Here is a 70815-nt window from a genome sequence, read left to right as displayed (position 1 = left end):
CTGCACCGCCATTCAATATGATCATGGCTGATCATCCAACTCAGTATCCCGTACCTGCCTTCTCTCCATACCCTCTGATCCCCTTAGCCACAAGGGCCACATCTAACTCCCTCTTAAATATAGCCAATGAACTGGCCTCGACTACCCTCTGTGGCAGGGAGTTCCAGAGATTCACCACTCTCTGTGTGAAAATTTTTCTTCTCATCTCGGTTTTAAAGGATTTCCCCCTTATCCTTAAGCTGTGACCCCTTGTCCTGGACTTCCCCAACATCGGGAGCAATCTTCCTGCATCTAGCCTGTCCAACCCCTTAAGAATTTTGTAAGTTTCTATAAGATCCCCTCTCAATCTCCTAAATTCTAGAGAGTATAAACCAAGTCTATCCAGTCTTTCTTCATAAGACAGTCCTGACATCCCAGGAATCAGTCTGGTGAACCTTCTCTGCACTCCCTCTATGGCAATGTAATTCCTTGAGTAAAGCTCTGGGGTGGGAGATTGCAACCTTCACGTGGTCCGCCCATGCAATCGACCCGGCGTGTACATTCAAATAAGATCAAATAGAACAAGTTGTCCTACAACTTTAGGCTGTGCACGCCATAGGCAAAAACAGGAAAGCAGACTATTATCTAAATGGTGGCCGACTAGGAAAAGGGGAGATGCAGCGAGACCTGGGTGTCATGGTACACCAGTCATTGAAAGTAGGCATGCAGGTACAGCAGGCAGTGAAGAAAGCGAATGGTATGTTAGCTTTCATAGCAAAAGGATTTGAGTATAGGAGCAGGGAGGTTCTACTGCAGTTGTACAGGGTCTTGGTGAGACCACACCTGGAGTATTGCGTACAGTTTTGGTCTCCAAATCTGAGGAAGGACATTATTGCCATAGAGGGAGTGCAGAGAAGGTTCACCAGACTGATTCCTGGGATGTCAGGACTGTCTTATGAAGAAAGACTGGATAGACTTGGTTTATACTCTCTAGACTTTTTTTTTCCAGTGGTGTTAAAAGCAGAAATGTTAACTTCCTCATTTTCTCCACAAATACTGCCTGACCTGCTAGGAATTTCCAACATGGGCCAGAGACATGTACATTCGAAGGAGAAATCAGAACAAGACATCACCAAAATAAATCAGTCCTTGATAAATCCGATAAAGAATTCGGGTGAGATCATTTTCCCGAGATCGGGGAGAGGCTTAACTCCAGTATGCAAAGATCAAGATGAACAGCAACGAGTAACCAGATAATCTAACAAGGCAGAAAGAAACAGAAAATAGATTTGGAGAGAGAATGAGAGAAAGCTGGTGTAGGCAGAAATTGAGGAGCAGAGCAGTGGAAACAGCATGGCCAGTTTCTCTGCTGTTTGAACAAAAAAAACGCATTAAATTCCTGATAACATCTTTATAAATCTCCCCTGCAAGGCCAGATTTGGACATGTACCCTGGTGAGAAATTGTTGGCTTATTGTTTTTCAATATCCTGCCTCACATCCAGTGGAGTGCAATAGGTGGTTCAGGCACCACAGCTCCAACAAGCAGATCAAAAACAAGAGCTTCCTACCTTGAGGTGCAACTTCTTCTGACAATGATGGGCTAGATGGCTCTCCATCGACACTTCATAAGACTGTTGAATATCTGTCAAAAAAAGAGGACAAATGATGAATTTTCTAAAATATGCTCATATTGAATTGAATATGAGGGCACATTTGTTGATTGGGTCCAAATTCTGCCAGGATAGCAACTAGGGCAGGCGCATTAAATGATGCCTAAACATAGCGCCTCTCATGCAGGATCAGATTATCTCCGTACAATTTGCTAATCGGGGATGTGCTTAGGTATTAGGCAATACTCTACTGTTTACTATTGATGAGTACAGATGTCAGGGGTTAAGGGGAGAAGGCAGGAGAATGGGGTTTAGAGGGAAAGATAGATCAGCTATGATTGAACGGCAGGGTAGACTTGATGGGCCGAATGGTCTAATTCTGCTCCTAGAATTTATGAACTTACTGGTCGGTTTGTACAAAAAGAATTTCACTGCGAGTTTGCACTTCGTCTTGTGGCAATAAAGGCACTGTTCAACCATTTTGCGAGCAGCACAAACAGATTTCATAAGAGTGCGATTGTAATGAATAATCACAGATGCGTTCTGGGACTAGCATGCAGAGAGTCACCCGGGTATGCACCTGGGAATGGATTATGTGCAGATACAGGCTGGTCTTGGCATCATGTTTGGCACAAATGTTGTGGATCAAAATGCCTGTTCCCGTCCTGTACTCCTCTATGTTCTATGTTCATACCAAACATGAATGCAATGAAGCCATTCACAAATACAACATTAAGTGCAAAAAGAAAAATACCACAGTGCAGAATGTAGTTTTACTGCATTGTATTGTAAAACAGTCACAGAGAAATATGAAGGCAGTTGAAAAATCAGGACTGCACTGTAACTTAAGGGAGGACCATTCAGTAGAAGCGTTCCCCTGACTGGTGGTACATGGTTTCAAGCTTTCCTATCTTCTGCCCGACGGGAGAGAGAGGAAGAGGGAATAGGTGAAAGGGTCTTTGATTAAATAGACTGCTTTCCCAAGGCAGTGTGAAGTGTAGATGGAGTTGATGGTGAGGAGCTTGGTCTGTGTGATGGACTGGGCTATATCGACAACTCTGTGCAGTTTCACGCGGTCTTGGGGCAGAACTGTTCCCAAATCAAACTGTGAAGCAACCTGACGGGATGCTTTCCTGAGCATATGCTGGCATGGCCATGTGAGCTTTGACATCCCAACCACAGGAGATAACAAACCAAGAACTAAGCCCACTCTCTATGAAATAATAATAACAGAAAGGTAAGTAATAATAATAATAATACATTTTATTTATGGGCGCCTTTCAAGAGTCTCAAGGACACCTTACAAAAATTGAGCATGTAGAGGAAAAACATGTAAGGGGAATTAAATAAATAGTAGAGACATGACTAGTACACAAAGTAAAGACAGAATTCAATACAAAACACAGTATGAGGCAATTAATGCACAGATGAAAAGGGACGGGGACGTGGGGCTAAGGATAGGCAGAGGTGAAGAGATGGGTCTTGAGGCGGGACTGGAAGATGGTGAGGGACACGGAATTGCGGATCAGTTGGGGGAGGGAGTTCCAGAGCCTGGGAGCTGCCCTGGAGAAGGCTCTGTCCCCAAAACTGCGGAAGTTGGACTTGTGGATGGAGAGGAGACCGGCTGATGTGGATCTGAGGGACCGTGAGGGTTGGTAGGGGGAGAGGAGGTCAGTGAGATATGGGGGGGGGGGGCAGATGGTGGAGGGCTTTGTAGGTGAGGAAAGTAGTGGTGGGAAAGCGAGTGGAAGGCCGAGAATGATTGGTCTGGCTTTGACTAAATTCCTGTGGTGCCTCTTTAGGCACCTTCACCAATGCCAATTGTAAACTGCCTAGTTCTTTGCAAAGTTCAAGTTATGTGCACCAGCTGGCCTGAGATCAGCAGTGGGTATAGGGTTTGCTTGTGTCCAGCTGGTTAAAAACAAATGTGTAAACCGCCCCACAGAACAACAAGAGACTGTAGATGCTGGAAACTTGAGTTATAATAAAATTAAAATAATCTACTGAAGGAACTCAGCAGGTGTGACAACATCTGGGGAGGGAATAGACAGACGGGTCTAATACCCTTCATCAGACTCAGTCTGGCAAACTCACTCTCGCAGTGTTACAGCATCGTCCTTCCCTCTCTGTGTCTAACTAGCAACATTATAAAAAACAGACACAAGGAACTGCAGATGCGGGACATTTGAGTGGGACACAAAGTGCTGGAGGAACTCAGCAGGTGAGGCGACATCTGTGAAGGGAAATGGACAGACGTCATTCTTGGATCCTTCTCCAGTTCCTCCAGCACTGTGTATTTTGTTATAAAATACATAGTAAAGTGAGGTTCACCTCTAAATATCAAAATAAACCTTTTCTCCCCACCTGTAGAAGATGAAACCAAGTAAATTTCTTCCCAGCTCCAGTCTCCTGCAGTTTGTACTGCAGATACTCCAACTGGCTGGACTCGGGTGTGTTCAATCACCAGTCATCCAATCCTAATTGCTTTATCCTAAGTACTGCAGACGCAGGAGGAGCAGCTCCTCATATCCCGCTTGTCCAGCTTACAACCCAACAGTACGAACATTGAGTGTAGGAAGGAACTGCAGTTGCTGATTTAAACCAAAGATAGGCACAAAAAGATGGAGCAACTCAGCAGGTCAGGCAGCGTCTCTGGAGAAAATAGGTGACGTTTTGGATGGAGACCCTTCTTCAGACCTGCTGCCTGACCCGCTGAGTTGCTCCAGCTTTTTGTGTCTATCTTTGGTATGAGCATTGAATTCTCCACTTTTTAAATCTTTAACAAACCCCCCCCCCCCTCCTTTCCTTCTTCCTCCACAAATCCATCTTTTCTCCCACCTGCCCCTCTCCTCTCTCCTCTATGGCCCACCTGGACCCGTACCTACTCCCCCCCCTCCCCCCATCGCCAACATTCCTTCCTCTAGCTTCACAATCCTTTTGTCTCACACCTATCTTTTTATCTCTAGGCTTGTCCAACCATTTGCCTATCAAACCTCCCCTTACCTATATCAACCTATTACCTGTACACTTTGTCCTGCCTCTCCTCTCTTCCAGCTTCCCCCCCTTCCACGATCAGCCTGAAGAAATGTCCCTACCCAAAACGTCACCTATCCATGTTCTCCAGGGATGCTACCTGACCTGGAAATGTATTCCAAATTTTGTGTCATTTCTTGCTTTTTCCCCCAATTTGTGAATGGACAGAGGATGCGTTACTCTTCGTTTAACCATTACCCAGTTGGGACAGCATTAAATATGTGCGACATGAATAAAAGAGTGGTAGTGAGGGAGTACTATGCTGTGGGAGATGTTCTAGTTTGATAATGATCAGTCTTTCTGTAGCCTTGGCAGGTAGCGAGGAGAGGGTGATTTGGGGCATATTCTCAACCAGCTGGTAGGACCGATGACTCACAGCACCAGAGACCGGGGTTCCATCCTGACCTCGGGTGCTGTCCGTATTGAGTTTGCACGTTCTCACTGTGACCTCGTGGGTTTTCGTTCTCTCGCATCACAAAAAACGTTTCCCCTCATCTGTGGAGAGTGGTTGAGAGAGTGGGATAACATAAAAATAATGGAAAGGTAGACACAAAATGCTGGAGTAACTCAGCGTGACAGGCAGCATCTCAGATTCAGATTCAGATTCAGATTCAATTTTAATTGTCATTGTCAGTGTACAGTACAGAGACAACGAAATGCATTTAGCATCTCCCTGGAAGAGCGACATAGCAAATGATTTGAATAAATAATAATAAATAATAATAAGTGTCCGGGGGGGGGGGGGGGGGGGGGGGGGGGGGGGGGGTGATTGGCAGTCACCGAGGTACGTTGTTGAGTAGAGTGACAGCCGCAGGGAAGAAGCTGTTCCTGGACCTGCTGGTTCGGCAACGGAGAGACCTGTAGCGCCTCCCGGATGGTAGGAGGGTAAACAGTCCGTGGTTGGGGTGAGAGCAGTCCTTGGCGATGCTGAGCACCCTCCGCAGACAACGCTTGCTTTGGACAGACTCAATGGAGGGGAGCGAGGAACCGGTGATGCGTTGAGCAATTTTCACCACCCTCTGCAATGCCTTCCGGTCGGAGACAGAGCAGTTGCCATACCATACTGTGATGCAGTTGGTAAGGATGCTCTCGATGGTGCAGCGGTAGAAGTTCACCAGGATCTGAGGAGACAGATGGACCTTCTTCAGTCTCCTCAGGAAGAAGAGACGCTGGTGAGCCTTCTTGATCAGAGTTGAGGTATTGTGGGTCCAAGAGAGGTCATCGGAGATGTTGACTCCCAGGAACCTGAAGCTAGAATCTCCTTCCCTCAGCAGGATTCATTCTCTCCAGAGATGCTGCCTGTCCCGTCGAGTGATTCCAGCATTTTGTGTCTACCTTCGATTTAAACCAGCATCTGCAGTTCTTTCCTAAACATAAAACTAATGGGTGGTTGATGGTTGATATGAACTCGTTGGGCCGAAGGGCCTGTTTTCATGCTGTATCTTTCAATCATTAAAACCATTGCTAAAAAGGGGACGATCTGATCATTATTGCATTTAAAGAATCCTGCTATATTCGAGTTGGCTTCCTTTTTTTCCCCTACACACCAACTACACTTACAGCGAGAGTCCTTCAAATTTCTGAAAAATGCTTTTGTGCATCTTCAAATCAATACTTTAAAAATGCAAGCTTTCCATCTGTTTTGGGAAGTGTTCTGACGGAGAGACATTTTAACCACTTGGGAAAAACAGGATTAAAATATATTAGACAGACAAGTTTTCTATTAACTCTCTAATGTTCCTAACTGAGAGATTGTGGACGGGGAGAGATGTTGAGTTATAATCAGCACAGCCAACACCAAGGAACAAGCTCTTTAACGCTTCGTAAGCTTCTTAGTGACGTCAAATCTGCCCCTTTCCTTTAATCCAGCCCGGTTATTTCTAAATTGGGGTGGGAGATTGCAACCTTCACGTGGTCCGCCCTGTTTCGACAAATGCAATCAACCCGGTGTGCACAGTCAAATAAGATCAAATAGAACAAGTTGTCCTACAACTTTAGGCTGTGCACGCCATACGCAAGAAGAAGAATTTCTAAATTTGTTTTAAAAGCACGACTATTGGATCGACCTGCTAAAGGTAAATATGTAAGAATGCTAGCTTGCTGAATGGGAAGCAGAGGTTAGTTGCCTGAAGTCAAGGTGCTATATTCAAATATATTGATTCTGGTAATAAAAGTGATCTAGGCTCTGGACATTGCAGGCACAAAATGCTGGAGTAACTCAGCGGGACAGGCAGCAACTCTGGAGAGAAGGAGTGGGTGATGTTTCGGGTCGAGACCCTTCTTCAGACTTGTCAGAGGAAAGGGCAACAAGAGGTATAGGGGAAGGATGGACTCAAGAGTGGTTCCAATCCCCATTACCTCACCCCATGGACACACTGTTAAACACTGCTCACTGAACAGTCGAGTATCTGCCTCTACCACTTCCTCTGGCAGCTCATTCCATTTATTCACAATCCTTTGTGTGGAAAAACTTGCTTTGCAGACCCCCCTAACTCTAACCTCTCACCTTAAACACGCGCCTCCTAGTTTTGGACTCCCCAATCCTCGGGAAAAGACTCTTGCACCAACTGCTTTATCTTTGTCCTTTAGGATTTTAGGTATTTACAAGCCTTACCAATATGGGCCTATGAGGTGGGACTTTTTTTCCACAGATGCTATCTGATTGTAATTGTAATTTATTTATTTAGGGGACAGTGCATATTAATAAACATTTACATGTAATACGCAAGATTGTAGCCAGTAGCTAATTTCCACCTTTACACAAGGTAAACACATCACAACACAATCAATCAATAAGAAAAAAGACAAAACAAAAGACAAAACCAAAACAAAACAAACAATAAAGTAAAAAAGTGACAATAAAAGAGTACCATAGGATAATTTTAAGGTAGATTATGATTGCAATTTTGATTTTGCAGTAAGCATGTTTTTAGATGTTTGGTAAATGAGGTAAGGGTTGGCAGATCCCGTATGACGCATGGTATCGCGTTCCAGGTCTGCGACGCTCGATATGAAAATACTGACTGCCCAAAGACACTTTTCCTAAACGAGACTATACAATCACCCCTGCTCTTGTCGACCTATTTGTGTTTTTCTTTATGAAGTCCTTTAACGGAGGTGGGGCTAGTCCACGGAAGATTTTGTAAACCAGAATCGAGTCCGAATATTTTATTACGTTTTCCCAGCTCAGCAGATCAAATGTCTTCAGGATGCTACAGTGATGGTACATTCTGGGCTTTTTGTCAAGAGTTTTTAGGGCTTGTTTATAAGCAATTTCAACAGGCTTTAGTGTGGACTTACATGCCAGTGACCAAGTTGTTATACAGTAGGTCATGTATGGCACAATCATTGCATTAAAATATAGTTTGGCTGAATCAATAGTTAAATTATTTCTAATATATCTAATGTTGGACAAATTAAATTTTATTAAATTTACTAAATCTGTGGAGCTTTTACAGCATTTTCTGTTTTTGTTTCAGAATTCCAGCATTTACTTTTTTGTTTCATTTTTCAGAAAGGGATATATTTGTCTTGAGATATCAACACAAAATTAGGTGCGCCAGATTCCATTATGTAACCTGCCCTGTCTCTTTAGTTTCGGAAGGAACTACAGATGATGGTTTACACCAAATATAGACACAAAATGCTGAAGTAACACAGCGGAACAGACAGTATCTCTGATTAGAAGGAATGGTAACATTTCCAGTCGAGCCCTTCTTCAGTCTGAAACATAGAAACATAGAAAATAGGTGCAGGAGTAGGCCATTCGGCCCTTCGAGCCTGCACCGCCATTCAATATGATCATGGCTGATCATCCAACTCAGTATCCTGTACCTGCCTTCTCTCCATACCCCCTGATCCCTCTAGCCACAAGGGCCACATCTAACTCCCTTGAAGAAGGGTCTCGACCCGAAAAGTTACCCATTCCTTCCATCCAGAGATGCTGCCTGTCCCGCTGAGTTACTCCAGCTTTTTGTGTCTATCTCTTTAGTTTTGAGATTCTGCATGGAAACAGGCCTTTCATCCCAGCGTCGACGTCAACCATCGATCACCTGTTCACACTAGTTTAATGTTACTGCATGTTTGCATCTACTCCCTAGACACTAGGGGCAAGTTACAGGGGCCAATTAACCTACAAAGCCACTTGTCTATGGACGTGGGAGGAAACCGGAACACCTGGAGGAAACCCAGATGATCACAGGGAGAACATGCAAACTCCACATTGACAGCATCTGAAGTTAGAATTGAACCTGGGACTGTGACGCTGTGAGGCAGCAGCTCTACCAGCTGAGCCACTGGGCAGTTCCTACCCTGGGAATGTTTGATGAGACAATGTAGTCACGCAGTTGATGTCCCTCCACATACTAGGTCCCTCCACATACTAGGTCCCTCCATCAAACACTAGGTTACCCCTTACAGTTCCATACCCAGCAGAGCCTGGAAGAGGTCACTGTGAAAGATGGCGAGGAGCCTCTCTGATCTTGCCTTGAAGCGATCGTCCTGGGCTAGATCCATCTTTGGTTGGTGTCCCTGCATCTGCCGTAGGGCTCTATGGGCATCTAGCGAGCACAAACAATGTAGTGAGCTTGGCATGACAAGCACCCAAAGATTCCATTATCACAAATCATCAAGCAACCAAGATATCACAAACATAGATATAGTCGCAAGATTTAAAGAGCAAAATAGACACAAAAAGCTGGAGTAACACAGCGGGACAGGCAGCATCTCTGGAGAGAAGGAATGGGTGACGTTTCGGGTCGAGACTGGTTAGGGATAAGGGAAACGAGAGATGCAGACGATAATATGGAGAGATAAAGTACAATGAATGTAAGCTATGTAAAAAAGTAATGATGATAAAGGAAACAGGCCATTGTTAGCTGTTTGTAGGGTGAAAATGAGAAGCTGGTGCAACTTGGGTGGGGGAGGGATAGAGAGGGGAATGCCGGGGCTACCTGAAGTGAGAGAAATCAATATTCATACCATTGGGCTGTAAGCTGCCCAAGCGAAATATGAGATGCTGTTCCTCCACTTTGCGCTGGTAAAGTTGGTAAACCATAAGGAGTTAGAAAACACAGTAACTAAATAAACACAAGTTTGTTCAAAGGTTTGCATGTACTATTTTGCAGGCCCTCTTACCTTGTTTGGACACAGCCATGTTTCAGAATGCTTTCTCTGCTCCACACTCATCCCAACACAACCTGGGATTAGAATTAGTTGTCATTAGCCACAGCTTAATGTGTATGCGACGAACCGCGCTGCCCGCTGGAACCTGTAGGTTATACCGATTATACAAACGCTCAGATTTTATTTTAACAGCATCTTTTATACTCTGCTGGCCCAGTCTGCAGATTTTCAATGCAATCTCCCGATCTGTGCAAGCAAACCCCATTTTAAGCTTTCCTCAAAATAAATATTTGAAATGTTTGTGTGGAGTAGTGTTATCGTGGACTACAGCTCCCAGAATGCAAGCGAATGTTAGCATTTTGCATTGAGTACCACTGTTTCATTTCAACGAGCAGATATCACTCTCAGGTCAATAAGGTGCAAAAAGAGCAAAGAATCAAGCAGTAGGTGGCAGTGGAAAACTATGCAGGGTCAATAGTGGCTCTGTAGTACTTTTCTTTTCAGTCACATCACATAGCATCAAATAGTATAACGTTAGTACCTCCACCAATGTAAAGCACTTTGGTCAACGAGAGTTGTTTTTTAAATGTGTTATAGAAATAAAAGTGACTTGACTTGACTCTCTCCCTTCCTCCCTTTCACACCCTCAAACCCTCCCTCCTTCCCTCACACTCCTCCCTCCCTCCCTCCCTCCCTCCCACTCCTCCCTCCCTCACACTCCCTCCCTCCTTCCCTCACACTCCTCCCTCCCTCACACTCCCTCCCTCCCTCACACTCCTCCCTCCCTCCCTCCCTCACACTCCTCCCTCCCTCCCTCACACTCCACCCTCCCTCCCTCCCTCCCTCACACACCTCTCCCTCTCACACCCAAATCCCCTTTCCCCCTTTCACACCTCTCCCTGTCACCCTCAAACCTCTCCCAACCTCACTCCCAGCCACCCACCCACAACCATCTTTGGACCCATACACAAATACAAAACATTTCTTCCATCGAACGTGTCCAAAGACAGACAGACAGGCAGCTCGATTTGTTACTAACACCTATGAGAGAGAAGCGAGTGTCACCAAACTTCTGAATTCTCTGGTCTGGGGTGGAAGGAACCCTCTCCAAGACACACACACGTGAAGCTCACCGTTTGACCGTAACGTTTTTACAAAATGTTAAACGGTCAGCTCGACATAGACTACAAGACCTACACCAAACCCAAACCAATTAGGAGCAGACGAGGGCATTCGATCCAATTTGTGATCCCAGCTACAAAGACAGATGTGTTACAGCAATTCGTTCTTCCCCCGCACACACAATTAAAGCATGGAATAATCTCCACCCAACTATAGTTACCCAACCAGATGCAACTACATTTAAAGTAGCTCTTTCTTCCCAATAACCCTTTCTGGCTTCAGCCCTCCCTTCACCACCTCCACAGTTTAAATCCCATTTGGAATAGTTTGGCCTCTCTCCCCCTCCCCCCCCCCCCTCCCCCTCCCGCTGACGGACGCCCTCTCCGCCTCGTGCCCTTTCCCGCCTCGTGCCCTTCCCGCCTTTCCGAGGACGATAGGCGAACTACACTTCCCAGCAGCCCTCAGCACGCACACGCGCACATCCCCGGGTGGGGGGCGTTTTTACGTCAAGACGCGGTGACGTCGGTGGGTTTGGGCAGACGACGGTCAACGGGCGAACTCCACTTCCCAGCAGCCCTCAGCACGCACACGCGCACATCCCCGGGTGGGGGGCGTTTTTACGTCAAGACGCGGTGACGTCGGTGGGTCTGGGCAGCCGACGGACGACGGGCGAACTCCACTTCCCAGCAGCCCTCGGCACGCACACGTCCGCGGAGGGGGAGGGGGGGGGCGTTTTTACGTCAAGACGCGGTGACGTCGGTGGGTCTGGGCGGACGACGGTCGACGGGCGAACTCCACTTCCCAGCAGCCCTCAGCACGCACACGTCCGCGGAGGGGGAGGGGGGGGCGTTTTTACGTCAAGACGCGGTGACGTCGGTGGGTCTGGGCAGCGGGCTCTGGGGCAGAGGGAGCCGCCGGCGGGAGGAGGAGGAGGAGGAGGATGAGGAGTGTGAGGACGGCGGTGTGGAGCGGCCGGAGCGCGGCCTGGGCCCTGCGGCCACGGTAATGGTAGCGGTAATGGGCGGCCTCGCCACCCACCGGGGGGGAGAGAGAGGCGAGGGGGGGGGGGGGGTAAATGCTGGGGGCTGTCAACCAGTTTAAATCGGTGGCAGTTGACCTGGGAGTGACCTCGGCCTAGCCCGGGGGGGGGAGGGGCTAGTCCTGAAGAGAGGGGCCGAGTTTCCAATCACTTGTTTCATAGCAAAAGGATTTGAGTATAGGAGCAGGGAGGTTCTACTGCAGTTGTACAGGGTCTTGGTGAGACCACACCTGGAGTATTGCGTACAGTTTTGGTCTCCAAATCTGAGGAAGGACATTATTGCCATAGAGGGAGTGCAGAGAAGGTTCACCAGGCTGATTCCTGGGATGTCAGGACTGTCTTATGAAGAAAGACTGGATAGACTTGGTTTGTACTCTCTAGAATTTAGGAGATTGAGGGGGGATCTTATAGAAACTTACAAAATTCTTAAGGGGTTGGACAGGCTAGATGCAGGAAGATTGTTCCCGATGTTGGGGAAGTCCAGGACAAGGGGTCACAGCTTAAGGATAAGGGGGAAGTCCTTTAAAACCGAGATGAGAAGAACTTTTTTCACACAGAGAGTGGTGAATCTCTGGAACTCTCTGCCACAGAGGTTAGTTGAGGCCAGTTCATTGGCTGTATTTAAGAGGGAGTTAGATGTGGCCCTTGTGGCTAAGGGGATCAGGGGGTATGGAGAGAAGGCAGGTACGGGATACTGAGTTGGATGATCAGCCATGATCATATTGAATGGCGGTGCAGGCTCGAAGGGCCGAATGGCCTACTCCTGCACCTAATTTCTATGTTTCTATGAAACGGAGGATTTTGGGGGTGAAGGAGTTCGGTGAGAAGGGAAATGACCCCCTAAGGGGGCTAACAAGTGGCAAGAGTGTTTTAGAGTCATCTCTAGAATCATTCCTACAGCGTGGAAACTCGCCCTTCGGCCCTACTTGTCCATGCTGTACGTTTGGCAACACTGGGCCTCCTCTGCTCTCTGGAGTTCAGAAGGTTAGGGGGAGGGGGGGGAGTGGGGTGGACCTTATTGAAACTTACAGAATAATGAAAGGCATAGATAGAAACATAGAAAATAGGTGCAGGAGTAGAGGCCATTCGGCCCTTCGAGCCTGCACCGCCATTCAATATGATCATGGCTGATCATCCAACTCAGTATCCTGTACAGACTGGATGATAGGTAGACTGGATGTGGAGAGGATGTTTCCACTGGTGGTGGGAGAGTCTAGTACCAGAGGTCATTTTCTTACAATTAAAGGGTGCTCTTTTAGAAAGGAGTTACTTCTTTAGTCAGAGGGTAGTTAATCCGAGGAACTCATTGTCACAGTCAGTTATGGGCTGGCGTGAAGTTACAGAGAAGGACTTTAACTGGACTTGTAATCAAACACTCTCCTTGCAAACACAAATCAGCTCAGCAAACCTATCTGATCCTCAGTTTTTTGTTTACTAATCAGAAATTCTTTTTGGCTAAAATTTAAGATATTGATCCACACCAGAGAACAGTCAGTCCTTTGGCCCTTTGGCCCACAATGGTTGTGCTGAACATGATGCCAAGTTAAACTCATCTCCCGGTACCTGATCCATATCCCTCCATACCCTGCAGTTCTATGTGCCAATCTAAAAGCCTCTTAATGCCACTAGGATGTTTGCATCCACCATCAACCTTGGCAATATGTTCAAGGCCCCCACCACTCTTAGTGCTAAAAAAAAGTGCTATGCGTATCTCCATTAAACTTTCCCCTTCTCACCGTATTCATAGTCATAGAGTGAGTGATACAGTGCGGAAAAGGTCCCTTCGGCCCAACTTGCCCACACCGGCCAACATGTCCCAGCTACACTAGTCCCACCTGCCCGCGCTTGGTCCATATCCCTCCAAACCTGTCCTATCCATGTATCTGTCTAACTGTTTTTTAAACGATGGGATAGTCCCAGCCTCAACTACCTCCCCTGGCAGCTTGTTCCATACACCCATCATCACCCATTGTGTGAAAAAGTTACCCCTCGGATACATCTTAAATCTTTTCCCCTTCACCTTGAACCTATGTCCTCTGGTCCTCGATTCCCCTACTCTGGGCAAGAGACTCTGTACATCTACCTGATATATTCCTTTCGTGATTTTGTACACCTCTATAAGATCACTCCTCAACTTCCTGCACTCCAAGGAATGGAGACCCAGCCCTGCTCAACCTCTCCCTGTAGCTCAGGCCCCCTAGTCCCAGCAACATCCTCGTAAATCTTTTCTGAATCCTTCCAAGCTTGACAATATCTTTCCTATCACATGGTGCCCAGAACTGCACACAATATTCTAGATGCGGTCTCATCAACGTCTTATTCACTAGCACTATAGCCCAGTCTTGGACAGTGAAGACCATGTATCCACCAATATTGTACCCACTATAATCTATGTCCACCAGCAAGGGCATGTATGCACAAGATTAACTGGAGAGCTGTTTCAAAGAGCTGGCACCAGGTCGATGGGCAGAGTAGCCCCATTGTCTTGAGTCATCATCCCTTAGGTGTAACTATGTGACCTTAGCCCTTGTAATCTATAATCAGTTCAATCAAGTGACTCAGTTTTCTAACAGGTAGAAGTCCAATCCCGCCTGAAGTCTTGCAAACGATACAGTGGACAAACAGCCCAGAAATGAATTGGTTCAATAGACAATAGGTGCAGGAGTAGGCCATTCGGCCCTTCGAGCCAGCACCGCCATTCAATGTGATCATCCCCAATCAGTACCCCGTTCCTGCCTTCTCCCCATATCCCCTGACTCCGCTATCTTTAAGAGCCCTATCTAGCTCTCCCTTGAAAGTATCCAGAGAACCTTCCTCCACCGCCCTCTGAGGCAGAGAATTCCACAGACTCACCACTCTCTGTGAGAAAAAGTGTTTCCTCGTCTCCGTTCTAAATGGCTTACCCCTTATTCTTAAACTGTGTGTGTGGCCCCTGGTTCAACGATACTTTATTGTCACATGTACCGAGATACAGTGAAATTCATTTTTGTATGTAGTGATACTTGTACTGAACTGTAAACAAAATGAATTTTGCTGCACCTCAGTACACATGACACTCCCGCACGCTAAAGACGTACGGGTTTGTGGTTGTGTAGAAAGGAACTGCAGATGCTGGCTTATACCAAAGATGGACTCAAAGTGCTGGAGAAACTCAGTGGGTCAGGCAGCATCTGACTGGGGTCTGAAAAAGAGTCCCGACTCGAAACATCGCCCATCCTCTTTCTCCAGAGATGCTGCTTGACCCGCTGAGTTACTCCAGCACTTTGTGTTTGTAGGTTAATTGGCTTCGGTAAAATTTGCCCTAGTGTGAAGGACAGTGTTGGTGTATGGGGGTGATTGATCGGTGGTTAGCGCAGACTCAGTGGACCGAACGGCCTTTAAACTGCATCTCTAAAGTCCAATAAAGTTCCATTGAACCATTGAACAAATTAATTTCTGGGCTGTTTGTCCACTGCTTTATTTGCCTGATCGTGAAATATAAAAAATACCCTAAACACTCAGTAGGTATGGCAGTGTCTGTGGAAGGAAGATTCTGCAATGAGTTTCCTTTGTGGATTATTTATTAAATGCAAGGTATCTTTGGCACAGAATGCTGGAGTAACTCAGCGGGACAGGCAGCATCTCTGGAGGGAAAGAATGTCACCCATTCCTTCTCTCCAGAGATGCTGCCTGTCCCGCTGAGTTACTCCTACATTTTGTGTCTATCTTCGGTTTAAACCAGTTCCTTCCTACACAAGGTATTTCAGGAGCTGCTTGTGGACAAAGGAATGGTGCTGCTTCTTGAAATTAGTTCATGTCTCAGGTCAAAGACTTGGTCTCTCCTTCTACATTCATTGTCTGACCAGCTGAGTTTGTGGTCACCCCCCCCACCCCCCCATTTTGATTCTATTTCAGGTTCCAGCAACTACAGTTTTGTTACTTTCATGCTCACTCTGTCCAGGGCCAGGGTTCAGTGAGCTCTGAACATTGCCCTGGTGTGAGGTTTCAGTATTCTCTCCTCCAAAGGGGGGTTGTGGGGACACTCATGGAATCGATGGATCCCCTGAGCAAAATGGGGATATGGGGCAGGGAGATGAGGATTTGGTTTTAAGGAACAGCAAATGCTGGAAAATCGAAGGTAGACAAAAGTGCTGGAGAAACTCAGCGGGTGCAGCAGCATCTATGGAGCGAAGGAAATAGGCAACATTTCGGGCCGAAACCCTTCGCGACAAGAATCGTCCCTGGTCTGATGGATAGTGGAGCAGGCTTGAATGATCTAACGGCGTTGTCCTTTTTTGTTCCATCCATAGGGGAAGGCCATGCAGCCCTCATGGACACATGGTACAAATTACCAAACAACTCAAATTTCAGGGTCGCGTTCTGTGTGTCAACCCAGCTGCTGCCTGTCGTGGCTGTAATAGGATCTGCCTCAGTTCCCCCAGCCCCTCCTGCCTAATTTCTCCCAGCCCATCCTCCCCAAGTTCCCTCTCTTGCCCTGTTTTTTTCACCCTGCCCCTCCTATTCCGGTTTCTCCCCATGGGCCCAGTTTCCTTCCCCCCCCCTCTCCCGTTGTGGTTCAAGACTCCATAAGTACAGAACACAGGGATATCACACTTATACAGCAATCACTCTGATGGTAATATCACCAATTAGTTATTTGTGGGCTGTGTGGGAAGTTTGTTCGTGCTCTGCTGTGTTTTTTTTTTCCCTCAGTGAAGCATGATAACAGCTTTATGCTAAAACAGGAGAGAGAGAGAGAGAGAGGAAGATAGACTATAATGGATGGGATTTATATAGCGCCTTTCTAATACTCAAGGCGCTTGTAATTACACCTCTGTTTCTAAATGCGTTGCTGCGATGACTTGGAAGCATGGGTGACCCCTGGATCTCCGGATTGTGTGCATTTTAAACATTCAGCCTCTATCCACGGTGGTGCAGTGTTAGTGCGGCTGCTTCACGGTGCCAGAGACCCGGGTTCGAATCCCTCCACATTGTACCTTGTGGAGTGCGGCTTTGAGGGGTTGCAGTGGGTGGTAAGAAAGCCGGTGAAGAGGGAAACGGGTAAGAGGCGTGTGTGAGAGGGTAGGTTTCGGCTAAATAAGTAAGTGGGATTATTGTCTTGCTCTGACACGGCACAAGGAACACGGGATAAGTCCACACTGAAGTTACAGGTGCAACGAGTTTGATCCTGACTACAGGTACTATTCTCCCTGTGGCCATGTGGGTTTTCTCCGGGTGCTCCGGTTTCCCCCATGTCCCAAAGACGTACAGGTTTGTAGGTTATTTAATTGCCTTTTTAAATTGTCCTTAAGTGTTTGGGATAGAATCAGGGAAGGGTGATCGCTGGTCAGCGCAGACTCGATGGGCCAAAGGGCCTGTTTCCGCACCTTATCTCTAAACTAAACTAAACTTTCCCTTTCAGATCCTGGTACTCTCCAGCTGGCTGCCTCGTGGTTGATGATGGACGTCACTATTCCTCTCCGGCCACCCAGGTACATGAATCGCTCTCGGCACCGTGGGGAGACCCTCTCCTTTATGTCCCAGACTGTGGGCAGAAACAAAATCACAATAATATACAGCAATAAAAAAGAGTTGTAATCTCATGTGGAATTCTTTGCCACAGAAGGCTGAGGAGGCCGTGTCAATGGATATTTTTAAGGCAGAGATGGATAGAATCTTGATTAGGTCGGGTGTGGGGAGAAGGCAGGAGAATGGGGTTGAGAGGGAAAGATGGATCAGCCGTGATTGAATGGCCTTATTCTGCTCCAAGAACGTATGAGCTTATCTCAACTCTGCCTTCTTACCCCTGAGAGCCGTTCACCCCCTCTCCTGTCGACGATCTGTCCTACTCTCCTTTAAAAATAGACGTACCTCTGCTTTGACAATCCTTCGAGGAAGAGAGGACTCGCCACCCTCTGAGGGTTGAATGGGCCGACTGGCCTAATTCTGTTCCTATGTCTTTTGGTCCAGCTCAGGCCCCGTATAACGTAATAGACAATAGGTGCAGGAGTAGAGGCCATTCGGCTCTTCGAGTCAGCACCGCCATTCACTGTGATCACGGCTGATCATCCACACTCAGTACCCTGTTCCTGCCTTCTCCCCATATCCCTTGACTCCGCTATCTTTAAGAGCTCTATCCAACTCTCTCTTGAAAGCATCCAGAGAATTGGCCTCCACTGCCTTCTGAGGCAGAGAATTCCACAGATTCACAACCCACTGGGTGAAAAATATTTCCTCATCTCAGTTCTGGATGGCCAACCCCTTATTCTTAAACTGTGGCTCCCTGGTTCTGGACTCCCCCAACATCGGGAACATGTTTCCTGCCTCTAGCGTGTCCAAACCCTTAATAATCATACATGTTTCAATAAGATACCCTCTCACCCTTCTAAATTCCAGAGTATACAATCCCAGCCGCTCCATTCTATCAACATATGACAGTCCCGCCATCCTGGGAATTAACCTGGTGAACCTACGCTGGGCTCCCTCAATAGCAAGAATGTCCTTCCTCAAATATGGAGACCAAAACTGTACACAATACTCCAGGTGTGGTCTCACCAAGGTCCCGTACAAATGAAAATGGAATAAGACCAAGCCCACCCATTGAACAAAGTCTTCCATTTATATAACACCCATTCATACAGTGACAGCACTAGTATCGTAAGACAGTTGACACTGAGACATATTATTAGGGGAGGTGATCAATGATTCAGTCAAGGATTAGGCATTTTAAAGGATTATGAGAGGTTTAGAGAGGGGTTTGTGAGTCCAGAATAGTTAGCTTTGTAAATTCAAGATTCAATGTAATTGTCACATGTACCAATTAAGGTACAGTGAAATTTGAGTTACCATACAGCCATACTAAGTAAAAAAGCAAAAATACACACAGCACATAAAATAAAGTTGAACGTAAACATCCACCACAGTGGAGTCAACATTCCTCACTGTGATGGAAGGCAATAATGTTCAATCATCTGAATTATCCTTCGTGTGCAGGAAGTGCTAGTGTACGGGCTGATCACTTGTCGGGCGTGGACTCGGGCCAAAGGGCCTGTTTCCACGTTGTATGTCAACAATCTAAAGTCTAAAGCTGCATGGGTTATGGTGATGCGGAGAAGGTTACACAGATAGGGAGGCAGGAAGCGTTAAAGCAACAGAGGGTATTAAAGGTCAGGGTGAGCTAGCAGCGATAGGGAAGATGAAGGGCTGGAGAGAGAATGCAGAGAGAGCGAGAGAAGTCTGGAGCAGGTTAGAGAGGATAGAACAGTGGGAAACGAATGCAGAGGGAGAGAAGATGACATGTGGGAAACAACACCCACGGTCTGAGGTTCTGCAATGATTTTCCTTTGTGGATTATTTATTAAATGCAAGGTATTTTAGGCACAAAATGGTGGAGTAACTCAGCGGGACAGGCAGCATCTCTGGAGAGAAGGAATGGGTGACGTTTCGGATCCCTACTTTTTTGCATATCTTTTATTCATTGTTCTTTATCTCTCTACATCATCGCCTATATCTTTCTCGTTTCCCTTGTCCTTAACCAGTCTGAAGAAGGGTCTCGACCTGAAACGTCACCCATTCCTTCTCTCCAGAGATGCTGCCTGTCCCGCTGAGTTACTCCTACATTTTGTGTCTATCTTCGGTTTAAACCAGTTCCTTCCTACACAAGGTATTTTAGGAGCTGCTTGTGGACAAAGGAATAATACTGCTTCTTAAAATGAGCTTCATGCACAGTTGCTCTGTGCCAAGAGTGGAGAAGCTTTGATTGTCACACGCACTGGGAACAGTGAACTTCTCACTTGCAGCAGCTTAGCAGGCCCCGGAACGTAACAAGGCAATAAAAGCCTGTGTTTGTGTTGCTCAGGGTGTGGGTTGTGGTGGGGTTAATGGTTCAGCTTGTAGCCGTGACTGTGTCAGTGACTGCAAGTTTCTGGGTGAGGGGTCGTCGACTGACCGGCTGAGCTGCACTCTGCAGCCATGGCGGTGCTGGAATGCAGGCAGAGGTGACAGCAGCTGCTCCCTCTTTCATAGCAAAAGGATTTGAGTATAGGAGCAGGGAGGTTCTACTGCAGTTGTACAGGGTCTTGGTGAGACCACACCTGGAGTATTGCGTACAGTTTTGGTCTCCAAATCTGAGGAAGGACATTATTGCCCTAGAGGGAGTGCAGAGAAGGTTCACCAGACTGATTCCTGGGATGTCAGGACTGTCTTATGAAGAAAGACTGGATAGACTTGGTTTATACTCTCTAGAATTTAGGAGATTGAGAGGGGATCTTATAGAAACTTATAAAATTCTTAAGGGGTTGGACAGGCTAGATGCAGGAAGATTGCTCCCGATGTTGGGGAAGTCCAGGACAAGGGGTCACAGCTTAAGGATAAGGGGGAAATCCTTTAAAACCGAGATGAGAAGAACTTTTTTCACACAGAGAGTGGTGAATCTCTGGAACTCTCTGCCGCAGAGTGTAGTCGAGGCCAGTTCATTGGCTATATTTAAGAGGGAGTTAGATGTGGCCCTTGTGGCTAAGGGGATCAGAGGGTATGGAGAGAAGGCAGGTACGGGATACTGAGTTGGATGATCAGCCATGATCATATTGAATGGCGGTGCAGGCTCGAAGGGCCGAATGGCCTACTCCTGCACCTAATTTCTATGTTTCTATGAGAGGTGGGACAGGGATAGAGAGGTGGGGAGAGCAGAGAGGGGAGGGAGGGCAGCGTAGAGACAAGAAGGGGGAGGACAGAGAGAGAGAGAGAGTGTGTGTGTGTGCTTTCACTGTCAAGACTCCACTGATCACTTTGTTTATTCAGCAAATACTTAGTCGAAATAATGTACTGCAGATGGTGGTTTACACGAAAGGACCCAATGAGCTGGAGTAACATAACAGATTAGGCAGCTTCTGTAGGATCCGAGCCGAAACGTTTACCTATCCATGTTCACCAAAGATGCTGTCCGACCAACTGAGTTTTTCCAGCACTTTACGTCCTTTTCAGCAAAGACTTGGTGTGTGTATGGAACAAGCCGTCACAGGAGGTAGTTGAGGCTGGGACTATCCCAATATTCAAGAAACAGTTCGACAGGTACATGGATAGGACCGGTTTGGAGGGATATGGACCAAGCGCAGGCAAGTGGGACGTGTTGATGGGACATGTTGGCCGATGTGGGCAGGTTGGGCCGCAGGGCCTGTTTCTATCACTCTACAGACGTTACAGGGCTGTTCCATGTTTCCCCAGCCCTTAAACCCACCGCTTTCCTCCACCTTCAGCCATTTAGGACTGAGGTGAGGAAAAAAACCTTTTCTCGTTGTGAATCTGTGGAATTCTCTGCCACAGAAGGCAGTGGAGGCCAATTCACTGGATGTTTTCAAGAGAGAGTTAGATTTAGCTCTATGTGCTAAAGGAATCAAGGGATATGGGGGAAATAGCAGGAACGGGATACTGATTCTGAATAATCAGCCATGATCATGTTGGATGGCGGTGCTGGCTCGAAGGGCCGAATGGCCTACTCCTGCACCTATTTTCCATGCTTCTACCTCTGACCCCGCTCGGAGATGTTTCTGCTCACCAGCTCTCGTGTTTCTGCTTTTACTTCAGGCTGTGCTGGAGAAAGCAGCCGCAGAATCGGCAGCAGCAAAAGCCACGAAGGAGAAGAAGCCCGTTGCCTTGGTACGTCCTGGCGCCGTTCCGTGTGCGCCGCCGGAGTTGCCGCGAGATCCAGCGCGGTATCCCCGTGGCGCAGGCTGGGAGAGGGGTAGATGGGGGATGCTGCTGCTGCTGGAGTCCTGGTGGCGTTCGTTCCTCTCTGCATGTTATCGAGCCGACAGGCGTTGGGGTTAGCTGGCCAGTGTTGCCTCACACAGCCACAGCACAATCACGGCACAGAGAGGGAGAGAGCAGGGGAACATGCCCTTTGGTCCGACGCTGCACTGATCCCATTTTATTCTCCGCACTTCCCCAAATGACCACGGTGGCGAAGCCGTTTGAACGTTCTCCCTGGGACCGCGTGGGTTTTCTCCGGGTGCCTCTGCTTTCCACCCACAAGCCAAACACGCGCGGGTTTGCAGCTTAATTGCCTTTCGGTAAATTAAAAATTGTCCGTAGCGTGTAGTGCTAGTGTGCGGGGTGATCGCTGGTCGGTATGGACCCGGTGGGCTGAAGGGCCTGTTTCCACACAGTATCTCTAAAGTCTGAACCACCTCCCATCCACAGATTTTACCATTCCCCTATGCACAGGAGTAAAGTGCAGTGGCCTATTAGCCTACCAACCCTTTACTTACCATGAAGGGTCTCGACCCGAAACGTCACCCGTTCCTTCTCTCCAGAGATGCTGAGGAGTAAGGTGCAGTGTCCTATTAGCCTCTCACCCCTTAACTTACCTTTATGAGGCAGATGGGGCCACGGCTTATTGAACCTGTGCAGTACATAGATCTACAGCAGTACTATCCCATCAATCGCATCCCCGGAGCAGTCGGAGAGGAGGGGGGAGGTGGGGTGGGGAGCACTGACTGGCGGAACAGCGGGTCAGGGCTAGGGTACGTCGGCTGACAAACTTCTTGTCCATTTCCTTTACAGGAATCCAAGTCGTTCGCCATGAACATGTTCCGTGGCCTGATCGTAACCGAGCAAGTTTTCCCCTTCCCCTCAGGTACGAGTCGGGTTTTCACAGATTAAGCAGCGTTGCTTGTGTACCAGGACCTGTCGACGATGGCAATATTTAACAGATAGAAACATAGAAAATAGGTGCAGGAGTAGAGGCCATTCGGCCCTTCGAGCCTGCACAGCCATTCAATATGATCATGGCTGATCATCCAACTCAGTATCCTGTACCTGCCTTCTCTCCATACCCCTTGATCCCTTTAGCCACAAGGGCCACATCTAACTCCCTCTTAAATATAGCTAATGAACTGGCCTCAACTACCTTCTGTGGCAGAGAATTCCACAGATTCACCACTCTCTGTGTGAAAAATGTTTTTCTCATCTCGGTCCTAAAAGATTTCCCCCTTATCCTTAAACTGTGACCCCTTGTTCTGGACTTCCCCAACATCGGGAACAATCTTCCTGCATCTAGCCTGTCCAACCCCTTAAGAATGTTGTACGTTTCTATAAGATTCCCCCCTCAATCTTCTAAATTCTAGCGAGTACAAGCCGAGTCTATCCAGTCTTTCTTCATATGAAAGTCCTGCCATCCCAGGAATCAGTCTGGTGAACCTTCTCTGTACTCCCTCTATGGCAAGAATGTCTTTCCTCAGATTAGGAGACCAAAACTGTATGCAATACTCCAGGTGTGGCCTCTCCAAGACCCTGTACAACTATTGATGTACAGAGGGATCAAGCCCACTGCTCTGTGACAGCACCAACACAAGTAGACAGAGTCCAGCTTCAGGGACAGTTTCTTCCCAGCTGTTATCAGGCAACTGAACAATGTAATCAACAACTAGAGAGCGGTCGTGAGCTGCTATCTCCCTCATTATAGACCCTTGGACTATATTTGATTTGTCTTTATCTTGCACTAAACGTTATTCCCTTTATCGTGTATCTGTACACACTGTGGACCGCTCAAGTGTAATCATGCTTTGTCTTTCTGCTGTCTCGTTAGCACGCAACAAAAGCTTTAGCAGAATTAGGCCATTCGGCTCATCAAGTCTACTCCGCCATTCAATCATGGCTGATCTATCATTCCCTCCTAACCCCATTCTCAAAAGCTGGGTGCATGTGACAATAAACTAAACTCAAACTCAGTGGTAAAGGCCTATGGTATTCTTGCCTTCATTGTTCAGGGCATTGAGTATGAGTGTCGGGAAGGATCGGGTTTTAAGTCGGCTGTATATAATCCATTAGGGTGGCAAAGAAGGCTTTTGATACATTGGTCTTCATCATTCAGGGGGCTGAGCATCGAGGTTGGGACGTTACATCCCAGTTGTTCAAGACGTTGGTGAGGCCACATTCAGAGTATTGAGTTCAGTACTGGTCACCCTGCTGTAAGAAATGTGTCATTAAGTCAGATAGAGTGCCGAGAAGATTTACAAGAATGTTGCCATGACTTGAAGGCCTGAGCTATAGGGAGAGGTTGGGCAGATGAGCCTTTATTCCTTGGCATGCAGGAGGCTAAGATGTGATCTTAGTGTATAGAGTCATGAGGGGAGTAGATAGAGTACAAGCACATTATTTACCCAGTGTAGGGGAATCAAGAACCAGGTTTAAGATGAGATGGGAAAGATCTAATAGATGCTTGAGGGGGCGTTGATAATGCTGCTGGCCTTGCTGATGCAGTGTAGATGAAGTCAATGGAAGGGAGGTTGGTTTGCGTGATGGTCTGGGCTGGTCCACAACACTCTGCAATATCTTGTGGTCTTGGATGGAACTGTTCCCAAACCATGCTGTGATGCCTTCCGATAAAATACTTCCTGCGACGCAGCTTCATGGCCAAGACAGAGCATTGCTCTTTAAAGGCCTCCGGTCCTGCTGAAAATGTAAACATCAGCAGGTCACAATGTTAATAGACGATTAGACATTCGGCCCTTTGAGCCAGCACCGCCATTGATTGTGGTCACGGCTGATCATACCGTGGGCCCCCAATGGGGACAGAAGGAGAAGACTAAACTATCAAAGCAAAGAGTTTTCTTCCTCCCTTCCACAAGTGAACTAACGCCTCTCCTTCAATGTGTGTTTATCCAGTTCTCACCGACGAACAAGCTCAGTTTCTCCGTGAACTGACGGGCCCCGTCAGCAAGTTCTTTGAGGTATGTTATTTAACCTCAATCCCCTCGCCCTCTCTCAATCTTCTCCCCGCACCTAAGACGTACAGGTTTGTAGGTTAATTGGCTTAGTATAATTGTAAATTGTCCCTCGTGTGTATAGCATAGTGTTAGTGTGTGTGGGGATCGCTGGTCAGCGTGGACTCAGTGGGCCGAAGGGCCTGTTTCCACGCTGTATGTCTAAAGTCTGAACCACCTCCCATCCACAGATTCTACCATTCCCCTGTGCACAGGAGTAATGAACCTACCAACCCTTTACTTACCATGAAGGGTCTCCACCCGAAACGTCACCCATTCCTTCTCTCCAGAGATGCTGCCTGTCCCACTGAGTTACTCCAGCATTTTGTGTCTGAAGCTTCGGTTTAAACCAGCATCTGCAGTTCCTTCCTGCATCTTACTTGCCTTTATGAAGCTGATGGGGGCCAGTTGGCTTATTGAATGTATGCAGAACATAGATCTCCAGCAGTACAATCCCATCAATCGCATCCTCCCTCCTAATTGTCTGAAGAAGGGTTTCGGCCCGAAACGTTGCCTATTTCCTTCGCTCCATAGATGCTGCTGCACCCGCTGAGTTTCTCCAGCACTTTTGTCTACCTTCGATTTTCCAGCATCTGCAGTTCCTTCTTAAAAACGAATTGTCCTTGCACCTGTGCAGCCTGACAAAGCAGTCGGAGAGGAGGGGGGAGGGAGCACTGACTGGGGGAACAGCGGTGACCCACTTCTTATCCCTTTCCCTAGTGTGCGGGGATCACAGGTCGGCGTGGACTCGGTGGGCAAAAGGGCCTGTTTCCGCACAACTAAACCTTTATTTTTTGTAACTACTCCCTGAGATATTGGTGGTGGCACCGTGAATCTTCCCCTCTGCCGATCAGAGAGGCGGGTAACATTTTGGGCTGCTGCTGCTCGTGACTGGGGCCAGGGCTCCGTGACTGAATCGGGAGAAATGCTTCCCCCTCTCCCTCCCCCCCTCCCTCCCTCCCTCCCTCCGCACCTACACCTGCCACGTTGTGACGCGGATAGTCTTCGCGGCCCAGAGGATGATTGGTGTGAAACGGCTCTCTCTCGCCCCCTTCCCCTCCGCAGGAGGTCAACGATCCAATGGCCAACGACTCTCTGGAGATGGTGGAGGATGGGACCATGCAGGGCCTGAAGGAGATGGGGGCCTTTGGTCTCCAGGTGCCCTCTGAGTTTGGGGGACTGGGTCTTACCAACACACAGGTAAGCCCGGGCAAGGGGTGGCGGCATTCTCAGACCCAGCAGCTGGGGTCATAATGTCATGTGATAGGAGCAGAATTAGGCCATTCGGCCCATCAAGTCTATTCAGCCATTAAATCATGGTTGTTCTAACTTTCCCTCCTAACCCCATTCTCCTGCCTTCTCCCCATAACCCCTGACACCTGTACCAATCAAGAATCTATCTGAAGAAGGGTCTCGACCCGAAATGTCACCCATTCCTTCTCTCCAGAGACGCTGCCTGTCCCGCTGAGTTACTCCAGAATTTTGTGTCTATCTTCGATTTAAACCAGCATCTGCAGTTCCTTCCTACACCAGATTCTATCTATCTCTGCCTTAAAAATATCCATAGGCAGCCTCCACAGCCTTCTGTGACAAATAATTCTACAGATTCACCGCCCTCTGACTAAAGAGATTCATCATTTCCTGGCTAAAGGAACATCATTTCTGTGCTCTCTGGTCCTAGACTCTCCCAGTAGTGGAAACAATAGACAATAGGTGCAGGAGCACTCTCACCATCGACGGCACCACTGTCTCCCCATCTCCCCAGGCCCGCAACCTTGGCGTGATCTTTGATTCCACCCTCTCCCTTGAGCCTCACATCCGCCATGTGATTAAAACCTCCTTCTTTCATCTCCGCAACATCGCCAAACTCAGACCCTCTCTCACATCGCCCGCTGCTGAAAGACTCATCCATGCCTTCATCTCCTCCCGACTGGACTATTGCAACTCACTTCTCCTTGGCATCAGCTCCACCTACATCAACCGACTCCAACTGGTCCAGAACGCAGCCGCCCGACTCATTACCCACACCAAATCCTGGCATCACATCACTCCAGTCCTCAAACAACTTCACTGGCTTCCCATCTCCCACCGGATCAACTACAAAATCCTGATCCTCACCTACAAAGCCCTCCACCATCTGGCCCCCCCATATCTCACTGACCTCCTCTCCCCCTACCAACCCTCACGGTCCCTCAGATCCACATCAGCCGGTCTCCTCTCCATCCACAAGTCCAACCTCCGCAGTTTTGGGGACAGAGCCTTCTCCAGGGCAGCTCCCAGGCTCTGGAACTCCCTCCCCCAACTGATCCGCAATTCCGTGTCCCTCACCATCTTCCAGTCCCGCCTCAAGACCCATCTCTTCACCTCTGCCTATCCTTAGCTCCACGTCCCCCTCCCTTTTCATCTGTGCATTAATTGCCTCATATTGTGTTTTGTATTGAATTCTGTCTTTACTTTGTGTACTAGTCATGTCTCTACTATTTATTTCATTCCCCTTACATGTTTTTCCTCTACCTGCAAAATATTTGTAAGGTGTCCTTGAGACTCTTGAAAGGCGCCCATAAATAAAATGTATTATTATTATTATTAGGAGTAGGCCATTTGGACCTTCAAGCCAGCACCGCCATTCAATGTGATCATGGCTGATCATCCCCAATCAGTACCCCGTTCCTGCCTTCTCCCCATATCCCCTGACTCTGCTATTTTTAAGAGCTCTATCTAGCTCTCTCTTGAAAGCATCCAGAGAACCGGCCTCCACCACCCTCTGAGGCAGAGACATCATATCCACATCCATTCTATCCAGGTCTTTCATTATTCGGGAGGTTTCAATGAGGTCCCCCCCCTCCAGCGAGTGCAGGCCCAGTGCAGGCGGGTCAGGCAGTTTCCGGCACCTCAGCTGTCGTGCCTTTGCTTTGCAGTACGCTCGGCTGGTTGAGATTGTCGGCATGCATGACCTGAGTGTGGGGATCACTCTGGGGGCTCACCAGTCCATCGGCTTCAAGGGGATCCTCTTGTTTGGGAACGAGGCGCAGAAGAAGAAGTACCTTCCAAAGCTGGCTACAGGTGTGTAACATGGAGCAGTGGCGGGTTGGGTGGTGTGCGCTTAGACCTTAGAGATACAGCGCGGAAACAGGCCCACCGAGTCCGCGCCGACCAGCAATCACCCCGTACACTATCTCGACCCTACACATTATAGACAATAGGTGCAGGAGTAGAGGCCATTCGGCCCTTCGAGCCAGCACCGCCATTCAATGTGATCATGGCTGATCATCCCCAATCAGTACCCCGTTCCTGCCTTCTCCCCATACCCCCTGACTCTGCTATCTTTATGAGCCCTATCTAGCTCTCTCTTGAAAGCATCCAGAGAACCCGCCTCCACCACAGACTCACAACTCTCTGTGAGGAAAAAGTGTTTCCTCGTCTCCGTTCTAAATGGCTTACCCCTTATTCTTAAACTGTGTGGCCCCTGATTCTGGACTCCCCCAATATCGGGAACATGTTTCCTGCCTCTAGCGTGTCCAAACCCTTAACAATCTTATATGTTTCAATGAGATCCCCTGGGATCATTCTTGTAAACCTCCTCTGGACCCTCTCCAGAGCCAGCACATCCCTCCTCACATATGGGGCCCAGGTCTGCTCAGAGTGATACACGGCATTAGATAAATGCAGGCACCTTTTGTCCAGGTGAAACCATGGCTGCCTTCTGCCTGACGGAGTCGGCGAGCGGCTCTGACGCAGCCTCCATCAAAACCACCGCCGTCAGGAGTGACTGTGGAAAGCACTACATCTTGAACGGGAGCAAGATCTGGATCAGGTACCCGCTGGGTGAGGGTGGAGCGTGGGAGGGTGGGCTGGTGTGTGGAGGGGGTGGGGACGGATAGGGGTATGGAGGGGGTGGGGGGGGCTGGGGTGTGGAGGGGGTGGGGCAGGCTGGGGTGGGCTGGGGGTGGGGTAGGCTGGGGTGTGGAGGGGGTGGTGTGGGACAGGCTGGGGTGTGGAGGGGGTGGGGACGGATAGGGGTATGGCGGGGGTGGGGCAAGGACTGGGTGTGGAGTGGGTGGAGGGGGGAGGTGGGTGGGCTGGGGGTGCGGGTAGGCTTGGGGGGGAGGGGGTGGTGTGGGACGGCTTGGTTGTGGAGGGGGTGGGGAGGATAGTAGGGGTTTGGCGGGGGTGGGGAGGGTGAGGTGTGGAGGGGGTGAGGTGGGCGGCTGGGGTGGCTGGGGGGGGGAGGCTGGGGTGTGGAGGGGGGTGGTGTGGGACAGGCTGGGGTGTGGAGGGGGTGGGGACGGATAGGGGTATGGCGGGGGTGGGGCGGGGCAGGCTGGGGTGTGGAGGGGGTGGGGTGGGATGGGATTGGGCAGCAGGGGATGGGGTGTGGGGTGGGTTGAGGTGGGGTGGGGGCTTTTTCCCCATATCCCTTGAATTCTTTAGCCTAAGAGCTAAATCGAACTCTCTTGATATTCAGGGATGTGGTTCAACATGCGAGCAGATAAGAGTTTTGTCGGCCATGTTCGGCATTGTGGGCCTGTTCCTGTGCTATGATCTAGGACACTTGCCCCTGAGCCAATGACAAGAGTAGCCCCCGCTTGTACGCGAATGCGCGGGATTCTGTAACCACGGCCATGTGTGTTTTACAGTAACGGCGGGCTGGCGGATATCTTCACCGTCTTTGCCAAGGTGCCGGTGAAAGACGAACAGAGCGGTGAAATGAAGGACAAGATCACCACGTTCATCGTGGAGAGAGGTTTTGGTGGGGTGACCAGGTAGGGCCACGTTAAATGTGCAAGAAAGAACTGCAGATGCTGGTTTAAATCGAAGGTAGACACAAAATGCTGGAGTAACTCAGCGGGTGAGGCAGCATCTCTGGAGAGAAGGGATGGGTGACGTTTCGGGTTGAGACCCTTCTTCAGACCAATATATAACAATACAGTGTTTAAGAAGGAACTGCAGATGCTGGAAAATCGAAGGGAGACAAAAGTGCTGGAGAAACTCAGCGGGTGCAGCAGCATCTATGGAGCGAAGGAAATGGGCAACGTTTCGGGACCCGAAAACCAAAGGAAATAGGCAACGTTTCGGGACCCGAAAACCAAAGGAAATAGGCACCGTTTCGGGTCGAAACGTTGCCTATTTCCTTCGCTCCATAGATGCTGCTGCACCCGCTGAGTTTCTCCTGCACTTTTGTCTACCTATAACAATACAGTATTAGGTTGAGCAGAATGCTGCCTGGATACGAGAGTATTAGCTACAAGAAGGGATTGGACAAACTTGAAATGTCTTTGCAGTATCGGAGGCTGAGGGTTGACTAAAAGCCGAGACCTATATCCCACGCGATGCATCTCCCCCTTTGCTCCAGCTATCGAGTTAGACTTGATCGTATTTATGTTTAGAATTAGTGGATAGCATGCAAAACAGCGGCACGGTGGCTCAGCGGTAGAGTTGCTTGCGGCACCCGTGACCCGGGTTCGATCCCGACTACGGGCGCTTGTCTGTACGGAGTCGGCACGTTCTCTCCCCGTGACCTGCGTGGGTTTTCTCCGAGATCTTCGGTTTCCTCCCACACTCCAAAGGCGTGCAGGTTTGTAGGTTAATTGGCCTGGTGTATGTGTAAATTGTCCCCCAGTGTGTTGGGTAGTGTTAATGTGCGGGGGATCGCTGGTCGGCTTGGACTCGGTTGGCCGATCCGCGCTGTATCTCTAAACTAAACTAAACTAAAATGTAAAATTCTGACAGGCATAGATAGGGTAGACAGTCAGAATCTTTTTCCCCAGGGTGGAGATATCAAAGACTAGAGGATGTAGCATTAGGTTGAGAGGGGCAAAGATTAACGGAGACATGCGGAGGGTGGTGGGTGCCTGCCAGGGGTGGTGGTGGTGGAGGCAGATACAATAGTGGCATTGAAGAGGCTTTGAGATATGCAGGGGACGGAGAAGGGATATGGATTGCGTGCAGGCACAGGAGACTAGTCTAACTTGGCATCATGTTCGACACAAACATTGTGGGCCGGGCTCCTTCTTCCCATGTTGTATTTGTCCATATTCTGTATTAAATTGAGGATGATTTTTATCTGTATGTGCCAGTAGATGGCGATGTCTGTTCACACTCAGAGACTGAGATAGAAATCAATGATCATAGAAACATAGAAAATAGGTGCAGGAGTAGAGGCCATTCAGCCCTTCGAGCCTGCACCATTCGCCATTCAATATGATCATGGCTGATCATCCAACTCAGTATCCCGTACCTGCCTTCTCTCCATACCCCCTGATCCCTTTAGCCACAAGGGCCACATCTAACTCCCTCTTAAATATAGCCAATGAACTGTGGCCTCAACTACCTTCTGTGGCAGAGAGTTTCAGTGATTCACAGCTCCTGAGAGTGCAGTTAAATGCATGAGGAATTTATCCCTGTTAACTTGGTTTTTATTTAATATGACATAAATGCCAAGTACGTTCAGTGATTTAGTTTTATAGATTATAGATTTATTCACATATACCTTGTATTTTGTTTGAAACCAAGAACTGCAGGTGCTGGTCAGTACACAAAGTGCTGGAGCAACTGTGTAGGTCGGGCAGAATCTCTGGAGAACGTCACCCATCCATGCCCGACCCACTGACTTTGTGTCTGTCTCGAGAAGCTGTTCCTGCCTGACTCTACCATGGCCCAGCCTGGCATTTATTGCTGATCTGACTGCCTTGCCAGTTCAGAGGAGTCAGACACTTGTGAGAATAGAGACAGGCGCAACAGGAATTCTTTGCCACAGACGGCTGTGGAGGCCACAAGTCAGTGAATATTTTTAAGGCAGAGATAGATAGATTATAACCATATAATAACCATATAACAATTACAGCACGGAAACAGGCCATCTTGGCCCTACAAGTCCATGCCGAACAATTATTTTCCCCTAGTCCCATCTACCTGAACCCAGATCATAACCCTCCATTCCTTTCCCATCCATATAACTATCCAATTTATTTTTAAATGATAAAACGAACCTGCCTCCACCACCTCCACTGGAAGCTCATTCCACACAGCCACCACTCTCTGAGTAAATAAGTTCCCCCTCATGTTACCCCTAAACTTCTGTCCCTTAATTCTGAAGTCATGTCCTCTTGTTTGAATCTTCCCTACTCTCAGTGGGAAAAGCTTGTCCACGTCAACTCTGTCTATCCCTCTCATCAGTTTAAAAACCTCTATCAAGTCCCCCCTTAACCTTCTGCGCTCCAGAGAATAAAGACCTAACTTGTTCAACCTTTCTCTGTAACTTAGTGGCTGAAACCCAGGCAACATTCTAGTAAATCTCCTCTGTACTCTCTCTATTTTGTTGACATCCTTCCTATAATTGGGCGACCAAAATTGTACACCATACTCCAGAATTGGTCTCACCAATGCCTTGTACAATTTTAACATTACATCCCAACTTCTATACTCATTGTGTTTAAGAAGGAACTGCAGATGCTGGAAAATCGAAGGTACACAAAAATGCTGGAGAAACTCAGCGGGTGCAGCAGCATCTATGGAGCGGAGGAAATAGGCAACGTTTCGGGTCGAAACCCTTTGGGTTTCGGCCCGAAACGTTGCCTATTTCCTTTGGATTGCCTATTTCCTTCGCTCCATAGATGCTGCTGCACCCGCTGAGTTTCTCCAGCATTTTTGTGTACCTTAGATAGATTCTTGATTAGTACGGGTGTCAGGGGTTACGGGGAGAAGGCAGGAGAATGGGGTTAGGAGGGAGAGATAGATCAGCCATGATTGAATGGTGGAGTAGACTCGATGGGCCGAATGGCCTAATTCTCCTATCCCTTGTGAACATGGATGGATAGCGGAGTCAAGGGATATGGGGAGAAGGCAGGAGAAACTCATAGATGCTGCTGCACCCGCTGAGTTTCTACAGCATTTTTGTGTACCTTAGATAGATTCTCGATTAGTACGGGTGTCAGGGGATATGTGGAGAAGGCAGGAGAATGGGGTTAGGAGGGAGAGATAGATCAGCCATGATTGAATGGTGGAGTAGACTCGATGGGCCGAATGGCCTAATTCTCCTATCCCTTATGAACAAGGATGGATAGCAGAGTCAGGGGATATGTGGAGAAGGCAGGAGAATGGGGTTAGGAGGGAGAGATAGATCAGCCATGATTGAATGGTGGAGTAGACTAGATGGGCCGAATGGCCATATTCTACTCCTATCCAGTGTGACCTTATGAGAAGAGGGTGTGTCCAGGGTGCGACTGGTCCTTGAGTATGCTGCTGGCCTTGCCGAGGCAGCGTGAGGGCCGAGGATGGGATTTGATGATGAAGCGGAACTTTGTGCCTGTGTTTCAGTGGGCCACCGGAGAAGAAGATGGGCATTAAGGCGTCCAACACGGCCGAGGTTCACTTCGACAACGTGAAGGTGCCGGTGGACAACGTGGTGGGCGAGGTTGGCGGCGGCTTCAAGGTGGCCATGAACATCCTCAACAATGGCCGCTTCGGCATGGCTGCCGCCCTCTCCGGGACCATGAAGGGAGTCATCAGCCGCGCTGTGAGTGTCCCCCCCTCCCCCAATCCCTCGCCTAGAGTTGCTGCCTTACAGCGACACGGAGTTTGCACGTTCTCCCCGTGACCTGCGTATGTTTTCTCTGAGATCTTCGGTTTCCTCCCACACTCCAAAGATAATAATAATAATAACTTTATTTATAAAGCACTTTAAACAACTGCAGTTGCCACAAAGTGCTGTACATGAGAACTCACGGACAAAAAGCTATTACAAACAATTAAAAACCATTAAAAAACCGTAAAACGAAGGACTATAAAAAACACACAAAGGTGTGCAGGTTTGTAGGTTAATTGGTAAATGTAAAATAAAATTGTCCCTAGTGGGTGAGGGATAGTGTTAATGTGCGGGGTCGATGGTCGGCGCGGACCTGGTGGGCCAAAGGGCCTGTTTCCGCGCTGTTTCTCTAAACTAAACTATTAACGGCATTTATAGCTCGCGCTGCTTCAGCCATTATCAAGGATGAGTCACACCCTGGTCACTCCCTCTTCCCCCCCTTCTCCCATCGGGCAAGAGGTACAGAAGTGTGAAAACGAACGCACACCTCCAGATTCAGGGACAGTTTCTTCCCGGCTGTTATCTGGGAAAGTGAACCGTCCTCTCACCAACCAGAGGCATTGGAGATCCTTGGAGATCTTTCTTCAGGCGGGATGTGATCCTGAGCTTTAAACCGGATCATTCCTCCCTCAGGTCGACCACGCTGCCAACCGCACCCAGTTCGGCAACAAAATCTACAACTTTGGTGCCATTCAGGAGAAGGTTGCCCACATGGCCATGCTGCAGTACGTGACAGAGGTGAGTGCAGTTTAGTTTAGAGATACAGCACGGAAACGGGCCCCTTCGCCCCACCGAGTCCTCGCTGACCAGCGAGCGATCTAATCTCCGCACACCAACACTACCTCTACACACACACTGTACCTCGATCTTAAATGACCTCCCCTTTATTCTAAGACTGTGAGTGAGGCCCCTGGTTCTGGACTCGCCCAACATTGGGAACATTTTTCCTGCATCTAGCTTGTCCAGTCCTTTTATAATTTTATATGTTTCTATACGATCCCCCCTCATCCTTCTAAACTCCAGTGAATACTAGCCCAGTCTTTTCAATCTTTCCTCATACGACAGTCCCGCCATCCCAGGGATCAATCTGGTGAACCTACGCTGCACTGCCTCAATCACAAGGATGTCCTTCCTCAAATTAGGAGACCAAAACTGTACACAATACTCCGGATGTGGTCTCACCAGAGCCCTGTACATAGGTTTAAGGTGAGGCTGGAAATGCGGTGAGGTGATGGTCAGGTCTACAAGCTAATATCTGATTCTGTCCCCACAGTCAATGGCCTACATGATCAGCGCAAACATGGATGCCGGAGCTGCAGACTTCCAGATAGAAGCAGCAATCAGCAAGATCTTTGCCTCCGTGAGTTGTCTTTGCGTCACCACTTAGTATCTATCGCACTGCCACGGTTTAAAGCAGCAAATCACTGCAAGGGAAAACGCACCTTGCCTCAGCTGGGGTACCACCCCCCCCCCCCCCCCCCCCCCCCCCCCCCGCCCAAACCCGCTGTGCAGCTGTGGCTTGCTGGAGAGAGGAGCAGAGTTCAGCAATGATAGGATATATAGAAAATAGCTGCAGGAGTAAGGCCATTCGGTCCTTCCAGCCAGCACCGCCATTCAATATGATCACGGCTGATCATCCACAATCAGTACCCCGTTCCTGTCTTCTCCCCATATCCCTTGATTCCGTTAGCCCCTAAGAGCTAAATCAAACTCTCTCTTGAAAACATCCAGTGAATCGGCCTCCACTGCCTTCTGTGGCAGAGAATTCCACAGACTCACAACTCTCCGGGTGAAAATGATTTTCCTCATCTCGCTCCATAATGGCCGACCCCTTATTCTTAAACTGTGTGACCCCTGGTTCTGGACTCCTCCAACATGTGGAGCATTTTTCCTGCATCTAGCCTGTCCAATCCCTTAAGAAGTGTCTGCACCAACCAGCGATCACCCCGTACACTAACGATTCCTCATATCCCCTGACTCCGCTATCTTTTAGAGCCCTCTCTAGCTCTCTCTTGAAAGTACCCAGAGAACCGGCTTCCACCGCCCACTGAGGCAGAGAATCAGACGTTGGGGCTGGGAGTGGGGGGGTTGTACGCTGGCAGTGATCTTGTCCACCCTTGTTCTCTCCGCAGGAGGCTGCCTGGATCGTTACTGACGAGTGTATCCAGCTGATGGGCGGCATGGGCTTCATGAAGGTCAGTGTCCACCCGGCTGCTCTGTGTCCGTCTGTCTGCAAGAGCTTAACATGAGGGCAACTTATCACTGGAGGGTGGTGGGTGTATGGAGCGATCTGTCAGGAGGGGGTGAGGCAGGCACCATAGCAACATTTAAAAGGCACTTCGACAAGTGCACGGATGGGTAAAGTCTGTAGGGATGTGGGCGGGTGGGACTAGTGTCGATGGGCTGAAGGGCCTCGAAGTGACTGACTCGAAGAAGATTTGAGGCTTAATGGGGATGATCAGCCATGATCACATTGAATGACGGTGCTGGCTCGAAGGGCCGAATGGCCTGCTGCTGCACCGATTGGCCTATTGGCCTCTGTAAGACTATTTATTGCACTAATGAACCAGTGTGTAGGGAGTGGATGAGAACATGGGACTAGTGTGAACGGGTGATCAATGGGCAGCATGCACTAGGTGGGCCGAAGGGCCTGTTTCCGTGCTGTGCCTCTGGAACTGGAGCCCTGCTGTCATCACGAGCCCGAGGGCTCTTCACGTTGCATTTGCAGATGTGCCAGAGGCCAGTGATGCAGGAGGTGACAGATCAGAGGGTGTTTACAGAGGCAGGAATGGGGAGACCACTTTGGGGGGGGGGGGGGGGGAAGACACTTTGAAGACAAGAATGCAAATGTTCTGATTGTGTGACACAGTGATTTAGAGACCTTTTCTACCTTCTGTGGAATTCTCTGCCACAGACGGCAGTGGAGGCCGATTCACTGGATGTTTTCAAGAGAGAGTTAGATTTAGCTCTTGGGGCTAACGGAATCAAGGGATATGGGGAGTAGGCAGGAACGGGGTTACTGATTGTGAATGATCAGCCGTGATCATATTGAATGGCCTCCTCCTGCATCTATTGTCTATGTTTCTTGCCGTAGGATGCTGGGGTTGAGCGCGTGATGCGGGATCTTCGAATCTTCCGCATCTTTGAGGGAACGAATGATATTCTCCGCCTGTTCGTTGCGTTGAACGGTATTCAGGTACGTGTTGCCCTCCAGTGGATACTGGGTGACCTTTACACCAAGCCCACAAACTCTGCCCGATCCTCAGCGGCAAGTCACAGAGTGCTGGATCAACTCAGTGTCTCAGGCCTGTCCATTCCCTCGAAAATTCCCACCGCTCTTGGTAAGAGCATAAGACCACTCTGCATCGGAGCAGCCCGTCGAGTCTGCTCCACCATTCAGTCATGGGATCTATCTTTCCCTCTCAACCCCATTCTCCTGCCTTCTCCCCGTAACCTTTGATCAAGAGCTGACTAATCTCCGCTTTTAAATAATGCCCGACGTCTTGTCCCTTGTCCTCCACGGCCGTCTGTGGCAATGAATTCCACAGATTCACCACCCTCTGACTAAAGAAATGGTTTTGTTGTTGATTACCCTAACCCTAATCCAGTCTGAAGAAGGGTCTCGACCCAAAACGTCACCTATTCCTTCGCTCCATAGACGCTGCCTGACCCGCTGAGTTTCTCCAGCGTTTTTTATCTCCTTTTGGTGTTGGTTACGGCGTGTGCAGCGTATTATGCCGACGTGCTTGTTGTGCTGCTGCTGCTTGTGAGACAGGTGAGAATGAAACACTCCTGCCGCGGGCTGACACTGTCCTGTTCTCGCACACAGAACGCAGGGAACCACCTGAAGGGTCTGCAGAGAGCCCTGAAGAACCCGGTGGGCAACGCCACGCTGCTGATGAGCGAAGTCAGCAAGCGGGCGAGACGGTGAGTGAGGTCCGCGCCCGTCCCCCACGCACGCTACAGCAGCACCAAACGTTAACCGTTTCACCTTCCACTGGGCCAATCCTTCCTCCACCACTCGACTTGTACTCGCTGGAATTTAGAAGATTGAGGGGGGATCTTATAGAAACTTACAAAATTCTTAAGGGGTTGGGACAGGCTAGATGCAGGAAGATTGTTCCCGATGTTGGGGAAGTCCAGAACAAGGGGGCACACAGTTTAAGGATAAAGGGGAAGTCTTTTAGGACCGAGATGATAAAAAAAAAATTTCACACAGAGAGTGGTGAATCTGTGGAATTCTCTGCCACAGAAGGTAGTTGAGGCCACAGTTCATTGGCTATATTTAAGAGGGAGTTAGATGTTGCCCTCGTGGCTAAAGGGATCAGGGGGTATGGAGAGAAGGCAGGTACAGGATACTGAGTTGGATGATCAGCCATGATCATATTGAATGGCGGTGCAGGCTCGAAGGGCCGAATGGCCTCTACTCCTGCACCTATTGTCTATGTTTCTATTTCCTGCTTCAATGAAGAAGCCATGTTGAGTATTTAGTTTGGTTTAGAGATACAGCACGGCAACAGGCCCTTCGGCCCACCGTGCCCGCGCCGACCAGCGATCCCCGCACGGTAACACTGTCCTACACACACCAGGGACAATTTACATTTGCACCAAGCCAATTAACCTACAAAACCTGTACTTCTTTGGAGTGTGAAAAAATCTCGGAGAAAACCCACACAGGTGACGGGGAGAACATACAAACTCCGTACAGACAGCACCCGTAGTCAGGATGGAACCCGGGTCTCCGGCGCTGCAGTCAAACACTCATCATAGGTTAACCCACTCGTTCCTGGGATCAGTGAGTCAGAGCCTGGTGCTTGTGTCGATCGGTGGCCTGGTCTGTACGTTGACACCGCTCTGTCCGCCTGACCAGTCCCCTTCTGTCTCTCTTGTACGAAGGAACTGCAGATGCTGATTTGCACCGAAGATGGACACAAAACGCTGGAGTAACTCAGCGGGACGGGCAGCATCTCTGGAGAGAAGGAACGGGTGACGTTTCGGCTCGAGACTCTTCTGCCTGGAGAATCGGGGGGGAAAGACCCGAAACGTCGCCCGTTCTTCCTCTCCAGAGACGCTGCCTGTCCCACTGAGTTACTCGGGTGTTTTGTGTCTACCCCTCTGTCTCTCTTCTGGTTGCAGGAAGGTCGGGCTGAGCACGGGCGTGACCCTGAGCAACGTTGTTCACCCAGAACTGAGGGACAGCAGTCAGCTGGTGAGTACCACAGGGTCAATGTTACACACAGTGGCACCAGAGGCTCGGTCACACACCCTCTCACCCCTCGCACTCCCGCCCCTTGCACACTCTCACCCCTTGCACACTCCCACCCCTCGCACACTCCGTCCCTCGCACACTCCCACCCCTCACACTCTCGCCCCTCGCACACTCCCGCCCCTCGCACACACTCGCCCCCCGCACACCCACCCCTCGCACACTCCGTCCCTAGCACACTCCCGCCCCTCGCACACTCACACCCCTCGCACACTCGCCCCTCGCACACTCCCACCCCTCGCGCACTCCCGCCCCTCGCGCACACTCGCCCCTCGCACACTCGCCCCTCGCACACTCCCGCCCCTCGCACACACTCGCCCCTCGCACACACTCGCCCCTCGCACACTCCCGCCCCTCGCACACTCCCGCCCCTCGCACACTCCCGCCCCTCGCACACTCCCGCCCCTCGCACACTCACACCCGTCGCACACTCACCCCTCGCACACCCACCCCTCGCACACTCCGTCCCTCGCACACTCCCGCCCCTCGCACACTCACACCCCTCGCACACTCGCCCCTCGCACACTCCCGCCCCTCGCACACTCTCGCCCCTCGCACACTCGCACCCCTCGCACACTCACACCCCTCGCACACTCACACCCCTCGCACACTCCCGCCCCTCGCACACACTCGCCCCCCGCACACCCACCCCTCGCACACTCCGTCCCTCGCACACTCCCGCCCCTCGCACACTCACACCGCTCGCACACTCGCCCCTCGCGCACTCCCGCCCCCCGCACACTCCGTCCTTCGCACACTCCCGCCCCTCGCACACTCACACCCCTCGCACTCTCACCCCTCGCACACTCTAGCCCCTCGCACACTCACCCCTCGCACACTCCCACCCCTCGCACACTCCCGCCCCTCGCACACTCCCGCCCCTCGCACACTCCCGTCCCTCGCACACACTCGCCCCTCGCACACTCCCGCCCCTCGCACACACTCGCCCCTCGCACACACTCGCCCCTCGCACACACTCGCCCCTCGCACACTCCCGTCCCTCGCACACACTCGCCCCTCGCACACACTCGCCCCTCGCACACACTCGCCCCTCGCACACTCCCGCCCCTCGCGCACTCCCGCCCCTCGCACACACTCGCCCCTCGCACACTCCCGTCCCTCGCACACACTCGCCCTTCGCACACTCCCGCCCCTCGCACACTCCCGCCCCTCGCACACTCCCGTCCCTCGCACACACTCGCCCCTCGCACACTCCCGCCCCTCGCACCACACTCGCCCCTCGCACAACACTCGCCCCTCGCACACACTCGCCCTCGCACACTCCCGTCCCTCGCACACACTCGCCCCTCGCACACACTCGCCCCTCGCACACACTCGCCCTCGCACACTCCCGCCCCTCGCGCACTCCCGCCCCTCGCACACACTCGCCCCTCGCACACTCCCGCCCCTCGCACACACTCGCCCCTCGCACACACTCGCCCTCGCACACTCCGGCCCCTCGCGTACTTCACCGCCCCTCGCACACACTCGCCCCTCGCACACTCCGCCCCTCGCACACACTAGCCCCTCGCCCACACTCGCCCCTCGCACACACGTCGCCCTCGCACACTCCCGTCCTCGCACACACTCGCCCTCGCACACACTCGCCCTCGCACACACTCGCCCCTCGCACACTCCCGCCCCGCGCACTCCCGCCCCTCGCACACACTCGCCCCTCGCACACTCCCGTCCCTCGCACACACTCGCCCCTCGCACACACTCGCCCCTCGCACACTCCCGCCCCTCGCGTACTCCCGCCCCTCGCACACACTCGCCCCTCGCACACACTCGCCCCTCGCACACTCCCGCCCCTCGCACACACTCGCCCCTCGCACACACTCGCCCCTCGCACACTCCCGCCCCTCGCACACTCCCGCCCCTCGCACACTCTCGCCCCTCGCACACTCACCCCTCGCACACACCCCTCGCACACTCCCACCCCTCACAAACACACCCCTCGCACACTCCCACCCCTCACACACTCACCCCTCGCACACTCCCGCCCCTCGCACACTCCCACCCCTCATACACGCTCACCCCTCGCACACTCCCGCGCCCCGCACACTCTCGCCCCTCGCACACTCCCACCCCTCGCACACACTCACCCCTCGCACACTCTCGCCCCTCGCACACTCTCACCCCTCGCACACTCCCACCCCTCACACACTCCCGCCCCTCGCACACTCTCACCCCTCGCACACTCACCCCTCACACACTCACCCCTCACACACGCTCACCCCTCGCACACTCTCACCCCTCGCACACTCACCCCTCACGCACTCTCACCCCTCACACACGCTCACCCCTCGCACACACTCACCCCTCGCACACACTCACCTCTCGCACACTCTAGCCCCTCGCACACTCCCACCCCTCGCACACTCCCGCCCCTCGCACACTCCCGCCCCTCGCACACTCCCGCCCCTCACACACTCTCACCCCTCACACACTCTCACCCCTCACACACACTCACCTCTCACACACTCCCTCCATTCAAACATCCGGCAGATGTTTTCTAAATGGAGTGAGAATCCAGAAATCACAGGTGCAGAGGGACTTGGGACGGCTGGTGCAGGAATCCCAAAAAGTTAATTTGCAAGTCAATGGATCAGCCATAACAAAATGGCGGAGTAGACTCGATGGGCCGAATGGCCTAATTCTGCTCCGATGACTTATGAAAGGACCTTTCAGGAGCCCGATAACGGAGGGGAAGAAACTGTTCCTGATTCAGGCAAATGGGCTAGGCTCGCCCACCTTGGTCGGCATGGACCAGGTGGGCCTAAGGGCCTGTTCCCGTGCTGTACAGCTCCGGCTCAACGTGGATATTCCAGAATGGTCTTGTGGTGGAGTGACGTGAGCTATGTGTTTGTGTTTTGCAGGTGGTGCAAGCGATCGAGAGGCTGGGTGGCTGCACAGAAGATTTGCTGCTGAAATACGGCAAGAAGATAATCGGTGAACGGGAAGGAGATGCAACACCTGTCCTTCTCTCCAGAGATGCTGCCCATCCCGCTGAGTTACTCCAGCATTTTGTGTCTCTCTTCAGTTTAAACCAGCATCTGCAGTCCCCTCCCACAAACCTCCTCCCTCGACTCTGTCCAGGGACCCCGGCAGTCCTTTCAGTTTAGGCAGAGGTTCACTTGCATCTCCTCTAACCTTGATAGAAGACGCACGTGTAGAGACTAAAGAGGAGCTTGCCTGCTGTATGGAGGACAGAGATGTGTGGTGTGTCTGTCACCATGCCCATCGGAAACTAACCTCACTGTATCCATTGTTCAAGGTGTTGACATCAGCGAGCTATTGCTATTGAGGGAGCCCAGCGTAGGTTCACCAGGTTAATTCCCGGGATGGCGGGACTGTCATATGCTGAGCGAATGGAGCGGCTGTGGGCTTGTACACTCTGGAGTTTAGAAGGACGAGAGGGGGTCTCATTGAAACATATATTGGGACGACAGATGGCACAATGGGCTAAGTGTTCGGCTGGCAACCGGAAGGTAGCCGGTTCGAATCCCGCTTGGAGTGCATACTGTCGTTGTGTCCTTGGGCAAGACACTTCACCCACCTTTGCCTGTGTGTGAATGTGTGTGAGTGATTGGTGGTGGTCGGAGGGGCTGTAGGCGCAGATTGGCAGCCACGCTTCCGTCAGTCTGCCCCAGGGCAGCTGTGGCTACAGAAGTAGCTTACCACCACCGAGTGTGACTGAGGAGTGAATGAATAATGCGATGTAAAGTGCCTTGAGTATTAGAAAGGCGCTATATAAATCCCATCCATTATTATTATTATTATTATTATATAAGATTGCTAAGGGTTTGGACACGCTGGAGGCAGGAAACATGTTCCCGATGTTGGGGGAGTCCAGAACCAGGGGCCACACACACACAGTTTAAGAATAAGGAGTAAGCCATTTAGAACGGAGACGAGGAAACACTTCTTCTCACAGAGAGTGGTGAGTCTGTGGAATTCTTGTTGAGTCTCATGTTTAAGAAGGAACTGCAGATGCTGGAAAAATCGAAGTAGAGAAAAATGCTGGAGGAACTCAGCGGGTGAGGCAGCATCTATGGAGCGTAGGAATAGGTGACGTTTCGGGTCGGAACGACCCGAAATGTCACCTATTCCTTCGCTCCATAGATGCTGCCTCACATTGAGTCTCATTGACTGCTTGTTCTCACCTAGCCCACAGCTAACAACAGCCTGTTTCATTTATCATTGTTAGTGTTTTGCATATTTTCCATTTGTTCTTTATATCTCTCATTTCACTTCCCCCCCCCCCCCCCCCCGACTCGACCCGAAACGTCGCCTGTTCCTTTTCTCCAGAGATGCTGCCCGACCCGGCCGAGTTGCCCCCCAACGTTGTGTGTGTGAGTGTGTGTATCCTACTTCCCTGACCCTCTGCTTGTTCTTGCAGACGAGCAGTTCCTGCTGAAGAGGGTGGCGGACAGCGCCATCGACCTGTACGCCATGATCGTGGTATTGTCCAGGTAAGTACGCGGCCCAGGGGCGGGGGGGGGGGTTCAATCTGTTTGGGGGGGGGGGGGGGGGGGGGGTGGTGAGGGGATAGATAGGCCTTCTATATTCTGTTGTGCTGAAGCAAAGCAAGAATGTCATTGTCCTATCTGGGACACATGACATAAACTCGCTTGAATCTTGGGTGAGGGTCCCTGCACTGTGGGGGGGGGGGGGGCTGAACTGTTGGGGGGGGGGGGGGGCCTGCATTGTGTGGGTGGGAGGGGTGAGGGGGGCCTGCATTGTGGGTTGGGGGTGAGGGAGCGTCACACTATGTGGGGGGAGAGGGTGCCGCACTGTGGGTGCTAGGGAGGGGCGGGGGTGAGGGGGCTTAACACTGTTGGAGACCCAGGTTCGATCCTGACTACAGCTGCTGTCTGTACGGAGTTTGCACGTTCTCCCTGCGACCTGCGTGGGTTTTCTCCAGGTGCTCCGGTTTCCTTCCACACTCCGACGACGCGTGGGTTTGTAGGTCAATTGGCTTCCGTGAGTCGTAAATTGTCCCTGGTGTGCGTAGGGTAGTGCTAGCGTACGGGGCCGGCACGGACCCGGTGGGCCGAAGGGCCTGTTTCCGTGCTGTATCTCCTGTATTAAACACACACGGTGTCCCAAGTGCCACACGGCTGGGCCGTGAGATGTGGCCGCGCTGATACGGACGCACCTTCCTCCCCCTCGCGATGCTGCAGCTGCTGCCGTCGATTCTCCCCATCCCACTCCGCACCCCGTCACGCCGACTGCGGTGAGCAGCCTGCTGTGCGGAAGGCTTTCACACTGAAGCCTGCAGTGCAGATTTCTTTCACCTCTCCCTCCACTCAGCGTTTGTGAAACCATTCTCTTGACTTATTGTTTCCATTTGTGCTCTCTTGTGGGGGTTTTTTTCTGAACTAGTGAGACTTTCCCACGGGCAAACAAAGTTTAGTTTTGAGATGCAGCGCGGAAACAGTCCCTTCGGCCCACCGTGTCCGTGCCGCCCAGCGATCCCTGTGCGTTAACACTAACCCTACACACACTAGGGACAGTTTACATTTTCAAAAGTCAGTTGACCTACAAACCTGCGCGTCTTTGGAGTGTGGGAGGAAACCGAAGATCTCGGAGAAAACCCACGGGGCAGGTCGCGAGGAGAACGTGCAAACTCCGTACAGACAGCGCCCGTAGTCGGGATGGAACCCAGGGCAGCAACTCTACCGCTGCGCCGTCGTGCCGCACTATTGTTCTTGCCATTGGGAGGTTTGGGGGAGAACTGGGGCCTGGTTCCCTCAGAGCCGATTCAGGGCAGGTTTTTTGGTTCATAAGTTATAGGACCAGAATGAGGCCACTCGGCCCATCAAGTCCACACCGCCATTCGATCATAGCTGATCTATCTTTGCCGTCTCTACCCCGTTCTCCTGGGTGGTGAATCTGTGGGATTCTTTGCCACAGAAGGCTGTGGAGCCCAAGTCAGTGGATATTTGTAAGGCAGAGATAGATGGGTTCTTTACCAGACTCTCTCCCAGACTATTATCTAAATGGTGGCCGACTAGGAAAAGGGGAGATGCAGCGAGACCTGGGTGTCATGGTACACCAGTCATTGAAAGTGGGCATGCAGGTGCAGCAGGCAGTGAAGAAAGCAAATGGTATGTTAGCTTTCATAGCAAAAGGATTTGAGTATAGGAGCAGGGAGGTTCTACTGCAGTTGTACAGGGTCTTGGTGAGACCACACCTGGAGTATTGCGTACAGTTTTGGTCTCCAAATCTGAGGAAGGACATTATTGCCATAGAGGGAGTGCAGAGAAGGGTCACCAGACTGATTCCTGGGATGTCAGGACTGTCTTATGAAGAAAGACTGGATAGACTTGGTTTATACTCTCTAGAATTTAGGAGATTGAGAGGGGATCTTATAGAAACTTACAAAATTCTTAAGGGGTTGGACAGGCTAGATGCAGGCTAGATTGCTCCCGATGTTGGGGAAGTCCAGGACAAGGGGTCACAGCTTAAGGTTAAGGGGGAAATCCTTTAAAACCGAGATGAGAAGAACTTTTTTCACACAGAGTGGTTAATCTCTGGAACTCTCTGCCACAGAGGGTAGTCGAGGCCAGTTCATTGGCTATATTTAAGAGGGAGTTAGATGTGGCCCTTGTGGCTAAGGGGATCAGAGGGTATGGAGAGAAGGCAGGTACGGGATACTGAGTTGGATGATCAGCCATGATCATATTGAATGGCGATGCAGGCTCGAAGGGCCGAATGGCCTACTCCTGCACCTAATTTCTATGTTTCTATGTTTATCAGTCCGGGTGTCCGGGGTTATGGGGACAATGGGGTTAGGAGGGAAGATAGATCAGCCATGATTGAATGAGTAGACTTGATGGGCCAAATGGTCTAAGTCTGCTGCTGTCACATATGAAGTGCCTTAATTGCTGACACCTGCATTGATGGAGGCGTGGGGAGTGGAGGGAGGGTGTGAATGAGGGGAAACTCTGGAGAGAGCCATGGGGAGGGGGGGGGTTAGAGGGATGTGAGCCGCATGCAGGCTGGCGCGACTGGACAGTGTGGGCCCTGGGGGGCCTGTGTCCACGCTGTGAACTGAGCGAGGGGCAGGGTAGGTGTGACGGGCCGAGTGGCCTCCTGTCCCGGCACTGCCTGAATGATGAGCGCGGGTGTGATCTGACCGGCTGTCCTCTCTCTCCCCCCACAGGGCCTCGCGCTCGCTGAGTCAGGCGCATGGCACTGCGCAGCACGAGAAACTGCTGTGTGACACTTGGTGCATTGAGGTGAGACCCCTCCCTTCACAAGGAGTAGGATCAAAGATCCTATAGCGGAGCAAGATGGTCCACTCGACGAAAAAGACGTAGTACGGGCATGGGCAGATTCAGGGGTAATTTTCGTCCCCATTTCCGTAATCGGCTTCCGTCTCCGCACCAAAGATCCCGTAGCGGAGCAAAGATAACTAGCGCGGAGACGGAAGCCGGTTACGGAAACATCCTCGTAAAAATAAAAGTTCTTTGGGTAAAAATCTTCTCCTCATTTTCAGAATTTAAATTTATTAACACAAACTTTTCCCCCACAACGTTGATTACACTGCGGGTCGGGTCGGGTTACTAAAATGGCCGACGTTCTGCTCCGTTGCGTACTACACGTCAGCCCATTGCATTTTGAAGGAGTGGTCTATCTTGCTCCGCTATAGGATCTTTGAGTAGGATTAGGCCATGTGGGGGGGTGGGAGAGGGGAGGGTTAGGAGCAGGGATATGACCATCGATGGGTAGAAGGGGGGTGGTTGTAGAGCGAGGAGGGTGGGTGGGTGGTATTGGGAATGGGTAGAGGTTGGGGAGATGGGGGGGTGGGGAGATGGGGTTGGAGTGTGGATGAGCAGAGGGTTGGGGGGGAGGGGGGAGGGGAGGGTATTAGAGGCGTCGTGTTGGAGATTGTATCGATGGGTAACGGCCTCTCCCTCCCACAGGCCTCGGCTCGGATCGCAGACAACCTGACGGCCCTCAGCTCCAGCTCGGCCAGGCAGGTGTTCAGGAACATGCGGGCCATCTCGGCGGCTGTGGTGGGCAACGGGGGCACAGTCACACCGCACCCCCTGGGCTTCTGAGCCGTCTCGCACCCCCCACCCCCACCACCGGCCCACCCCGCCTGGGTACTAATCATGGAGACCGACCCTGCAGGGGGTCTGCGCGCGCAAACTCTGATTTCTGCCGCGGTCCTAATCTGACTGAATCATGTTTTCACGCACTTGTGGACGTCTGGGCGGTGTCCGGGGGGGTTGTGGTAATGTTCCTCTGGCTCTGTAACGTGAGTACATGTCTGTGCAACACTTCCCCTGGTGACGGGACGGTCGGGAGGGTCTGCGTCCCTCTGTGCCCTCGATCAGTGCCTTAGATTTATCCCTTCCTTCCAGAGCCGTGGTTTCTGTCCTGGCCTCCCCCCCCCCCCCCCTGGTTCACCGCAGGGCAGGACTCAGTTCTGCGATCCCCCCGCACACCCGATCCGTGCTTCCAGAGCCCGCGACCACCACTCCCCATCCTTGACGCTCCCGCCTGCCCGAGGTTGCAGGGCTTGCACGGAGGCAGCGGGCCGAGCGGTCCACTGCTCTGCACTGTTCTCGGGGGAAGGGGGTTGTGGGCAAAGAGTCCTCGATGGAGAGCGAGGGTGAGTGGGAGCCAGGCCGGGAGATACCTGGCCAGGTGTGCACATCAGGACTGCAGAGCCTCCCCAGATGGAGGGGAACAGAGGCCATGTGCTCCCCCCACTCCCCTTGCCTTAAATAATGTTCTCAACCTTTACAATATTTTTACAGAGAAGATCAAGACAATAATAAAATTCCTTCCAAATCGTGCTGACCAGAGTCTTACTCCAAATTCACAGCCCCTGAGCTTTCAAGTGAAAACCCCGTGCGGGCCAGAAACCGAATGGCCCTGTCCCACGGTACGAGTTCATTCCAAGAGCTCTCCCGAGTTTAAAAAAAAAATCAAACTCGTGGTAAGCTCGGAGAATGAACATAGCGGGTACGTCGGAGCTCGGGGACGTCTCTTAGCGGCTCGTACCGCTAACGGCAGGTACTCGGGAAGACTCGCTAACGGCAGGTAAGCTCGGGGAAGACTGGTGAAGATTTTTCAACATGATAAAAAATGTCCACGAGAGCCCCGAGTACCGACGAGCGGCCATTACCCGTAAATCTCCGAGTTCGAATCAGGGCAAAACTCGGGGAGAGCTCTTGGAATGAACTCGTACCCTGGGACAGGGGTTTAAACTAACAAGAGGAAATACAACAAATTGCCAGAAGGACGGGCAGTGTCACTGGAGAAAGAGACAGTCCATGTTCTACCATAGACATAGGAGCAGAATTAGGAGGGGTGAAGGGGCTGGAGGGGAGGGGGACACGGAGGCGGGGAGGGGGTGAAGGGGCCAGATTGTTTTCTGTCACCCTTGGCCGTCTCTACTCCCCATCAGGGCAGAGTCCCAGTAGATCCCCATCACAGTGTGAAACAGACCCAGCCCGTCAGTCCTTGCTCCCCTCCCCTGCACCCCAACACTAGGGACCCCCCCGCTGAATTCCCGGGATGGCGGGACTGTCATATGCTGAGAGAATGGAGTGGCTGGGCTTGTACACTCTGGAGTTTAGAAGGATGAGAGGGCATCTCATTGAAACATATAAGATTATTAAGGGTTTGGACACGCTAGAGGCAGGAAACATGTTCCCGATGTTGGGGGAGTCCAGAAACGGGCCACACACACAGTTTAAGAATAAGGAGTAAGCCATTCAGAACGGAGACGAGGAAACACTTTTTCTCACAGAGAGTTGTGAGTCTGTGGAATTCTCTGCCTCAGAGGGCGGTGGAGGCAGGTTCTCTGGATGCTTTCAAGAGAGAGCTGGATAGGGCTCTTAAAGATAGCAGAGTCAGGGGATATGGGGAGAAGGCAGGAATGGGGTACTGATTGGGGATGATCAGCCGTGATCACATTGAATGGCAGTGCTGGCTCGAATGGCCTCCTCCTGCACCTATTGTCTATTGTCTATTAAATTGTGGCCGGTTCCTGTGATCTCCGTCCTCACTGGCGGAGTGGGAGGTGGGTGAGCGGGAGGGGGAGCGGGCTGGTGTGGTCGGGACAGTAGAGAGACAGCTCGCTGTAAACAAGAGGATGTCAGACTTGCTGACAGCAGCTTTCAGAGTGTCGGTTTGTGATGTGCTTATCTGACACGGCTCCTTGTCTGTAAGAAGGAACTGCAGATGCCAGTTTACACCGAAGATAGACACAGAGTGCTGGAGTAACTCGGCGGGACAGGCAGCATCTACGGAGAGAAGGAGCGGGTGACGTTTCGGGTCGAGACCCTTCTTCAGACTGAGAGTCGGGGGGGAGTGTGAGAGACGGAGATAGGGACGGGGAAGGTGTGAAACTTCACACCAGAAATCTAGTTCAGCAGCTTCCAGGAAATGTGAAGTTTCACACTGATCCTCTCCGCCAAAAACACCCCAGCGTCAGAGACGGCCCTCCCTTGCCACCCACAGTCGACAGAGGCACAACACTGCCAGAGCCATCTTCTTGCTATTGAGGGAGCCCAGCGTAGGTTCACCAGGTTAATTCCCGGGATGGCGGGACTGTCATATGCTGAGAGAATGGAGCAGCTGGGCTTGTACACTGGAGTTTAGAAGGATGAGAGGTCACCTCATTGAAACATATAAGATTGTTAAGGGCTTGGACACGCTAGAGGCAGGAAACATGTTCCCGATGTTGGGGGAGTCCAGAACCAGGGCCACACACACACACAGTTTAAGAATAAGGGGTAAGCCATTTAGAACGGAGACGAGGAAACAACTTTTCTCACAGAAAGTGGTGAGTCTGTGGAATTCTCTGCCTCAGAGGGCGGTGGAGGCAGGTTCTCTGGATGCTTTCAAGAGAGAGCTAGATAAGGCTCTTAAAGATAGCTGAGTCAGGGGATATGGGGAGAAGGCAGGAACGGGGTACTGATTGTGGATGATCTGCCATGATCACATTGAATGGCGGTGCTGGCTCGAAGGGCCGAATGGCCTCTACTCCTGCACCTATTGTCTATTGTCTATCTCCCCAACTCTGTCTGTACCCCTCTGGCCCCTACGCCCCACCCCCTCTCCGTCTCTGTAACTCCGGCCCCTCTCTAACCCCCTCCTTGTGAAGGGCCTGTTTCCACGTTGTATGTCTCAGTCTGAAAAAGGGTCTTGACCCGAAACGCCACCCGTTCCTTCTCTCCAGAGATGCCGCCTGTCCCGCTGAGTTACTCCAGCTGTTTGGGTCCATCTTCACTCTCTCTCTCTCTAAAGTTGGAGAACACATCCCCTCCCACCCTGCCTCCCACAGCATTTTCCCACAGACACTCTGTAATGGACACTGAGAGAGAGGGGGGGGGGGGGCTGGAGCCAGTGAGCGGTTCCCAGCAACTGGAATCCCCACAGGACGGCAGCACACAGTTCCCTCCCAGCCACGGCACAGAAATAGACGCTAAGTATAGGTTGCCAGACCACCACTGACCAGGGGGGACATCCCCATCCTTGGGGAACTCAGTGGAAAAACAACCACCCAGTGTGTGTGTGTGGAACAAGGGACTGCAGATGCTGGTTTAAACCGAAGGTAGACACAAAATGCTGGATTAACTCAGCGGGACAGGCAGCATCTCTGGACAGAAGGAATACTGAGAGAATGGAGCGGCTGGGCTTGTACACTCTGGAGTTCAGAAGGATGAGAGGATATCTTATTGAAACATATAAGATTATTAAGGGGGACAAAAAAGCTGAATAAACTCTGAATAAAGCATCTATGGAGCGAAGGAAATAGGCAACTTTTCGGGCCGAACCCCTTCTTATTAAGGTGTTTGGACACGCTAGAGGCAGGAAACATGTTCCCGATGTTGGGGGAGTTCAGAACCAGGGGCCACACACACAGTTTAAGAATAAAGGGTAAGCCATTTAGAACGGAGACGAGGAAACACTTTTTCTCACAGAGAGTGGTGAGTCTGTGGAATTCTCCGCCTCAGAGGGCGGTGGAGGCCGGTTCTCTGGAAGCTTTCAAGAGAGAGTTAGATAAGGCTCTTAAACATAGCGCAGTCAGAGGATATGGGGAGAAGGCAGGAACGGGGTACTGATTGGGGATGATCAGCCGTGATCACATTGAATGGCGGTGCTGGCTCGAAGGGCCGAATGGCCTACTCCTGCACCTATTGTCTATTGGTGATGTTTCGGGTCAAGACCCTTCTTCAGACTGAGAATCAGAGGGGAGAGAGAAACGAGAGATAGAGAACATATAGAGAAGAGATGAATGAAAGATATGTAAAAAGCAAAGGTGGAGCCCACAATGGTTCGTTGTTGGCTGTCGGGTAGGTGATAACGAGTTACACAGTGAAACTCAATGGGATGACAGTGAGACTAGTACAACGATGGGTGGGGGAGGGATGGAGAGAGAGAAGATGACAGGGTTACTTAAAGTTGGAGACAATATTCATACCACTGGGTTGTAAGCTGCCCAAGACACGGGAGCAGAGTTTGGCCATTCAGCCCATCATTGCTAAGCCATTTGATCAGGAGGGGCAACTTTTACTTACACAAAGGGTGGTCGGTATCTGGAACGAGTTGCCAGAAGAGTTGGTTGAGGCCGGTACTAACATGAAGCTTAAGAAACATTTAGACAGGTACATGGATAGGACAGGTTTAGAGGGATATGGGCCAAACACAGGCAGGTGGGACTAGTGTAGATGTGGGCATGTTGGGCCGAAGGGCCTGTTTCCATGCTGTATGACTCTATGACACAAACTGCTGGGACATTAACTAGGTCAGCCCGCAGTGCTGAGTTACTCCAGCACTTTGTGTCCTTTTGTGCATCAACCAGCATCTGCAGTTCAGAAGATGGACACAGAATGCTGGAGTAACTCAGCGGGACAGGCAGCATCTCTGGACAGAAGGAATGGGTGATGTTTCGGCTCAGTCTGAAGATGGGTCTCGACCTGAAACGTTACCAATTCCTTCTCTCCAGAGATGCTGCCTGTCCCGCTGAGTTACTCCGGCATCTAGTGTCTTATCTTCGGATTAAACCAGCGTCTGCAGTTCCTTCACACGAATCAAGGGCTGCATCAGATAAGCACATCACAAACCGACTTGGCAGTTCCTCACCACACGCAGCATCAGCAGATTTTACATTTGATCATGGCGGATCTTATCTCTCCCTCTCAACCCCATTCTCCTGCCATAGAGGGAGTACAGAGAAGGTTCACCAGACTGATTCCTGGGATGGCAGGACTTTCATATGAAGAAAGACTGGATAGACTCGGCTTGTACTCGCTAGAATTTAGAAGATTGAGGGGGGATCTTATAGAAACTTTTAAAATTTTAAAGGGTTGGACAGGCTAGATACAGGAAGGTTGTTCCCGATGTTGGGGAAGTCCAGAACAAGGGGTCACACCGTTTAAGGATAAGGGAGAAGTCTTTTAGGACCGAGATGAGAATTTTTTTTTCACACAGAGAGCGGTGAATCTGTGGAATTCTCTGCCACAGAAGGTAGTTGAGGCCAGTTCATTGGCTATATTTAAGAGGGTGTTAGATGTGGCTAAAGGGATCAGGGGGTATAGAGAGAAGGCAGGTACAGGATACTGAGTTGGATGATCAGCCATGATCGTATTGAATGGCGGTGCAGGCTCGAAGGGCCGAATGGCCTCTACTCCTGCACCTATTTTCTATGTTTCTCCCAGTAACCTCTGACACCCTTACATACAAGTGGCAGAACGTTCAAGCCAGAATGTCCAAACGTTCAAATAGTCCCACACGCCCCCCCCCCCCCTGAGAACTACCAGCAGACATCTATCACAAAGCAGTTTCCAAACAAAAACTTACTTTAATTAAACCAGTGGGAACGCCACAAAACCTCTCGCTGGCAAGAGCAAGGCTGCAATTTAAAGTTAAAATCCATCCATCAGTAATATAATGGTTGCTATAGTTCGGCAAAGTCTGTAGACCAAGGTGGAAAACACTGTCCATTGTTGCAGTCTTAGAAGGTCCGCACTCACTCCAACGTAGGCAGTAGATGCCACCCAAACCCTTCACGATGGCTGTGTTGTAGACCCCCGTGTAGATCCACGTGTGTCTGGAGATGGGTGGTCTTGCAATGGGCCTGAGCCCCAGCCGGCCACTCTCTCGCATCGAGGCTCGCCCACCCCATCATTCTCTGCACTGGCCGTAGAGTTGGGCCAAACACCAAAAACTCAGTGAGATCAGGCAGCATCTGTGGAAGACATGGATGGTGGTGTTTGGGGGAGGGAGGGGGGGGGGGCTTCTCCAGTCCCTGCCGTATGTGTTGGGCAGGGGTGGGAGTGAGAGTGTGGCTCCATAACAACGTCCCAAAGCCTGGCTTCATCCCTCGATGGCTCAATCCCTCTGCCAGGCAGGTCCCTGTGTGGACTTGACCCTTCTCCCTCCTGCCACCCAGTCTGTGGACCTCTTGTACCAACCCAACGCGGCCCATCTCCTCACGTTCCGCACGAAAGTCCATGGTTACATTTGGCAGGGGAGAGAAAGCCATTTTGGAGATAGACACGAAGTTCTGGCAGCACCACTGGAGGTAAAGGGACGGGCGACCTTTCGGGTCGAGACTTTGGTCCAAATCGGCATTTGCAGTGCCTTTCCTGTCCTCTCTCCATCCTTGCCATCTCTCGACCAAGACTGAGTCAACCAGTTTGCAAGTCCGGAGTTGATGATGAGATGATGGGGTCTCTCTCCCTGTCTATCCCCGCTGTCTGTTGACCAAGACCTGATCACCAGTTGGTTGGGCAAGTCCAATGTTGATGATAAACCCCCACAATCAGCACTGGAGTCTCCCATCTCCATCCTATATCTCGTCCAATACCGAGTCAACCAGCTTTCAGGGCAAGTCCAGAGTTGATAAGATGACGTGGTCTCTCTCTCTCTCTCTCTCCATCCATCCATCCATGCATCTTTGCTGACTCGACCAAGATTAAGTCAACCAGTTGGCAGATCGAGTATTGATGTTGGTATTTCCTCCCTCCATCCATCCATTCTCGCTGTCTGTTAACCAAAGCTGACCCAACCAGTTTGTAGGGCAAGGTCTAGTGTCGATAAGACAATGATAAGATGATGGGGTCTCTCCCTCCATCCATTCTCGCTGTCTGTTGACCAAAGCTGAGCCAACCACTTTGTAGGGCAAGGTCTAGTGTGGATGAAAAGTCAACATGGGCCCCAAGGTCCCTCTCGTTCTCTCTCCCTCTCCATCCATCATTGCCCAGGAGTCAAGTGTTGGTGATGAGATCAACATTGGCCGCCGAGTTTCTCCCTCTCCCTCTCCATCCATCCTCGCTGTCTGTTGACCAACGCTGTCAACCCGTTGGGAAGAGCAAGTCCAATGTTGACGAGGAGGCCCACATTCGGCACGGGAGTCTCTCTCTCTCTCCCCGTCCATCCATCCATCCATCCAGCCAAGATCGAGTCGACCAAGATAAGACCCAAGATAGACACAAAGTGCTGGAGTAACTCAGCTGGATCTCTGGAGGGAAGAATTGGATGGGTGATGTTTCAGGTCGAGACCCTTCTTCAGACTGATGATGATGATAAGTTGATGAGACCCACATTGGGTGCCGAGGTCTCCCTCTCTCTCTCTGTCCACCCCCTCTCCACGCTGCAGGTCCAGAGGGGCGAGAAGGAGAGGCAGGGGGGTTTCAGCCCGGGGAGAGGGTTGGGTTTGGCGGCCGCTCAGGGCTGGGCAGTCGGCGGCGGACAGTCCAACGCAGGGCCGGCTTGTAGTGCCGGGGGTAACAGGGGAACTTGTGGGAGAGCAGGTGCCGGAGCTCGTCTTTCCGCAAGCCGTAGATAACGGGGCTGATGCACTGGGCAAGGCTGAAGAAGGCGAAGTTGACCCCTTCGAAGCGAACCTTGGTGTATTGTTGCAGGCGGCCGGCCTGAGCTAGACGCTGGAGCAGGAAGGTGATGAAGGTGGGGATGATATAGACTGCCAGCTGGGCTCCATGCATGAGGATGGTGCTCCTGGCCCGCCGGTTGTGCCGGGTCAGGGTCCCGATCCGTCGGCTCTCGGCCAAGATCTTCAGGTAGCTGAAGAGGATCAACAGGGTGCAGGCGCCGATCAGCGCGAACTTGCAACTCTGCCGGAGCTGGTGTCCGGAGCGCAGTTGGCAGGAGGTCGAGCAGTGGCCGGAGAGGGAGGAGAGAGAGATGGGCGGCTGTTGCTGGCTGACCAGGACCAGGGGGAGGATGGAGGAGAGGAGCCAGAGGAAGGGGCAGATGTAGCGGGCTCGGTGGCCGGGGCACAGGGAGCTGTAGCGGAGGGGGTAACACACAGCCAGGTAGCGGTCTACAGCCATCAGGGTCAAGGTGAGCAGGATACAGGAACCACACACCATCAGCATCAGCAGCAGCGCCTGGCAGCCGCCCCCCGGCACAGCAGCGCCCGACAGCTGCACCAGGTAGAAGCCGGAGCTCAGCCCGAAGTACAGCAGAGCCGACAGGAGCAGATGGAGCAGCAGAACGAAGCGGGTCTGGGAGCGGAGACGGTCGGCGGACAGCACCGCGCCGCCGATCGCCGCGCTGAAGAAGCAGAGGAGGGCGAAGGAGGTGAGGGAGGAGAGGAGGCGAACTAGCAGCCGCTCACCCTCACCCTCACTCTGCCCGTCCCCAGAGCCAGAGCCCGGGCCAGAGCAGTTGGCTGAGGTGTTCATCATCCCCGGAGAGGAGAGAGGGGAGAGGGGAGAGGGGAGAGGGGAGGGGAGAGGAGGAGAGGAGAGGGGAGGAGAGAGATGGGTGGAGGGGAGAGAGGGGAGGAGATTGGAAGAGGAAAGGAGAGAGGAAAGGAGAGGGGAGTGGAGGGGAGGAGAGGAGGAGAGAGGAGGGGAGGAGAGAGATTGGTAGAGAGGAGAGAGTAGAGGAGGGGAGAGGGGAGAGAGGGGAGGAGATGAAGCGGGAAAAGCGAGAGAAAGAGAGGGGATTGGAGGGGATGGAGAGGAGGTGAGGGGATGGAGGAGAGGAGAGGGGGAGAAATGGGTAGAGGGGAGAGAGGAGAGAGTAGAGGAGGGGGAGAGGAGAGGGGAGGGGAGGAGAGAGATGGGTAGAGGGGGTAGAGGAGAGGGGAGAGGAGGGGAGAGAGATGGGTAGAGGGGAGAGAGGAGAGGAGAGGGGAGGAGATTGGAAGAGGAAAGGAGAGGGGAGTGGAGGGGAGAGGGGAGGCGAGGAGATGGGTAGAGGGGGTAGAGTAGAGGGGAGAGAGATGGGTAGAGAGGAGAGGGGAGGGGAGGAGAGGATAAGAGAGGAGGGGAGGGGGGAGTCTGTACCCCGACAGCCGGCTCCTATTACTCCTCACTCTCACTCCCCTCGCTAACACTCTCTCTCACTCCCTCCCTGAATCACCCACTGTCGTTCACTCTGACATCTCCCGCAGTCGTTTCTGCTCTGGGTTACTCGCTGCCACCCCCACCCCCTCCCTCCTCACCTCCTTCGCTCCCTCCCTCACTCCTCGCCCGCTCCCCCGGTCCCACAAACCACGAGGCAACAAGCACTATGAACGCTCTCTCAGCCTCTGAGCCAGGCTGTACAGCGGCGGCGTTGACTCTGCGCGACCAGTTCCTGTTTCAAGTTCCAGCAGCGACTCTCAGCTTGAAACGTGACCAGACTTCCTTCCCGGAGCGACACTGCACACACATCAAGATTCAAGATTCAAGAGAGTTTATTGTCATGTGTCCCAGATAGGACAATGACATTCTTGCTTTGCTTTCAGCACAAAGTCACAGAAAAAATAACAAAAAAAGGCGGACAGACTGTCATCGAAGCGAGTTACCCATCCAAAACATCACCTCTCCATGTTCTCCAGAGATTCTGCCTGACCACCTGAGTTCCTCCAGCACTTTGTGTATTTCGTCTGTCAGAGAGAGGAGGAGGACTTCTTCAAAGTTGGCATATCTTGAGATTTAGCAGTGGACAGGTCTGAAGAAGGGTCCCAACCCAAAACATCACCTGTCCATGTTCTCCAGAGATTCTGCCTGACCCCCTGAGTTACTCCAGCACTCCATGTCTCTTTGTCTCTAGATCTGATACTACACCAGTTCTGTAGAGGTTGTGAGTTCCCTCCTCTCCATTGCACCCAAACACAAGACTGAGAGTTCCGGGTCGAGACCCATCTTCAGACCAGCATCTGTAGGTCCTTCCTACACATAAGGCTTAGTGGGATATGAGCCAATTTTGGGGGTTGTATTTGGCATCTGCAGGTCACTCCTGTGTCATTAGGAATTAGGTTGGACTGTGGGCCGAGAGCAGTGAGATCCAACAGACATCCATTCTCGTTATGACTTTCTCAGCCTTGCTTGCTACGTTGCAAGCACATGTCAAAGTTCTGGGAAATGCAAGTTCACATCAAAGCATTGCTGATGTAATTAGTCATAGAGTGATACAGCGTGGAAACAGGCCCAACTTGCCCACACCGCCCAATGTGCCCCATCTACACTAGTCCCACCTGCCTGCATTTGGCCCATATCCCTCTTGCAGGAAAAATGTTCCCAATGTTGGGCGAGTCCAGAACCAGGGGCCACACACAGTCTTAGAATAAAGGGGAGGTCATTTAAGACTGAGGTGAGAAGAAACGTTTTCACCCAGAGTTGTGAATCTGTGGAATTCCCTGCCACAGAGGGCAGTGGAGGCCAAGTCACTGGATGGATTTAAGAGAGAGTTAGATAGAGCTCTAGGGGCTAGTGGAGTCAAGGGATATGGGGAGAAGGCAGGCACGGGTTATTGATAGGGAACGATCAGCCATGATCACAATGAATGGCGGTGCTGGCTCTAAGGGCCGAATGGCCTCCTCCTGCACCTATTTTCTATGTTTCTAAGCCTGTCTTATCCATGTACCTGTCTAAATGTTGTGATAGTCCCTGCCTCAACTAATGTTGCACCCTCTATTCTCATCTAAACATTGTGGAAGGGTTTATGTAATCACATGTAGTCTTTGGCGGACTGGATAGCACGCAAACCTTGATATACATCACAATAAATAACTCGAAGCTGAAGAAATAGTCTCTCACTATCCGGCCTCTATGGAGGGGACATTATGGGTCGGGACCCTTCTTCACTTTCAGTGTTCTCCAAATTCTTCCACAGATGCTGCCTGACTGACGGAGTTCCTCCAGCACTTTTGTTTTTTGCTCAAGATCCCAGCTTATGGCAGTCTCTTGTGCCCCTCTCTCACAGTCATCGAGTCATAGTGTGGAAACAAGCCCTTTGGCCCAACTTGCCCACACCAGCTAACATGTCCCAGCTACACTTGTCCCACCTGCCCGCGTTTAGTCCATATCCCACCTGCCCGCGTTTGGCCCATATCCCACCTGCCCGCGTTTGGCCCATATCCCCCCAAACCTGGCCTGTCCATGTACCTGTCGAACTGTTTCTTAAACATAGAAAATAGGCGCAGGAGTAGAGGCCATTCGGTCCTTCGAGCCTGCACCGCCATTCGATATGATCATGGCTGATCATCCAACTCAGTATCCCATCCCTGCCTTCTCTCCATACCCCCCTGATCCCTTTAGCCACAAGGGCCACATCTAACTCCCTCTTAAATATAGCCAATGAACTGTGGCCTCAACTACCTTCTGTGGCAGAGAATTCCACAGATTCACCACTCTCTGTGTAAAAAATGATTTTCTCATCTCGGTCCTAAAAGACTTCCCTCTCATCCTTAAACTGTGACCCCTAGTTCTGGACTTCCCCAACATCGGGAACAATCTTCCTGCATCTAGCCTGTCCAACCCCTTAAGAATTTTGTTCAAAAGGGAACTGCAGATGCTGGAATATCGAAGGTACACAAAATTGCTGGGGAAACTCAGCGGGTGCAGCAGCATCTATGGAGCGAAGGAAATAGGCGACGTTTCGGGCCGAAACCCTTCTTCACCCTTAAGAATTTTGTAAGTTTCTATAAGATCCCCCCTCAATCTTCTAAATTCTAGCGTGTACAAGCCAAGTCTATCCAGTCTTTCTTCATATGAAAGTCCTGCCATCCCAGGTTGGGATAGTCCCAGCCTCAACTACCTCTTCTGGCAGTTTGTTCCATGCACCCACCACCCTCTGTGTGAAAAAGAGCAGGTCCACAAGGACTCTATTCCATTCCCTGTGGCTGTCTCTCTCTCTCTCTCATGCAAGCTGTGTTCTAGCTGACATCAGTTGACAAAACAGAAATGCTTAGCATGGGGAAACGTAACCTAGAATTATTTCATGAGGGGAAGTGGCTTCTGAATTGGGCGTGAGAAATGGTGGTTGTGAAGGTACTGAGGTGACATTATGATTGTTACATTCCTCCTTTCTCACGTTCTAAACCAGACTCACCAACTGGGTGGAAACAGACCCTTTGGCCCAAATTGCCCACACTGAGAAAACATGTCCCATCCACACTAATCCCACCTCATAATCACAGTCATACTTTATTAGCCAAGTATGTTTTGCAACATACGAGAAATTTGATTTGCGTACTAACAAAAAGCAACAGAACACACAAAATACATTTTAACATGAACATCCACCCTCCACTCCTCTACATTCCTCACTGTGATGGAAGGCAGAAGAAAAGTTCACTTCTTTGTCGGGGTCCTCGAGCCCCCCGTTGAAGGGGCGATCTTGGCTCCTGTAGCCGGAGGTCGGGCCCTCCGCGTCAGGGCGTGAAGCAGTCTGAAAATTACCTACAACTTTTGACACATTCATGGCCAGCCTGGACTTACCGGTAAATAGTGCGTGGAAATAAATAAATTTGACGAGAAATGAAATTGAAACTACTTTTCATCGCGCGATCGAAATGTCACGTCAACTGTTGTAGGATGAGAACTTTCTTGGTGACAAATGGAGAAGCAGAGGACAAAAGGACAGGCCAAATGTTGTGCCTTCCAACACAGTGATGAATGCTGTGGTGGATGTTTGTGTTAAATTTCTATTGTGTATTGTGTGTTCTTTTTTTATTGTACCGTTGCTGGCAAATTCATTTCACTTGCACTTTATGTACAAGTGACGAATTAAACTTGACTTGACTTGACAAAGGTTTAAGGTGAAGGGGATTTAATAGGAAACTGAGGGGCAACTTTATTTTCACAAAGGATGGTGGGTGCATGGAACAAGCTGCCGGAGGAGGTAGTTGAGGCAGGGACTATTGCAATGTGTAAGAAACATTTAGACAGGTAACATAGAAAATAGGCGCAGGAGTAGGCCATTCGGCCCTTCGATATGATCATGGCTGATCATCCAACTCAGTATCCTGTACCTGCCTTCTCTCCATACCCCCTGATCCCTTTAGCCACAAGGGCCACATCTAACTTCCTCTTAAATATAGTCAATGAACTGTGGCCTCAACTACTTTCTGTGGCAGCGAATTCCACAGATTCACCACTCTCTGTGTAAAAAAATATTTTCTCATCTCGGTCCTAAAAGACTTCCTGCTTATCCTTAAACTGTGAACCCTTGTTCTGGACTTCCCCAACATCGGGAATAATCTTCCTGCATCTAGCCTGTCCAACCCCTTAAGAATTTTGTAAATTTCTATAAGATCCCCCCTCAATCTTCTAAATTCTAGCGAGTACAAGCCGAGTCTATCCAGTCAGGACTTCATATGAAAGTCCTGACATCCCAGGAATCAGTCTGGTGAACCTTCTCTGTACTCCCTCTATAGCAAGAGAGGCTATGGTTAGGTTTAGAAGGATATGAGCCAAACGTGGGCAGGTGGGACTAGTGTAGATGGGGCATGTTGGTCTGTGTGGGCAAGTTGGGATGAAGGGTCTGTTTTCACCTTGTATGATGACTCCAATGGTGACAAGTGGGTCATATACACACAAGAGGCTATAAGGACCGGTGACGAGAAATAAATAGATAATGGTTCTACTGGAGCAACTGCATCTCATATTTCACTTGGGCAGCTTACAAGCCAGTGGTATAATGCTGATTAGTAACTAACTTTATTATTTAGCTTCCAATTATGATCTAACTTCCAGTAACCCCTGCATTCCCTCTCTCTCCATCCTTCCCCCACCCAAGTCGCACCAGCTTCTCGTTCTCACCTAGCAAACAGCCAACAATGGCCAGTTTCCTGTATCATCGTTGCTTTTGTCCGCATCTTTCATTAGACATCAATTTTATATCTTGCACTAAATGTTAGACAATAGACAATAGGTGCAGGATAAGAGGCCATATGGCCCTTCGAGCCAGCACCGCCATTCAATGTGATCATGGCTGATCACCCACAATCAGTACCCCGTTCCTGCCTTCTCCCCATATCCCCTGACTCTCTCTCGCTATCTATAAGAGCCCTATCCAGCTCTCTCTTGAAAGAATTCTCTCCAGAGAACCGGCCTCCACCGCCCTCTGAGGCAGAGAATTCCACGGACTCACCACTCTCTGTGAGAAAAAGTGTTTCCTCGTCTCCGTTCCAAATGGCTTACTCCTTATTCTTAAACTGTGTGTGCGTGGCCCCTGGTTCTGGACTCCCCCAACATCGGGAACACGTTTCCTGCACCTAGTGTGTCCAAGCCCTTAATAATCTTATATGTTTCAATTAGATCACCTCTCATCCTTCTAAACTCCAGAGTGTACAAGCCCAATGTTGTGCCCTTTATCCCACATCTGTACATTGATTGTATAGTCCTTCCTTTGCCTGGATCATCGGCCGTCACTTGAAACGTGTATGACTGCCCTCTCCTCTCCATAGGGTCGTCTACTTGTGGGTCTGCAGATGTCTGTAGAGGTCGATCCCCGATCCACATGCCTTGGTGCAACGCGGGCAGTGGAGACTGGCGGTGGTTGTTAGTCGTCGATCCCTCTTCTCTCTCTCCCTTACGGTGCTGTCGCTTTGTCTCTACGACACAACGTAGCTCCATTTCGTGACGTACAGCTCCTTCCTGCACGGATTTCCTCCAGGAGCGCCTGTCCAGTGCAACGTGCTCCCAGTTGCCCGATGAAAGACATTCTTGCCATAGAGGGAGTACAGGGAAGGTTCACCAGACTGATTCCTGGGATGTCAGGACTTTCATATGAAGAAAGACTGGATAGACTCGGCTTGTACTCGCTAGAATTTAGAAGATTGAGGGGGGATCTTATCGAAACTTACAAAATTCTTACGGAGTTGGACAGGCTAGATGCAGGAAGATTGTTCCCGATGTTGGGGAAGTCCAGAACAAGGGGTCACAGTTTAAGGATAAGGGGGAAATCTTTTAGGACCGAGATGCGGAAAACATTTTTCACACAGAGAGTGGTGAATCTCTGGAATTCTCTGCCACAGAAGATAGTTGAGGCCAGTTCATTGGCTATATTTAAGAGGGAGTTAGATGTGGCCCTTGTGGCTAAAGGGATCAGGGGGTATGGAGAGAAGGCAGGTACGGGATACTGAGTTGGATGATCAGCCATAATCATATTGAATGGCGGTGCAGGCTCGAAGGGCCGAATGGCCTCTACTCCTGCACCCATTTCCTATGTTTCTATGTGATATGGAATTTCCTCCGACTGTTCTTGATGTTGTCCTTGAAGCGTCTCTTTGGCCTGCTGGGGGTTCGCTGTTCCGAGCTTGCATGCATGCAGACAAAAGCTTTTCACTGTACCTCGGTACACGCGAAAATCACAAGAATACTTTATTAGCCAAGCATGTTTTGCAACATACGAGGAATTTCATTTGCCAAGTCAGTCATACAAATAAAAAGCAACGGAACGCACAAAAGACTTTTCAACTTAAACATCCACCACAGTGACTCCTCCGCATTCCTCACTGCGATGGATGGCGGAAAATAATGAGCTAAACTTAAAATAACAGCCGACACGTCATGGAACGGAGCAGTAGGGAGGTCCGAGTGGGACCCTGAGCGTGGCCAGGGTGGACATGAGATCCTGGGAGGATTAAAGCAAACTCCACCGTCAGGTGATCCTCCGTCTATTGAAGGCTGCAGTACGTGCAGTCACCCACAGCCTCAGGAACTCCCCTCCCCCAGGGTACCAGCAACACGGGACATTTTAGGGGGTTTTTGTGAGACTGCCTTCAGCGAAACCAAAACACAACCCTTTTCTGTGCTTGACTGTGCTTGGAGCAACTCAGCAGATAATGCAGAGAACTAGGGCAGTGAAAGTCAGTCCCACAGCTAAAATTAAACCCTAGCCACACTGAGGGACAATAGACAATAGACAATAGGTGCAGGAGTAGGCCATTCGGCCCTTCAGGCCAGCACCGCCATTCAATGTGATCATGGCTGAACATCCCCAATCAGTACCCCGTCCCTGCCTTCTCCCCATATCTCCTGACTCCGCTATTTTTAAGAGCCTATCTAGCTCTCTCTTGAAAGCATCCCGAGAACCCGCCTCCACCGCCCTCTGAGGCAGAGAATTCCAGACTCACCACTCTCTGTGAGAAAAAGTGTTTCCTCATCTCTGTTCTAAATGGCCTATGCCCCTGTCCCACTTAGGAAACCTGAACGGAAACCTCTGGAGACTTTGCGCCCCACCCAAGGTTTCCGTGCGGTTCCTGGAGGTTGCAGGTGGTTGCCAGAGGTTGCAGGTAGTGGAAGCAGGTAGGGAGACTGCCAAAAACCTCCGGTAACCGCACAGAAACCTTGGGTGGGGCGCAAAGTCTCCAGAGGTTTCCGTTCAGGTTTCCTAAGTGGGACAGGGGCATCCTTATTCTTAAACTGTGGCCCCTGGTTCTGGACTCTCCCAGAGGGAGCGCCGTGCTGTGGGAGAGGCGGGAGTGAGCGAGTACTCAGTATCTGCCCGTCTCAGAGTGCGGTATTGCCCCTTCAGTACTGCATTGGATTATCTTGCTAAATACATCTGTGAGGACTAGTTGAAACCACAACTCGTGACTCAGAAGCACAGCTGCTGTAGCTCGCTGTGGCACAGAGTGGACTTTGAAAGCCTGGAGGAGAAAGTAAGACCAGGCCACACAAGTCTGTCATAGGTTCAGAAGTTCAGAAGTCATAGGAACAGGATTAGGCAATTCTGCCCATCAGGTCTACTCTGCCATTCAATCATGGCTGATCTATCTTTCCCTCACAACCCCATTCTCCTGCCTTCTCCCCATAACCCCTGACATCCGTACTAATCAAAAATCTATCAATCTCTGCCTTAAAAATATCCACTGACTTGTGGCCTCCACAGCCGTCTGTGGCAAAGAATTCCACAGATTCACCACCATCTGACTAAAGAAATTCCTCCTCATCTCCTTCCTTAAGGAATGTCCTTTAATTCTGAGGCTGTGCCCTCTGGTCCTAGACTCTCCCACTAGTGGAAACATCCTCTCCACATTTGATTTTTGATTTGATTCAATTTATTGTCATTGCACTTTTCAGTGCAACACATCCCCTCGATCCAGGCCTTTCACTATTCTGTAAGTTTCAATGAGGTCCCCCCACCCCTTATTCATCTAAACTCCAGCGAGTACAGGCCCAGTGCCGACAAACACTCATCATACGTTAACCCGATCATTCTCGTAAACCTCCTCTGGACCCTCCCCAACGACAGCACACCCCTCCTCAGATATGGGGCCCAAAAATGCTCTCAATCTGTTGTTTGAACCCGATGAAACTTGGGGCAGGAAATGATTTGTCAATCCGTGCCATCACGTCGACTGAACTGTGGACTAAAAAACCTGTTGGTGACACATTCAACTCTTTGCTGCAGTGGGTAAAAATAGCAGAGAACCAGTATTGTTCAAGTAATATCAAACTAACCACACTTTACAAAAATAAACCTAGTTGCTGGGAATCGCTGGTGTGTCAGCTCTGAACGTACACTGCCATCATTCTCATTCTCCCAGGTATATCTCAACTCCAGGCTAGACTCCCTCCCCTTGTGTTAAATATTCCAACTGCATCCAATATCCCCCAGCAATTGTGCTCGAGGTGTCTGGGTCTAACTGCGCCATTGACTGCACCTTTATCAACAAATCTCTTGTGCACTCAGCGGGCAAAATTTGCTGCCTTCCGAGGTACTGTTGCTGAGGATGAACAATAGACACTAGACAATAGGTGCAGGAGTAGAGGCCATTCTGCCCTTCGAGCCAGCACCGCCATTCAATGTGATCATGGCTGATCATCCCCAATCAGTACCCCGTTCCTGCCTTTTCCCCATATCCCCTGACTCTGCTATTTTTAAGAGCCCTATCTAGCTCTCTCTTGAAAGCATCCAGAGAACCTGCCTCCACCACCCTCTGAGGCAGAGAATTCCACACTCACCACTCTCTGTGAGAAAAAGTGTTTCCTCGTCTCCGTTCTAAATGGCTTACCCCTTATTCTTAAACTGTGTGTGGCCCCTGGTTCTTTTACACAGTGAGTGGTGAATCTGTGGAATTCTCTGCCACAGAATGTAGTTGAGGCCACAGTTCATTGGCTATATTTAAGAGGGAGTTAGATGTGGCCCTTGTGGCTAAAGGGATCAGGGGGTACGGAGAGAAGGCAGGTACAGGATACCGAGTTGGATGATCAGCCATGATCATATTGAATGACGGTGCAGGCTCGAAGGGCCGAATGGCCTCTACTCCTGCACCTATTTTCTATGTTAATGTGCGGGAATTGCTGGTCGGTGCAGACTCGTTGGCCCGAAGGGCCTGTTTCTATGCAAAACCAATCTAAACATCTCATACGCCCACACATAATCTCTTTTCAGCCTTCTGTTCTCCAAAGACAATTCCAGTTTCTCTGTTGTGGTTGAAACCCTAGTCCCTGGAATTATTCCAGTAAATCCCTCAAACTTTTTTCAGACTTTCACTTCCTCCCCAGGGGCCTGTTGGCGTCGAAAACAATGTTTTAAACAGAATCAGCGAATATTTTTAGACTTTAGAGATACAGGATGGGAAACAGGCCCCATCGGCCCACCGAGTCCGCGCCGACCAGCGATATAGTACTCCAGCACTATCCTACACGTTGGGAACAATTTACAATTTTTGCCAAAGCCGATGAATCTACAGACTTGTACGTCTTTGGGAGTGTGGGAGGAAACTGGAGCACCCGAAGAAAACCCACGCAGACACAGGGAGAACGAACACAGGCGGCATCCGTAGTTAGGATCGAACCCGGGTCTCTGGCGCCGTGAGGCAGCAACTGTGCCGCTCCTTCTGGTTATGTACGCCATCCTCTTTTGGAAGACTAGACACTCATATCCTTTTTTTTTAAAACATTCTTAGTACACACACGTTCACATTGTACTCAATATCAGACCACTCGGCCCGTTGGGTTCCTGCTAGATTCTGACAAAGCAATGCCACCCCTCCTGTTGCCCTCGATTATTCGCCTGTGGGCTGCAACTGATTCTCTCTCATATCCTCTTAGATTCTTATTGCTTTTCACTGCACTGAGGCTCAAGATGGTGTCCAAGCCAGGTGATCCTCTGCCTGCTGGTCCCAGAAGTGAAAATGCAGTCACTCATTACAGAATGATTTTCTCCAGAGATGCTGCTGCCTGTCCCACTGAGTTACTCCAGCATTTTGTGTCTATCTTGGGTGTAAACCAGAATCTGCAGTTCCTTCCTACGCATTTAGTGGCAAGACTAGCTGACCGAGGCTCCCTGGTGGTGCCACTCAGATAGTGCAGCAGCAGCAACACACACACACCCACACACACACACTCAGATAGTGCAGCAGCAGCAACACACACACACACACACACACAATAGGTGCAGGAGTAGGCCATTTGGCCCTTCGAGCTAGCACCGCCATTCAAAGGTCAAGGTCAAAGGTCAAAAACTTTATTTACCATTTGTGCTTACACACATAGGAACTCTTGTGCGGCTATTCAGAGAGTCAAGTTACGTTAAAAAAATTTAAATTAAAAATTTAAAGATTTAAAAAAATTTAAAAAGACACACAGAAGACACATAGAGCATTGTAGCTTGCACAAACACTATATCAGGACATCAGTTCATTTTGTTGTGTTTTGGCCAAGAGTCTCACTGTTGCAGGGAAGAAGCTCTTAAAAAAGCGTGTTCTTTTTGTGGCGATACTGTCCGCTCGTCTGTGCCTGAGGTTGTATGTGCAGTTTTTGTGTTTGAGCAGGGAGTGAGCTGGATGTAGTGTGTCTCTAATGATTCTCCCTGCTCTTTTTTGACAGCGCTGTGTATAGATTGTGTCCATGGAGGGGAGTTCAGTTCTGATGATCCTCTCAGCAGTCTTTATGATTCTTTGCAGAGCCTTCCTCTCTATCTGTGTGGTGTTTCCATACCACACCGTGATGCCTGTGGTGAGGATGCTCTCTACCAGTCCTTTGTAGACCTGGGTGAGAGGGCGACAGTGCAGACCAGCTTTTCTGAGCAGCCTGATGAAGTACAGTCTCTGCTGGGCTTTTTTCACTGTGGCTGCAGTGTTCAAGTCCAGTTCAGATCTGATAGTCCCAGGTATCTGTAACTGTCAGCCCTCTCCACCACAGTCCCCTTGATGATGAGGGGCTGCAGGGGGGGTGGATTTTTTCTGAAGTCCATTATTATTTATTTTGTCTTGTCTGTGTTGAGGCTTAGGTCGTTCACCTCACCATAGGCAAGAATGTCGTTCACCAGACTCCTGTAGCCCGACTCGTCCCCCCCCTTGATGAGGCCCAGGATGGTGGTATCATCCGCATACTTAATAATGATGGTGTTTTCCTGGGTGGAGACACAGTCGTGTGTGTACAGGGTGAAAAGTTTGGGACTGAGACAGCAGCCTTGTGGTGATCCTGTGCTGACGGTGAGCTCTGCAGACACCCTCCTTCCCATCCTCACCACCTGTGGTCTTTCAGTCAGGAAATCTAAGATCCAGTTGCAGGTGGGAGTCGGGACGCCGAGGTCTGTCAGCTTCTCAGTCAGCCTGCCCGGGCGAATGGTGTTAAAGGCCGAGCTGTAATCCAGGAACAGCGTTCTGACGTATGTTCCTCTGCTGTCCAGGTGTTGCAGGATGTGGTGTAGAGCAATGGCCACTGCGTCGTCCACTGAGCGATTGGGGCGGTAGGCGAACTGGAGGGGGTCGATCGTGCCCGGGACCATGTGATTGATGTGTGTGAGAACCAGTTTCTCTAGACACTTCATGGCAACTGGCCTGAGTGCCACTGGCCTGAAGTCATTCAGGGTGGATGGGTTTGTTTTTTTTGGAACTGGTACAATGGTGGAATATTTAAAAATACGGGGGACCACTGCTTGGTTTAAAGACAGATTGAAGATGTCTGCATACACTCCCGTGAGTTGTTCTGCACAGGCCTTCAGAACTTTAGGAGGGACGCCATCTGGTCCCACAGCTTTGTGGGGGTTCACCTGCCTCAGAGCTTTCAGGACCTGTATGGGTGTCACCTGAAAAACAGTGTCCGTGGGGTTGCATGGGGCTTTTGAGGGGGTGTCTGTGTTCAGTCTGTCAAACCTGGTGTAGAAGGTATTAAGGCTGTCTGGGAGGGTGACATCCTGGGGGTCTGTGGTTGGTACTGTTTTCTTGTAGTTTGTGACTGCTTGGATTCCCTGCCACATACTGCGTGTGTTGTTACTTAGGTAAAAGCTTTCAAGTTTTTGGGAATAAGCCCTCTTTGCAGCTCTGATGGACTTCTGTAGCTCGTATTCATTCAATGTGATCATGGCTGATCATGATCATTCAATGTGATCATGGCTGATCATCCCAAATCAGTACCCCGTTCCTGCCTTCTCCCCATATCCCCTGACTCCGCTATCTTTAAGAGCCCTATCTAGCTCTCTCTTGAAAGTATCCAGAGAACATGCCTCCACCGCCCTCTGAGGCAGAGAATTCCACAGACTCACCACTCTCTGTGAGAAAAAGTGTTTCCTCGTCTCCGTTCTAAATGGCTTACTCCTTATTCTTAAACTGTGGCCCCTGGTTCTGGACTCCCCCAACACCGGGAATATGTTTCCAGCCTCTAGCGTGTCCAAGCCCTTAACAATCTAAAGCCCTTAACAATCCAAGCCCTTAACAGTTTGGTTTAACATGAACTGATCTGAAGTTGGTGATGGAGGAGTAATATTGCTACTGAATGTTAATCTTGTCGTGAATATGTAAAAGTTGAAACAGAAAAATAGAAACAGGTTCTCTGTCCCACACCGACCATTGATCACCTGTTCACCCAAGTAGTTTGGGCAGATGGGGCTCGTCAGCCTGGGAAGGCAGTTCATCTAGGAGAGGGAAAACTCTGATTTAAAACCTCCGCTGCCTTGTGGCCATATCCAGTCATGGAAAAGGCTCCAGGAGTAAACCTGTAGAAAATCCGGAGTCGGACCCTCTAAGGCAGTTCGTTGTTGTCTACAACCTCGCTCTGGCAGCTCCTGCGATGGCGCTGGTGCCAAACTGTAATGGCCCTGCTGTTCCTTTGGATCGATCAGCGACGTGGAGAGGGGAGGGGGACGTGCTGCATGGGCAACAGCCTGTCCTCCATATGACTTGCATCCGACCAGGATGCATCACACATGGTCAGTCATGTTCACACTAGTTCCATGTTATCCCAGTTTCTCATCCACTCCCTACACACTAAGGACAATTTACAGCGGGCCAATTAACCTACAAAACCCGCACATCTTTGGGACGTGCGAGGAAACCGGAGCACCCAGAGTAAACCCAGGAGGCTACAGGAAGAATGTGCAAACTCCACACAGACAGCACCAGAGGTCAGGATGGAACCCGGGTCTCTAGAGCCGTGAGGCAGCAGCTCTACCAGCTGTGCCACCCTCTTTGATTGTTCATCAAGAACTTCAATGTTGATTCAAATGACCATTATACACTCTGGTACAGTAGGTAGACAAAAATGCTGGAGAAACTCAGCGGGTGAGGCAGCATCTATACAGCGAAGGAACGGGTGACGTTTCGCGTCGAGACTCTTCTTCAGACTGAAGAAGGGTCTCGACCCGAAACGTCACCCATTCCTTCGCTCCAGAGCAGCGTAAGTTCATAAGTTACAGGGGCAGAGTTAGGCCCATTGAGTCCACTCGGCCATTCAATCATGGCTGATCTATCTTTCCCTCACAAACCCATTCTCCTACCTTCTCCCCGTATTGATCAAGAATCTGTCAGTCTCCACTTCAAACAAATGTATCTGTATCTGCAGGTAGCCATAAATGCTGGAGAAACGCAGCGTGTGAGGCAGCATCTATGGAGCGAAGGAATAGGTGACGTTTCGGGTCGAGACCCTTCTTACCCCATGTCTGTCTCTGTATCTCAGTGAACATGACAACAATAAACCAATAGCAATACCAAAATTATCTTTATTCCTTTTAACTTTTACATTTACCGTCAGGGCGAGGAGAAAAACAATGAGCCACAAGCAGAGCAAGAATCAGCTTGTTGCCCTTGAACTGTGCTTGATGACAGCTCGGCCGTCAGAGTCCTGCGTAAACAGCAGAGAGAAGGAGGCGGAGGCATGGTGCTCAGCCTGGGGTGATTTACACAGACCACGGTTTGAAGGAGACATTGGAATGAGCGGACGACCATTGCCCCCCTTGTGGCCCTGGGATGAGGGGCCGGCCCCCTCCCTTCTCCTGCCGTTCACACCGCGGTGGCAGATGACCCGGTTGCCCTGTGAATCTTGGCTGAACAACATCGACAGCTCGCAATGGTCACTGCTCAACCCCTTGAAGTCCAGTGGCACGTCGCGGGGTACGTTGGCACACTGCTGGGGGGAAAGGCGACTCAGAGGCAACAGGGTCCTTGACCAAGATGGCCGACTCTTCCTCGTTCCCACAAAACCAGACAACGCAGGCCCACTCATGTTTTCCTTGTTGTCCAGCGGTGAACCTTTGTCCCGGTCTGAGTTCGGCCTCTTGGGTGAAAACACTGCCTTCCTTTCCGATAACCCCGGCGCTCTGCTCGTAGTTTGCGGCGTCGAGGTGAGAAAGCCCAGTGACTCTGCTCGGAAATGTTCTGTGCGCAGTGTATCAGGGTCAGCCTCAGACCAGGCCCCCTGGGCTGGTGTGTAAATCTCAGCAGCCGACCATGCTGACTCCCTGTGTGAGATTACTTTGTTCCCTTGTGAATCCTGAGTAAAATCAGGCTGGGTACCGTCATCAGGAGGCAGAATCGGAGCTTCAGTGGACGCAGCAGTCTGTCCTGTAGTTCTGGACTGCAGCCCATGTACGCCACTGTCAATGTAGTTCTGGACAGCAGCTTTGTGAGAGGAGTGCCGTGTTAGCGGTGGTGCCTTCTCTTCATGTGTCACTGCGGTGTTGAGGTGTGCAGTGCTGCGAGGAGAGGCTGTGTCTATGTCTGGGTCTGTGTCCGCACCAACCTCCCTCCCATCCACCAAAATGTGGCAGCCAAAGCTGCCTCCGTGGGAATCGGGGTCAATGATCAGCTCAGGCTGATCTGCAAGCCTTCCTTCCTCGGTGGTGGCTGTGAATGGCGAGGCAGTGTCCACCG

The 70815-nt window shown here is 50.7% G+C and overlaps 3 protein-coding genes across 4 annotated transcripts in view; 1 reads left to right on the top strand and 2 right to left on the bottom strand.

The window, feature by feature from the left end:
- The first annotated feature begins 11746 nt into the window (after nt 1-11746).
- acadvl (acyl-CoA dehydrogenase very long chain) lies at nt 11747-47309 on the top strand. Of its 2 annotated transcripts, none has more exons than XM_033016339.1 (20): nt 11747-11871; nt 17310-17379; nt 21470-21541; nt 22448-22520; nt 24551-24615; nt 25714-25848; nt 27567-27711; nt 28333-28462; nt 29286-29411; nt 32965-33163; nt 33866-33970; nt 34506-34592; nt 35365-35427; nt 36327-36428; nt 37062-37159; nt 38369-38441; nt 41378-41450; nt 42901-42973; nt 45670-45745; nt 46433-47309. In XM_033016339.1, the coding sequence occupies exons 1-20, from the start codon at nt 11810-11812 to the stop codon at nt 46568-46570; spliced, it is 1965 nt and encodes a 654-aa protein (XP_032872230.1). In that variant the 5' UTR covers nt 11747-11809; the 3' UTR covers nt 46571-47309. The 2 variants fall into 2 exon arrangements, with proteins under 2 accessions (XP_032872230.1, XP_032872231.1); XM_033016340.1 differs by lacking the exon at nt 11747-11871 and adding an exon at nt 16505-16523 and having other exon boundaries at nt 46433-46570.
- Nucleotides 47310-52594: 5285 nt separating this feature from the next.
- Nucleotides 52595-55198, bottom strand: LOC116969445 (olfactory receptor 10G2-like). Its single transcript, XM_033016344.1, has one exon. The coding sequence runs from the start codon at nt 55181-55183 to the stop codon at nt 54167-54169; it is 1017 nt and encodes a 338-aa protein (XP_032872235.1). The 5' UTR covers nt 55184-55198; the 3' UTR covers nt 52595-54166.
- Nucleotides 55199-69645: 14447 nt separating this feature from the next.
- LOC116969444 (aurora kinase A and ninein interacting protein) overlaps nt 69646-70815 on the bottom strand; it is a 7095-nt gene continuing 5925 nt past the window's right edge. The window contains exon 4 of the mRNA XM_033016341.1: nt 69646-70815. This exon is cut by the window's right edge and continues 39 nt beyond it. Within this exon, the coding sequence (XP_032872232.1) occupies nt 69737-70815 (1079 nt within the window). The 3' untranslated portion in view covers nt 69646-69736.

The sequence above is a fragment of the Amblyraja radiata genome, unplaced genomic scaffold (assembly GCF_010909765.2).
Source record: "Amblyraja radiata isolate CabotCenter1 unplaced genomic scaffold, sAmbRad1.1.pri S43, whole genome shotgun sequence".
Lineage (NCBI taxonomy): Eukaryota > Metazoa > Chordata > Chondrichthyes > Rajiformes > Rajidae > Amblyraja > Amblyraja radiata.
This window is presented reverse-complemented; position numbering and strand designations above follow the sequence as displayed.

Bases quoted from the DNA above. Each gene is read 5' to 3' on its own strand.
- acadvl (XM_033016339.1), top strand. From the start codon at position 11,810: ATGAGGAGTGTGAGGACGGCGGTGTGGAGCGGCCGGAGCGCGGCCTGG. The intron at 28,463-29,285 runs GTACCCGCTGGG...TGTGTTTTACAG, and splicing joins GGGAGCAAGATCTGGATCAG to TAACGGCGGGCTGGCGGATA. The intron at 29,412-32,964 runs GTAGGGCCACGT...CCTGTGTTTCAG, and splicing joins GGTTTTGGTGGGGTGACCAG to TGGGCCACCGGAGAAGAAGA.
- LOC116969445 (XM_033016344.1), bottom strand. From the start codon at position 55,183: ATGATGAACACCTCAGCCAACTGCTCTGGCCCGGGCTCTGGCTCTGGG.